The 72,089-nt window shown below is 40.7% G+C and overlaps 1 protein-coding gene and 1 long non-coding RNA gene across 2 annotated transcripts; one reads left to right on the forward strand and one right to left on the reverse strand.

The window, feature by feature from the left end:
* The first annotated feature begins 13,359 nt into the window (after positions 1 to 13,359).
* Positions 13,360 to 50,800, forward strand: LOC129532095 (uncharacterized). Its single transcript, XM_055380212.1, has 3 exons — positions 13,360 to 13,363; positions 13,472 to 13,619; positions 49,577 to 50,800. Exons 1-3 carry the CDS (start codon positions 13,360 to 13,362, stop codon positions 50,079 to 50,081), a joined length of 657 nt encoding a protein of 218 aa, XP_055236187.1. The 3' UTR covers positions 50,082 to 50,800.
* Positions 43,938 to 45,410, reverse strand: LOC134756654 (uncharacterized). The gene is made up of 2 exons (XR_010129621.1): positions 45,323 to 45,410; positions 43,938 to 44,226 (listed from the first exon to the last, which is right to left on the reverse strand). It is a non-coding gene; the product is annotated as an uncharacterized lncRNA (long non-coding RNA).
* Positions 50,801 to 72,089: the final 21,289 nt, after the last annotated feature.

Here is a 72,089-nt window from a genome sequence, read left to right on the forward strand (position 1 = left end):
ACCTCCATCCTATACTTAGGGTCATCAGCAGTAAGCCTCATGATCATAGTTATACCAGGTTAGTCCTGCAGGCTGCATCAGAAAGACAGGGATGGAACATAAGAGCCAAGTCCAGGACTGAGTCGCAGGTGCCAGAGTGAATGAAAGGTCTGAGATGACACATTTCCCACCCTCCACCCACTGAGCAACCCCAACCGTTCCCGCCACCACAGTAGTTAGGTCTTCAGAGCCATCCTAAGAAAGAATCCTTCTTCCTTCTATTTTACTTTATTCCTAATTGCCCCATATTGACCGTGTTCAGCACTGTAATCCTGAGGGTTTTCCTATAGACTCAAAGCATCACTGATTTGTAAAACCCAGTTCCCTGTCTCTAAGTGCTCAGAATTCATTTCAGAAACCAAAAAGGTACTCTTCACCCATGATACATGGAACTCAAGGATGGGTAAGAATGCATCCCATAGTCCAATTCCTATTCCTTGAAATGCCATCAACTGTGAGCCGCAAAAAAAGGGACGAGTAGACAGGAGAGTACAATGGGGCTGCGCTTTTGTTCCTGCCTCCTGAGAGCTGGGTAGCTGCTGTTGGGTCCTTGATATCTTTAAGTGCTGATTTTGCAATGCTGGTGAAGTATGCAGTACTGAGTTCACAAGTTCACATCAGAGAATACGCAGACCAAGAGGCCTTAATGAGAGACAGAAGGACTATAAGCTAGCCAGAAAACTTGCCTCTCCTTCCTCCTGGTTTTACAGGATTCTCTAATAAGGGGATAACTTGGAGAAAAAGGAAAGAAACTCAACTAAGTGTAACAGCAGGAGTCCTTCAGCAATCTTCTAAGCAGCTTCCTGAGAAGGCCTCCAGCCATTCAGCGGAGCCCAAAGGCTTAATGAGAGCAGCCTTATTGCAGGGCCTGTACACAGCAGCCTGGAGGCTGGTTTCCCATCGGTCTTTGCCCTCCACACATCAGCTGGCCACGCAGAGAAAGCAGGACAGGGAGGGATTCTCGGTGACTGTTCACAGCCCTGACCCAGCTGTTATTTTAGGAGATGTATAGATCCAGTTTGCCTTATATAATGGGGTCACTGGAATGTAGGTGGTACAGGGTGCTAAGAAAATGAACTTGCAATTTCATTTCTAAGATAAATGGGGAGTAAGAATAGACTTACAAAGAAAGCTTCTATTTCATCAGTGTAGGAAAACATGGCAATCCCAAGCACAGATTGGTTAAAGGGAAGGGTCTTCACCCTTAGAAGGTAGACAAATGCCTATCGGCCTGACCTAAAGCGCTCTCGTGCATTGGGTGAGAAGTTTGGCAAGCTTAAACAGCAAAAGTAGAACCGGTTTGGGAATCTTTGAATGAGGAAGACTGTTTCTTCCTCTCCTACTTGTCCCCTAAATCGTGACAACTTTGTGAGGGAGCAGGACAGCAATCGCAGTGAACTGTCACCTCAGGTCTCAGAGGGACTGATACATTCTTTCAGAAAGCACTTGATAAGATGGCTGTTTGTAGGAGAGTTGGCTTGACCCTTCTGGGAAAACTGTGTAAAAGAATTGCTTTGATTTATAAAAGGTAGCAGACTGGATTTCTGTTCTGCAGTCCCACAGATAGACTTTACACAGAATCAGACTGTAGTTTCCAGTGCAGAAGGATGCATTTGTGCCAGTCAGGGAACACTAACAGGTGATCTGGAGAACCTCACCTGGGTCCTGGGGCAGCCATGGCCTGGCCGGGTCAAGCAGGACAGGGTCAAGCTATTGACTATCCCTCAGTCTTCTCCTCTGCAAAATGGGTCTAATAAACCACCAGAGATCACCCAGCTGTTATGAGCTCCAAATGAGATCACATATGGGAAGGTACATTGTAAACTTGGGAGTGCTTTGCAAAGTTATTATTTTCATGACATTCTATATGACCGTAAGCAAAATTCAAAGGGAGGAGAGAGAAAAAAATAGAGATGATCTGGTGACGAAGTGTTTTTATTATTAAACATTTAGAGAGTGCTTTATATTTTCAGAGAGCATAGCAGTCTTTTTTTCTTGAGTTCCTTTGACAGGTTAACATCACACTCACTGACCTTGGAATAATTACCAGCTCCAAAATATGGCAGAAAGGGGAAATGATTAGAAAGGTAGTAGTGTGGCTGTTTCATTTCTGCATACCCACAAACATTAGCCATCAAGAAATTGCTTTATTTTCCATGAGACATCTAAACTGAAGACAGCATAAAATGGAGCCCAAGACCAAATTTCAGCTGTAAACTATACTTATTTCTCTTCTCTTTACCACAAAATCAGGCTAGAAACTTAAAATTCAATATTTACAAAACCTATGAACCGAAGTCCTGATTTTCCTAAGTGGTGCAGAAAAAATAGATTCCTGAGATTTGTTCTGGAAAAGCCAGATAGGCCTTCTGAGGCTCAACCCTGTGCCCTAATGAGAGCTACATGCTTGAAGTGTGCTGGTCAAAGGGAGATAGGTCAGCTCTGATCCCTTAAAGCAAACTGACGCTGAAATCTCTGATATCTTAAAAACAAACAAAGTTTGGCAGTTCTTTTTATTACTAGAGATGGAGGCTTAAATGAAGGGCCGGGGTGTACATATTTTAAGGGAGTAAAACAAAAACAAAATAAAACGTTTCAATGGGCGATGCAAACATCAAGCCAAAATTCTGTTCTGCATTTGGGGCAAAGAGAAGTGAAAGGACCTCATGTTCAAAGTTTGGTTTTGGCTTGAGCTGAGTTGTTGCAAAACTGGGGCGGTTGTGCCTTTTCCTCCTCTCCTGGACTGGATTCAGAGGGCAAGGCAGAAGCCTCGTCCTTTTCTAGGAAGGACATGGACAAAGATGCTCACAGTGGTGGCAGGCCAGGGTGCAGGGAGGAAGGGGACCGAGGGATGCCCAGGAGTAGCAGAAGAGCCTCCCTGTGGAGGGCAGTGGCTGCCCCGCTGCCCCGCTCCAGAAAGGAGGTCTAGCTAATACCAAATTTAAGGTTTTTCTTTTCTAATTGTAAATCTCATACGTAAACACCAGTCCATTTTACTAGGTATCATTGCGTGTTGGAGGATTGACAAATGTCGACTGGGAGTAGTGGCTCACACCTGTAATGTTAACACTTCGGGAGGCTGAGACCAGGGGATCACTTGAGGCCAGGATTTTGAGACCAGCCTGGGCAACATAGTATACTCCATCTCTACAACAACAACAACAACAAAAAAAGACAGTCATATTGGCTCGCTCTTGCAGACCCAGCTACTCAGAAGGCTAAGGCAGGAGGATCGCTTGAAACCAAGAGGTCGAGGCTGCAGTGAGCTAGGATCATGCCACTGTACTCCAGTCTGGGTGACAAAGTGAGACCCTGTCTCAAAAAAAAGAAGGAAAAAAAACTTATTTTAAAAAAAGAGAATTGTTATATGTTAGCAGTGCTTTAGTAAGTCAATGGAAAAAAGCCTTAGAGAAAAATAACGACATATCTTTGTGTAGCAGAGAAGGGCTTAGGATACAGAACAAGGGTAGGAAACATAAAAAGCACAGAGTTGAAAGAAACCCCAGGGAACATCTTACGGCTTCTAGCACCTTGCCCCCAATACGGATAGGAAAACAGGCCCAGAGAGGTTGGTTCATCCGCTTCCCAGAATTTGATGAAAAAATTCCCTTTGGTTATTTATATACTTGGGCTGGAATTTCCCTGCCAACACCTATTGCTCCCTTCTCCTCCAACAATATTTTGGGAATTCTCATTCTATTATCCCCCCAAACTGCTCATATATATTGACTGAAAGGTAGATCAAAGCCATAAGCATCCAAACCAGAACAGTCGTTCATCGGGATGACGCAGACGCTTATTAAAGATTGTGCTGAGGGTTTTTTCTCCAAATTTCCTCAGACCCTCGCCATCCTAACAGGCTCTTACTTGTAAAGCTTTCAGTGGTGGCCCTTGACATTTTCTCAGTTACTCGGTCTGCCTACAGTCTTTAGAAAGATGTATTCATTGCCTCACACCATAAGCTAAATGAACATTTATTCAGTGCTTGGTGTAGGTGCCAAGCATTGTTCTAGACACTGGTACATGGATAGGACAATCAGACACGACCTTACTCGCATGAGGCTTACACTAGAGGCTTGTTGCATCTCCAACTTTGAGGACAGTTCTCCATGAAATAACACAGTCTTCATTTTCCGCCAACCCCTTAATGTCCATTAGCCCCCAGAAATCTAGCCCACAGAGATAAATAATTCTGTTTCATTCAAGCTCTGTTCATTCTTCCTACTCTCTCCTTTCATTTTTAATCAATCCTTCTTTGCATCCTCCAGTTCCTACACCCCCAAACAGGTAGTGCCCCTCAAGTGCACATAATATTGTAAACCTTTAAAAATTCCCTTTCCTGTTTAGCATCCAGATGCCAATGCAAAAGGAAATTCACTGAACTGAGGATTGCCAAATGCAAACAACCTGGAAGTATTTTGGAGTTTTTGTTGCGTTGTGTTTTTTAGGCTCAAGGGTACATGTGCTTGTTTGTTACATGGCTATACTGCATACTAGCAGGGATTGAGCTTCTAGTGTACTCATTACCCACATAGTGAACACTATATCTGATAGGTAATTTTTCAACTCTCGCTCTCTCCCACCTCCCCCCTTTTGGAGGCTTCAGTGTCTATTATTTCCATCTTTATGTCCATGTGTCCATTGTTCAGCTCTTGCTTATAAGTGAGAACATGCAGTATTTAGTTTTCTATTTCTGATTTAGTTCACCTAAGACAATGGCCTACAGCTCCATCCATGTTGCTGCAAAGGACATGCTTTTTTATTTTTTATGGCAGCATAGTATTCCATGGCATATATGTACCACATTTTCTTTACTGGAAGTATTTTTGCAAGTTAGGTCTCTACTACACCAAGATGCTTCATCATTCAGAAAATACAGAGTGAGTTAAGGATCCGTTAAGGGAAACAAGGAAAATCTGAGAAGCCAGTTAAATTGATACTTTAAAGTTGAGAATTACCATGTATGGGTTGCCCCCTGCATTCCTCCCCACACCACCCCTATCCTCCTGCAGAACCCCAAAGTGACAAGAAGGAACATGAATTTGGTGTCAAAGGCAAAAAACCAGGAGGCTCACCCCCAAGGGTGCTTCACCCCTTTCAGGCCTTGACATGGAGGGAAAACAAAAGCTGCCACCATACCAAACCTTTCCAGACTCATCCTAATGGAATCTGCTTGAGTCATGGAAACATATTACAAAGGCTTGCCAACACCAGGGCCTGGTGTAAATCTACAATTGCAACTAGTATTGGGATTGGAGCACCCACAAGTCAGTTAGGACCATCTAAGTCCATAGATTAACCATGCCACTTGTTTGCAACTTTTTGCATTTACAAAAAGAAGAAACGATCGCAGGAAATGAACCCAGCAAATGTATCCTCCGGAGACATGTACCTCTCTCTGGGACATGCCTAAAGTTTTCTTTGACAGTAATAAATGTCAGAAATTGTTATTGAAACAAAGGCAGCTTGTTTACAATTGTGATAAATAAGTTCCCAAATTGGCAAGAATCTCTACGCATGTGTAAAAAGGCAACTTTTCCCGGCCCAAGTGACTCACCAAGGCCCTCCAGGCATTATCTAGACTTACTTTATTCTTTGCAAACACATTGAGACTGCCGTACCCCTTCTGTGCTTGCTCATTTTTTTCTGAGTCATAGCATGAGCTGACAATAGAAGCATGTCAAACAAAACCTCCACATTAAAGCAACGTTGTCTGAAGGGTGTGCCTGTGCCCTCTCAGGCCCTGGCAATGGAGATGCGTATGTATCTACCCCACTTAAAAAATAAAAACTATCCGCTTTCATTGTTTTTTAGCAAATGTATGAATAGAAGGGTCATTTTCCGCCTTGATTTCTTTTAACTCCATGTGTTTAAGAAGGATAAAATGCACATTAGGAGGACGGAAAAGCACAGCCGCCACAATATCCCAGCTTTGCGGGTCTTATTCAACTCTTTCTTTTCCCCTTCAGTGAGCTTTGCATAAAGCTTACCCAAACCCACATGGATTTCTATAATATCCAAAAAGAATGACAATGAGTGATGTGATGTAGGTGGAAACTGCCTGAAGAAACCTAAATTGTAACAGGAAAAAAAATTGACATTTTAGATTTTAAATGTTACACAGTTTTTATAAAGCTTCAGTCAATTTATTTTATTTATTCTAATGAAGAGCATTACAACTGCTTTACTGCACTGAAGCAAGCATCGATCACATCATTAATCACACCTTGTGAATAGCCACAAATCAAGTTCTAACAGCAAGCACTGAATCAGGAGCAATGAAGCATAAACTCCTTCACAATTTATGATCTCTCCAATTGCATCTTTTCAACCATTAAATTGCAAGATACCATAAATTTTTATCTTCTTCACTTCAGTCACATTATTGATTCTGCCGTGTGAAATGTAGAAGCGCCGTAAATCTCGGCTATTGAATTAAATTTAAAGTCTCGACTTCAGAAAAGAAACCCAACACACTGCCATGGCTGTTAATTTACACTGAGGAACAAATGATAGAAACATTAAAATTTAAATGGACAACAGGGATTTCTAAAAGCCATAGTACTGTCAATCCTAGTCCTTGTCAACCTTGAGGGCTTTTAAAAAAATTATTCATTCAAATTTCAAAATATAAAAAAAATTAAAATTTTTAAAAGTGGAAGGTAGGTAGATTATTCATAGGAAAAAGTAATAGGGAAATTATTCCATGGGAATGGCTGCCAAGACTAGATACTTTAAAGGCAGGAAAGTGGCAGTGTCCCCCACCTCACCCCCCATGCCATGGGACAGTTCCAAAGGAACCCATGTGTCTCACATTCCACTCAGGACACCTCTGGATACAGTGGTGGTCCCACGGAGGCACTGACAGTCCCTAGACAGCTGTGCTCATTGCCCCACTTGCCATCTTGACTTCTGATCCATTTGCTGCCCTGCCGTCTCTCTCTTGCCACCCGGAAGCTGCCTTAGCAGTCTGCCTTGCTGAAGCTTCTTTGCTCTCTGGCTTTCGGTTGGGTGTGGCCAATGGGAAGCGCTAGCAGAATGGCGAACGGCAGGGTGAGAGAGGGCTGGGAATGTTCGTTCCCACTCCTTCCCTGCTTTCACGTCAGGGTTTGGCAGGGGTTGGATCCTTCTCTGACTACAGCTCCAAGTGTGGCGGTGGGGGTGGGAGGCTACTCCTTTTTGGCTCAAGTTCTCACCATCCTCCGGTAACACCACTCCCCTCCTTTGCCCTTCCAGGACTGCGGTTAGTAAAGGCTTCTCCCTGTTACTCTTCTATAGGTGCCTCAGCCTCCTTGAAGGTCCTTTTAACCTCGCCCATAACTCTGCAAAATGTCCCTTCATTAAATACTCTTCAGCTGGATGTCTGAATGGCATTCTGCTTCCTGTTAAGATGTTGACTGATGTAGAACATGTCAGGGCACAGAGAAGATCCTAAGAGCTCCAGAAAGAGCTGACAGCAGCCAGGCCCTGCAGTAAAAGCCAGAGATACCACACCCCCAAAGTGGCGAAAATCTAAGTAAACCTAAACTATATTCAGATCAAGAAATGCCCATTATGTTTTGGCAGATAGCTGTCCCTGGTATTATAAAGGACATGTATGGCACCCAGAAGTGAGACAAACGGGATCGCAACAAGTGGCCTTTTTCATAAGCCACCAGGCAAGCTGAGATCTTTTAGCCACAGAGAATAAAGGAGAGGTTGCTGAGTAAAGGCTGAGTTAGAGGAGAAAATAGGGGCTTGCCTCGGGCACATGCCATTCTAACATAGACAGAGGCAATTGCTAACTCGCTGTGATGACCAGGGCTGGTTGGAACTCAGCAGACATAAGCAGAACCCCAGCCTGTTCTTGCAGGATCTCAGACAACCCTGTGTTGTGTGAATTGTGATCTGAGGATGCCCAGACTGGCTTCTAGCCTTACCTACTTCTAAGATGCATGAATTTTCTATGTCCTCCAAGTTTCCTTCTGGGGGTTAAGAGAGCTAAAAGACAAGATAATGCTATATTATCAGTTTCAGGGTCCAACAAACACTCCAACTCCCCACAAAGGACCAAGGGCTTCTGGAAATGAATATACCAATTTCTCCAACCTAATGACAATGTTAAGAGATAAAGAGATAGAGTCTTTGCCAGAGGTCAGGATATCCCTGACAGCCAGCAAAGACTTTCTGGGACCAACTTCAGGTTCAACCTTCCCCTACAGGTTCCAGGCAGGTCCAGGCTGAACAGGATTTCTGGAATCAATCTTAATTTAATTGAAATCCACATGAGAGGTGGAAGAGCAGAGATCTACAGCTCCATCACCTTCAGTATGAATGAAGAACATTCACCTTCTATGTGTGTTCTAGACCAGAGGTTCCTGCCCCAGAGTGACTGAACTCCCTTGGACTATCACAGTAATGCCACAAACTACTCAGATGACTTCTGACATCCAGAATAAACAACTAAGGGTCTCTCGTGGTTCACAGGCCCTTCCCAAAGCTTCTGTTTGATAAAATATTAATACATTTACATGGCCCAAAATTCAAACAATACAAAAGAGGATAAGGTAAAAAGAAGTCTTTTTCCCATTTCATCACTCAACCATCCAGTTTCCTTTCCCAGAGGCAACCAATACTAGTAGTTTATCTATTGATCAATCAATCTATCTAGATAGGTATGTGCATGGATATACATACATATATAGTCCATTTATATATATTTTCTATCTACTTGCCAAATATATGTTCATATGCATATATGCTTTCAGAAACTCCATATACAAACAAATGCATACATGTGTGCACATATATATATATATATATGCATATATTTTTCCCATTCCTTTACACATATGGTAGGATATTACACACAAAGGTGCACTTAGCTTTTTTCATTTAACAATGTTGTGAAGTCTGTTTCATATTATTGCATAAAAAGCTTCTTTGCCACTCTTCCAGGCTGTAGAGTAGTTATGTAAGATGGACCACAATTTGCTGAAACATTCCACTGTTGATTGACATTTGGGTTGTTTCCAATCTCTTGCTATTACAAACAACTGTTTTGTAATCATCTTATACATATGTCATTTCACAAATGCTACAGAGAGATTTTAAATTGACCCAACTTTTCAAAAAATCAGATTTCACATAAAAATGGACTTGAGGTTTTTCTCGAAAAAGGAAAGATCTAGCAGCAGTGAACTCCTGCTCTCATATGGCAACAGCTAGCTGTAGCTGAGCAGTAGATGTCCCTTTGGAAGACTTAGTGCTGTCCAGTTTGCCTCCATACACTTTTGCATAGTCCGCTGGCCCCTATGGGCATTTGAAATCCTGCCTACCTCAGAGTGTGATAAGGATTGAATGACATAATGAATGAAGGTAAAATATCCACATGGTACTTGGCACCTTCTGAGTGGTGGAGACACTGTAAGGGAAATGAGATGCTGGTTCAATGACTATTCCCTTCCATTCCCTTTCCTGTCAGTCTACACATTTTTGGTTCTTCAACTTCTTTCGAACCTTACTAGAAAGTAAGCTTCATGAAAACATAGACTTTATTTTGTTCACCACCATGGCCCCAGCACCTAGAAGAGCAAAGGTCACAGAAAATGAATGGGTAAATGAATGAATGAATAGAATGAGATAAGAGCACGTCAAGAAATAAAATTTATTAGGCTCTTCCCACCTGTCTCTTGATATTTTTATGCTTTCATTCATTTCCTATACTTTTCCATTTATTTGCCAAATCCAAGCTGTTTCATTTATAAATATTTTTCCAAGTTTGTTAGTATTTACCTTCTATTCCTTATCTTTGAATTACCTTTTCTTTTCTGTCCACTAATTCTGTTGCTTTCAACTGTTTCAACCTTACAGTTTCGAACCAGAAGGAATCCGATTATTTTTTGTATGTGCTCCTCAAATCCATAAATCTAATTTTAAATTCAAAAACAAACAGCTCTACTTTCTTTGAAATGTATAACCCTATAAAATATTCACATTAGTCTAAATTATATGATTAACGTGGCATCTTCCCCATGAACACTTAAACAATTTAGATACATGACTTGAGACTGTTGCTATGTGACACAAGTTCCACCTTAGAAAATTGGATGAACAATGTTACCTGATAAATGAAATTTTAAAATAAAAACCAAAGAGGTTACCAGTTCACAGTTACTTCCCAGCATGGTTTGGTAAAGAATGGATTGGCTGGGCGCAGTGGCTCACACCTGTAATCTCAGCACTTTGGGAGGCCGAGGCGGGCGGATCACAAGGTCAGGAGATCAAGACCATCCTGGCCAACACAGTGAAACCCCGTCTCTACAAAAAAAATACAAAAAATTAGCCAGGCGTGGTGGCAGGCGCCTGTAGTCCCAGCTACTCAGGAGGCTGAGGCAGGAGAATGGCATGAACCTGGGAGGCCAAGCTTGCAGTGAGCCGAGATCACGCCACTGCACTCCAGACTGGGTGACAGAGCTAGACTCCGTCTCAAAAAAAAAATAATCAATGGATCATCATGGTCGCTGGGAGCTTCGAAGTTTACAAAATGCTCATCCCATGCCACCCTGGCTCATTTGCTCATAGCTACAACTCATGAGGGAGTAGGTCAGTAGGCTGGAGATGGTTTGATTTACTGAAACTCATCCAATTTATCTTCAGGTAAAAGAGGGAGTTGCTGGGGGAGAGACACGGGGACCTCACAACTTGAGGATAGGAAGAACAGCTCCACTCCAGGAGGAACCGGAAGTAAGGCCGCAGCATCATAGGAAACGGAGACATCGGCTCCACTGACCCCTCAGCTAGGCCACAGCCTCTCATCTTGGCTTCTCTCTGTGCTTCTGTTTCTCACATCTTGACCTGCAGTAGAGCTTTCTTTGGTTCTCCCTACACATGGTAGAAAATGGCTGCCCTACAGCTCCTGGGTTTCCTCACCCTCCTTCAGGTGGTTACAAAGATGAACCAGAGCCTCTAGGCCCCAATTCCAAATGCTGAATAGAGACATACGGATAGGCCCATCTTGGGCCAGATGTCCGTCTCAATCTGACAGACAACATGGGAGAATAACGCTACTAAACACATTTTATTCTTTTATTTTCCAATTACATTAACAAAGGGCAGCTTGCTGGAGGTTTGATTGTGAGTTACAGAAACCACTCAGAAAATGTTGAGCAAAAAGAGGGAATCACCGGGGGGAGGCCTGGTATCTTGGCTCAAGGACAAGCAGTATGACTCCACCGAACGTTTGTTCTGAGTGACTCACCCCCTGTGAAACAGCAGACTGCATGGCCATGCAGCCCTCCCTGCTTGGAAGGTGGATCTTTGAGAAGTGAGGCTATGGCTGGGCAAGCATCCCCAAAGACATTGGTCCTAAGCAACTGATATTATTTTGCCCTTTTTATAAGTTTATTCTGACTAGGTGAGTTTCCCAGGGCTACATGGGTAGCAAGTAGACTTCTGACCTAGACCTGCTCCACCCAAACAGACTCTTAATTTCACCTCATTCCCTCTGCTATTGCTTGGCACACTATAGGCACTCGGTACACAGAATTTTCCAGAACAGAGAACAGATAAAATGCTTGTTAAATTGTACATTCTCTAATGTGATGTTCATCCACTTAGAAAGCACTAAGTTTTGGTAGTAGCTGAATTACAAGGCTTTTAGTTCCTTCCAAATAAAAGCACATCCTCGCCAACACTGTACTTTTTATATAACTTTTCTATTGTAATTCCTGGAATTCCCTGAGCTCCAGAGTGCCAAATTGACACTCACTTTCCAGGAATTATCAAATTTTTAGGGATTGACTATTACTCTCCATTCCTCTTCCATCAAGGTATATGAATAATTCTCCAAAAATGTGCTCCCCCTTCCATTTTACTTTTAATAAATGTAATTGAATCAGTCCTGGGCTGGAGCATCTGGCCTTGGATTGCCGTGGAGTTTTTTTTTTTTTTTTTCTTTTTTTGGTCCAGAGGGCACATTTCTTGTTCTAGGGTCAATGAAATAATCAAAACCTAGTCCCTGGGGAGGAAATTTTATGGTTCTCATTTATTTGATCCACAATCTACTAAACTCCATGCCATAGTCAATCAGCTGTTAAATAAAGAAGGAACGCACAGCTAGTTTGCTCTAGAAAAGGCGAAATCCACTGGATCCTGGGCTGGTTAAGTTAGAAACAGGTTGATTAAACTTAAGTTGGGGGCCGATAGGGCTTCAGTGAAAATGCCTGGAGCTCACTCATTTATTTTGCCCACAAACAGAAACCGCCTTTTGAAATGACAAGATGAATCCTAGTTAACCGGGTTTCCAACCCAGGCAATGGTCTAGATTGACAGGCTCAGATTGTCAGAAAAGAACAGCAGGGAGGTAATGAAGGGACAGCACTTTAGAAGCGACGGGCCGAGGCTCACAGAGAGCTAGCGTTTGTTCAGAGGCGCCCAGCACTGCCCTGTGGCCACCCAGGGCCATCTCCTCAGTGACCCACCCCTCTCAGCCCTCACATTGATGGGCTGGCCCATCAATTGATCTCTAATGCCTGCCTTGGCTAATGTAATTGGAATGTCAAAGAATAAAATGTGGTTAGTTACGCGTTATTCTCCCTCTCATAAAACTCACCCTTGGACAGAGGGAATCAGCCTTTGATGAGGACTGTTACAGGCTTCCAGAGAGCACTTACTTTCTATGCATTCTCCAGGAGACATGTAAAGTGCTGGAGACTCCTAGTTGAGTATGAATTTAAATGAGTGGTACAAGGGCCAGCAGGTTCTCAGACAATGGTGTGACTGGAGGCTCTAAGAATTTTCTGCCAGTCCATAGCAACAGTCACCACCCAAAGAACCCTACATCCTTTCCTTCCCACCGGGCCTCACCACTTGCACGGTGATGGAAATCAGAAGGAGGGACCTTCTTTCCAGGGTTTGACTGGACAACAGTCAGCCTTCCCCTGGCACTGCTGGTCACCAAGTGACTAACAAACCAGAGCCGTAGGGTGCACTCCTATCAGTACTTTAATCTATAGATTCCAGAAGGGCATAAATTATGTCCATTTTCTTACTGCTGCAGAGCTAGGGCCTATCTCAGTGCCTGGCACACGGTAGGTGCTAATGTTTGTTGAGTCATTAGTGGGTCCATAGCATTTCAAAGGAAAACACTCTGAAGAGTGATCTAAGATAGAGTGACAGTTGTGATATGGGTGTTTATAGATACTACCTCTGAGGTGGGAAGATGGAAGAAAGACACCTTAGTTTTGCTGGATTTTATTTTTTATTTATGATGCTATCATCACTGTGTTGGGCTGTGACACAGAACAGAGGCTGACATTGGGGAAACCTGGGGCTAAGAAGATGAGTCTGAGGTAGAGTGGAAAAATGAAAAGAAATGGCAAGATTTTAGAAACATCCAAATTATGGGCCAAGCAGCCAATGATTCTCCCTTAGCAATGTGACCTCCCTCTAGTCTTCCAGCCAAGCCCCATCTGGAACATACCTCATGGAGTTGAAAGCTGTCGTTGGAAAGAGCCAAAGAGGGGACTCCATAGAGCCAGAGCCACAGCCACAGCTGCCCCTGGCAAGCCCTGGGCAGCAGGACACCAAGGTGCCTGCAGGTATGAGGCCTCAGGTTTAAGCAGAGCTAGACACAGAAAGTGTTTGTGTGGGAGCCCCTCCTCTGCCACTGAGAGGGGTGGACTCCAAACTCAAGAGCAGGCGGCCTGCCCCACTTCGACTCAGCCACAGGCTTCTTTTGTGTGTATCGTTAGAGCTATTTGCTATTAGAAAACCCACTGAAATACTCTAAATTCATCTTTCTTCCAAAGTGGATATAGCGTCATGCAAAGGATAATTTGAGCATGAACTGGTTCTTCTGTTTAGTTGAAGCTGTTTCTGGAAATCGCCAAAGTTGGAGTGGGCTGCCAGCCTGTCAAAAGGAATCCTCCTACCCAGGCTAAACAAACAGCCTCAAAAAATACCCTGAGAGGCAGCAGCCATCTAGTAACATGTAATAGAGAGGGGCTTGGTCCAGTGGGAAGTGGAGAGCAACAAGAGAGACTGGAACTCCCAGCCGCAATGAAGATTTGTAGAGTGAAAGCTGCCTTCAACGTATCATGAAGCCGGCACACCATGAGGAACACTTTCAAAAGTCAGTAATAAATATCTCAAATGCACATATTTTATTGCACCTTTAAAATGCATACAAAAGTGCATTTGATTTGTTTTAAATACAATTATTTTAATTCTTTTTTAATGCCAGGATTAAGCCAATTCTACTCCATAAGGCTTTTGATGCAAAAAAAAAAAAAAAAAAAAAAAAAAGAATTGTGTGGGAGATTCGACAACCAAGTGAAAAAGGTTTCCTGTTAACAGATTATATCCCCCAATTTTAAATTATCTTTAGATTCAGTCACTTACCTGGAAGGCCCAGACACTTGCAGATGCAAAATAGATTTCATACAGTTCAGGAGGAGAGTCTGGGGGAGTATTCTGGGCTGTCAGGAGACAATCCAGTAATGAGCAAAAAGTCTTCAATAAAGACAAACAGAATAAAAGGGCTGTGTTAAAATTACTGCAGCCTTGCATAATAGCTGAGCTGCAAAGATACTACAGAAATGGTAATGAGTACAACAATGCTGTGAACTTGGGGTGTTTTTATTTAAAAGATTTTAATTAACCAGAAAATAAGCATTAATCCCAGCAACTTGGAAAATAACAACACGCCATCCTATTGCTATGAGCAAAAAGGTAAGATAAATAACAAGAAAATGTTATCTGGGGAAATAAGCCCTTTGAAAAATTCACAATTCAGAGCTTTAGCTAGAATACGATAGTAGGTTCACTTCTAAATGGGCAACTTACCATGGTTTTTTATATTCTGAGATTTCCACCCTTAAATTCCAGAGAATACAGTTACAGTCAATGCTCTGGTTTCCCAAGCTAAATACATTTAATGAAATTTTCCGCCATATAGAATTTACATTCTGGAAAAAAATTACTCGTTGTTTCAATTATTCTCAACGCTTGGGAGTCCAGTGAGCCAACAAGTATCAGCTGCCTGCCTCCTCTCCTAAAAAAATCAAAAGAAGTGGGTAAACTAGAAGACTCCAAAGGGGACTGATTTATAAAAGTCTTAGCAAAGGACATGCTGCCTCACCAAGTTCCTTCTGCTGTTCTAAAGAAATCATTGTTATTTCTATCTACTACATGAGCTCTTTTTTTTTCCCCCAATGGAAGGGCCTGGTTTTATTGTATGAATAATAGAAGCAGACCTCAAAATATGAAATGATTGTCCTAAAGTTCCCCATTGGCAATCAAGCAACTACAAAACGCAGGCACTGGAAAGGCAAATTTCTCTCAAAAAAATTCCCCAACATACTCGCTACCACTTTTCCTGGGTTTACATTACAAATGCAGAAGATTTCAAAGCTCTATGGTTTAAATTTTTGTCATTATTCACAATCACATGATAGCTAGAATTACAGTCATAGAGCCTTAACCCAAACATGCCTGATGCTTCACTTTACAACTGGTGCCTTGCCCTAAACTGCTGCCCTTGGTCAATGCACTACAATCCCCATAGCCTTCCAAGCTGGAAATCCCAACATTCTCTCAGAGTCTCTGACACAAAAGCTCATGAATTCCACCCTAGAGCTCTCTCTTTTGAATCTGATCTTTCCCCTCCATGCCCAAATTTAGGCACTCTGCCTTTCTCTCATTTGCAAAAATTCCAGTAATTGAAAAAAGTTTTCCCAGTTCCCTGATCCCAATTGTCCTATTTCTTTCTTTCTAAGTAATAATTAGTTACTTAGGTTATACATTCTCATGCTTAAAACTTTCCATTGCCCACCAAACAGGCCATATGCTCACCATGCCCTACATGACCCTGTCCCATTTTTATCTCCTGTCCCTTACTACAAATAACTGGATTCATTGAATTTCTTAACATTGCTCACATCCACCAGGTTTCTTCCACAACTTCAATCATTGAACATGGTTTTGGCAGAATCATTCTTGGACCTGGGCAAGAGGGACCCCTGCCTAGGGTCCCGCACTTGAGGGGGCTCCTGCTGTGGTCCCCCTCTGATCACCCCTTCTCCACCAGGCAGGCAGCCCATGGGACCAAGGCTATGTTCCTGCCCAGAGGCTGCACATTCCCTTCTAGACCATGCTCCCGTACCCGTGACTCCAGAGTTCCCTATTGAACCATACAACTTTGGTTCTAGAGCCCAGGCCGGCCCCTGCTCAACCACACCCTCAGCTCTAGGCATGGTCATGCTGATCATGCTGGTCATGACCACTCCGAGAGCTGAGGGTGACCCCCAAGCCTCTGCTTGCCACAGGGCTGGGGTAACGCCAAGTGGCATATGAGGCTCTTTGTAATACAGGATAGAGCTGGGGACAGAAAAAGAAAGAAAAATGCTTCCAGGGAGGAGCCCCAGGGAACAGGGACTGTCTTAACCTGTACCATTACATTCCAGCATGTGACTACAAAAAGTGCTAGAATTTAAAATGTGAACTTGGCCTTCCAGGACACTGTGAAAGTAAATTTGTCAAGATAGAGAAGTGGGTTATATTTTATGTAACACTTTATTAGCTTGATTTATGACTTTTAAGTATTTAGATATATGGCATCTGGGCCTCTTTTTGTTCTCCTGCTTGGGCCCTGCAGTAAACTTTAGGGGCAAGCTTACTTTCCTGTCCTACTATAATGTCCTTCCTTACTATGTCTGCCTGATGAACTCCTACTCAGCCTTCAAAACCCATTGCAAATATTACCTCTTCAGGGAAGCCTTTTCCAGCTCCTTCTAAATCAGAATTAATTACTCTCATTTAGTTGGGACTTTTGATTACAAATAGCAAGTAACATTATTTAGTAGTTACACAGCCAAAACAAACAAACAACAAAAGCGGATCTCCTTCTCCTCCACCTCCTCCTCCTCCTCCTCTTCTTCAAGGCCTTCCTCCTCCTCCTTCTTCAATAAAGCTAGAGAACAGGAATGCAGTTGGCCCTAGACAGACCTGGAGCCAGAAGATGGGGTAGAGTCAGGCCCCCAGGCTGTGTGCCTAGCCATCTGCCTCTGCCTCACTTTGCAGACCAGCTCTGTCTGCCACTCGTCTACATGGTGGAATGTGGCCATGCCACGCTTCAGAAAAGGGAATTTAGGTGGGCTAGATAATCTCTTTCCTCCTTCGAAAATGTCATATTTAAATAGATGATTTGAGAGTTTCCTCATTCTGTAATTTTTACACCTCTTTTATTTAGCCAAATAGAAGCAAATTCTTTAATGCCAATTCCAAATTCCTAGAAGAATTCATATGCAATGGCAGGAACATCAAATACCGTATCCTCCTAGGATGGGATAATGCCTTGAGATATTAGCCTCCTCTTGTACCCTTGTCCTTTCTTACTGAGTCAGAAGCATTCGTTGTCTTGGAAACTAGGGTTAGGGAGAGAGAAGGCTATTGAGTTTCAGGAGCGTGGTTTGCACATCATACAGCCTAGAAGCTGAGGAGACTCTGGACTTGGAAATGTGTGGGGATGAAGAGCAAGGCTTCACGCACCCTGCAAATATACCCCGCCCCCAAACCACAGATACGACGGGGCCGAGGTAAAGCAAGAGAGTGTGATAAGGATGCTCCTTAGGCGGAAGAAGCTCATGGAAAACGCAGAAGCACAGAAACCGTACCAGTTTAGGGATGAATCTGGGGCAAGGACAACCTGAGTCCTATCCCAAAGTGGAGTCTTTAGCAGTGACGAGGCTCACCCCTCCACACACCCCAGGGTGTCACCGCATGGGAAAGGAAGAGCAGAAACAAGCAGGCAGTATGTCTAAGCAGATGGGCCTGAGAGCCGCAGGGAGCATGTACGGTGTGTGTGCTGAGCATCATGGGAGTAGCAGGTGGGTCCTGTGTGCCACAGCACAGGGTCCCTGCAGAAGCTGATGTCCCCGGGGAAGCATGCAAGGACAGACAATCAGTCCTGCAGGCAAGGGAAGGAAACAGCCACGCACTACCTGCCTGTGGAAGAACCCCAGAACTTGTGGAAGAGAGGGAAGGAACCCTGACATGACTGCCACATGGTCAAATGGAAATTTCAGAGTTTCATGTTTTTAGCTTAATAGCTTTAAAATGAAATGCATCTCTCTTGTTTACAATATATTCCCTCGTCAAGCACTCCCAGCAAATAAGAGTGATGTATGCCTTAGAATTAGCTTTTCCCCTGTGTTCTCCAGGCAGGATTTTGAGCAGAGTGAGGACAAGCCTGTGCCCAAAGAAGTTAACCTTTAAGCTCCCTAAGTGGCACATGGTCAGACGAAAACTAAGTGGGCACCTGGCAGGGAAGCCACGAAGCTCTGAGCTCTGATGTGTTAGTCGGGTGGCAAGGAGAAGCCAAACAGCAGATCCAGGGCTGGTCTGTGGAACTGGCAGCTATTTAGCATCCTGATCAGAACGGGCTAAACATATCTCACAGGCATTGCAAAACACCCCAGAGAACGAGGCACGAAGACACCCCAGAACAGGAAAATTAGTGGTACAGATAACCCGTTTCTGTTTTTAAGATTATACTTTCAAAAAATGTAAGGATTTTCCCTTTCTGACTGTTTTTCATTTGCAGCAGCTTCTGTATTCGAATAAGTGTTTTTTAAAAAACTAGGTGGATTACTGGCTGTGGAAATCTCTCTGCTCTTAAACTTTGTCATTGTCATACTTTTATCCAAGAACATCTGAAGTCGCTATTTCATTAAACAAATTATATTATCTGATTAGAGATCTAAGTCTCTGAAGACTTTCTAGGTAATTCCTTATTTGCCATGATTTCTGTGGATTGGGCTGGAAGTGGCAAGCCCGGCCACCTCTGCTCTAAGTGATACCAGAAAGATGCTTCTAGCTCTAGCAGAGCGGTATTTTCTTTCTTTTCTTTTCTTTTTTTTTTTCAGTTGAACAAGAACTTAATAATCTTTTTTTTTCTTTCTTTCGAGGACATTCAGAAAAGAAAGGGCCATTGCTCAACATGAGGGACAAATTAATACTGTCGTGAAAGAGGGCAGGATACGAATTGTGCGGCTCTGGACTGATCTGACAGATGGGGCCACGTGCGTGAATGCACACTCACCTCTTGTGTGCACCAATCTCTCTCCAGGCTTCCTGGAAGGGCAACCCACTGTCACTTAAAACAACAGCAGTGAGCATTGGCGGAACAATGGATTTTGATTAGAAAAACACTAATGCCATATCTATTTGCTAATTGTAGACTCTTAACAATTTCTGTCAAATGTAGGATTCTTTTTAAAATTTCAGAGAAGTAATCACAGCCTTCTGAAATCCGGCGCGAGCCCTATCCATTCAGGCTTTTGTTTGCATAATGTGGGAAGTTTTGTGGGGGTGTGGGCCTCTGTGAGAGGGATGTAATAGAGTCGTTCTCTTTCCAAGGGCCCTTGAGAAGGCAAGTGTTGAGCTTACGGTTTTAATCATGAAGGACCAAAGATAACCAACTGAAAAGTTTTTGATCAAGATGTTTACATCTTCATTGTAAGCACTGGAATTGAGAGGGTAAATCACAAAATACATGCAGAAGCCATGCTTTTTTATTCTTTCACATGGTGTCTGAGACACTTAGTGTCTCAGAATTTTCACATATTTATTGCCTACTTGGCTAAAACAAAGAAAGGATAAGAAAACCATCCAAATACAGGGAAATAAAAAAGAATTAAAACCATGAGAGAAAAGGATTCTTTGGGATGGAGGAGGGTGTTCGTGCATTTTGTTCTGAGAAACAAGAAAATCAAACTAAATATCAATAAAAACCTATCATAAAATAAGAACATTTAACAGCCACTAAACAGAGTACAATAGAGTGCAGCAAAACCACTCGGCTTTGCCAGTGCTTAAGGGTGGGGTTAGATCAGCCTCAGCCTTCCTTAAGAACCTGCTGAGAGTCAAACATGTCTGAGTCAAACACGTCTAGGCATATTCAACAAGTAGCTGGGGTTGGTCTGCATGAGATTTCTTTACATAAGGTGTCAGGGAGGCTTATGGGTAATAATTTGTCATTAGAAAAGAAGGATCCAGGCACATTGAGCCAGACCCAGTGACAGCAACATGAAAATAAACACGGTTCTATGTTTATTATTTGGGTTTATCCCCTGCTTTAGCCCCAGATTTGACTTGTGGCTGGGTCCTAACTGGTCATGGGACAGAAGGAAGTGTGAGTTGTCTGTAAGGAACCTCTTGAGTAAAATTTGTGCAAGTACCTGTGGCATCAGCAACTCTGCTTGGGGATCCCTCCAACAGGTAAGACAGGAATAGGGAGAGGCCATCTTCACATCTGAGCACCAAGCACCTTCAGTACTCTAGGGACCCCTGCTATTCCCTCTGGGTGGACACTCATGGCCTGGCAGTACCCAATGAAGAGAAACCCCATCACTTGCCCAAACTTGCTTCAGAGCGCTTATAAAAACATGGCCTGGGGATGCTCAAAGGAGACTGAAGATCTGACCCAGCAAAGAGAAGCAGATGACAATGAAAGATTCATCGCCTACTCCCAGCTTCCTTTTCTGTTGATTATGATATTTAGATAACTTTCTCTCTTCTTCAGTTTTTATATCTTTACAGATTGGTGTAATCATTCTAACACCTTGCTAAATCTCAAAGCTTTCAACGAATGAATGTTAGTTAAGTTCTATGTGGATATAAACCCATACTGTAAACACTGCTTAATAATAGCATTAGAGAGCATTTTAATTTTAGGCACAGAGCTTTCTTCCTCTACTATGTAATCTGATGTTTCTAACAATGAAAAGGTCTTGACAAATACAGCTCTTAATATACTTAAAAATGCTTTGGGGGGATTATTCTTTTTCATCCTATGTCAGTTATCTATGGTTACATAACAAATCACTATAGTGGCTCACACTACAAAAATATTAAAATGTCTAAAATTAAAAGACTGACTAGCCAAAGTTGGCAAGGATGTGGAGCTACTGGAATTCTCATGCACTGTTACTGAAAATGCATAATGTGCAACCGCTTTGGAAGCAGTGGAAAGGAGTTGGGAGTTTATTAAAATGTTAAACATATACCTAACATATTTATTCCAATCTTACATATTTACTGAAGAGAAATAAAAGCTTACAGCCACACAAAGAACTACGAATGTTGACAGCAGCTTTATTTATTGTAGACAAAAACTGGAAACAACTGCAATGTACATCCATGGGTGAATGGATAAACACATTATAATCTACTCTTACAGTGGACCACTATTCAAGTAATAAAAGGAAATGAACTACTGATTCACCCAATAACATGAATGAATCTCAAAATAATGACACTGAGTGAAAGAAGACAGACAAAAAACAACACATACTATATAAGTCAATTTGTATAAAATTCTAGAAGATCTAAAGTAATCTATAAATGCAGGAAGCAATTCGTGGTTTCCTGGTTGGGAGGGGAGGGCAGAGGGAGCACAAGGAAACTTTTAGGGGTAATAGATTTGCTCATTATCTTGATTGCGGTATTCATTTTACAGATATATACGTATGTCAAAGCTTATCAAATTGGACTATACATAGATTAAGTATAGTCGATGTCGATTATGCTTCAATTAAAAAATTTTAGTAAAATTTTGAAAAGCAATGCTAAAAAAAGATTTTTGTGGCTTTAAACAAATAAAACTAAAATCATTTAATTTTCTCATGGATCTACAAATTTGGCAAGGCCTAATGGAGAAGGCTTATCTCGATAGCCCCATGTGGCATCAGCTATGACAACTCAATTGAGGGCTGAAGGATCAAATCCCAAGATGGCTCACTCACATGGTGACAAGTTTGCATGGGCTGTAAGCTGGGGGCTCAACCCAGATTGAGCACTGGTGACCTCTGTTTCTCTCCACTTGAACCATTTCATGTGCCCTGAGCTTCCAGCCTAGTGACTAGGCACAAAAGGCAAGTGTCCTAAAAGACAGTCTAGTAGAATCTGCTTCACTTTTTATGACTTGGCTGTGGAAATCACTTAGCATCACTTCAACTAAACCCTTGTCATTGAGATAGTCACAAAAGTGCACCTAGTTTCAAGGGGAGAAGACATACACTCTATCTCTTGCTGGGGAGTGGCAAGTTCTGGAAGAGCACATGGAATGTAAATACTATTAAAGACTTTTTTTTTGAAAACCACAATTTGACACAGTCCTCTAGCCACAGCAATTTTCATTCCTCCCACATGCAAAATATACTTCTTCCTAAAAAAAAAAAAACCAAAGTATCTTTCCTTGATGGTTTTTGGACTCAGGCTTGAGGTCTAGGATCTCAAGCAAATTCACTGGAAAACAGGTGGCAGTTTCTTAAAAAGTTACACACACACCCGCTATGTGATTCATCCATTCTACTCCTAGGTATTTACCTAAGAGAAATGAAAGCACATAGCCATACAAAGAGATAAGTTTCCTGGATGAAGTTCCTAGAGTTTGATCCCCAGGTGAGATTTTTCTTGTTCTGAAAATCTGTGAACTAAAGAGAAAGTTATCTACCCCATACACACCCAACATACAATGGTAGGACAGATATGTAATAACTTACATAAACACTCGTGTTCAAAAACAGGGAAAATGAGGCACGCAGAAGTCACTGCTTCATAGCGATTCTGAAATTCCATTGGGCACATTTGTCAGTCCCATGATTAGGGTTCAGCAATACTGCCTGTGTAAAATTTTTTACAGCTTATAACTTCACCCTCTGGGCTCATGATTCTACATTCTAAATTATCCTTACTGTTCAATAAAATATAACCTACATTTGCAGCTGAGTAATTTTCTCAGTCTGCTTCCTGTCCATAGAAGTTCAGGAGTCCAAAAACCTACTTACACTTTGTACAGTTCCTGTATTCATTAGCCCAAGTTGGTTTTGTTTCCAATAATATAATTCCCTTAAAAACTTGTAGATTTCTTATGAATCTCCTTGGGTTCCCATTAGATAAAGTGATACCCACAAACTCATCTAGATTAGCCCTTCCTTACCTTAAGCTACTGGTGAGAATGCTGAGGGACAATGACCTTCAGACTCTTATAAAGTCTATTTTTTAACAGGATCCATTATATTTCAATATTTAGAGAGCCTCTGATTGGTCCGAAAGGTCCTATGAGACACTGACACTGAGAAGCTCGGGTCTTAACAAATTATCTTACAGTCCTGATTTGGACTCGATCTTTGGTCCAAGGTCATTTCTTAATTTGAGAATTATGTGACATCTGGAGAGGCTAGGAAGGAAAACCAGTTTCATTTTTGAATACACGAAGTCCTAGAGCCTTTATATTTCCTTTAAATTTGCTTAAAAATCAAACAGTTCCCTTTTTTAAGTTCATTTCTCCCTATCTTTATCTAAACATACATAGATCCAGTTGGCACTTTCAAAATACTGCCTGAAAAATTTTCATATTCACCAGTTCATTATGTATAATTTTTCTATTTTTTATGTCACTGCAGGCAAAATCCTCTTTCCACTCAATTCCAGTAAGCTTTTCTCTTTCCTTTAAACCCTCACTCACAGTCCCGTAAGGGCCGTCAGACTGCAGCTAACAGTTTCTTCAAGGCCCTTCCAATATTTGCCCACCTTCCAGTTCCAAAGCCACTATCACATAATTTAGGCTTTGCTATGGCAGCACCCCAGATACCACTTCCAGATACCAAACTCCTCACAGTTATTTACTGGTGCATAATACACTGTGCCAAAACTTAGTGGCTTAAAATGACAAAAATTATTTATTTTTGCCCCAGAATCTTCTATTTAGGCAAGGCTCAGTGGAGAACGCTGATCTCTGCTCCAATTGGCATTAGCTAAAAAAGCTCGACTGTCAGCCAGAGGATCAGGCTCCTACAGGGCGCATTTGGCTGGCAATTTGGTCCTGACTATTGGCTGGAAGTTTAGCCTGGGTTGAGGCTTAATACAGCTACAACATCCCTCTAAAAGGGCCCCTTCATGTGGCCCGGACTTCATCATTACAGAATGACTGAAGACCGAGAGTGAGCACCCCAAGAGAGAAAGATAACCTTTTATGATCTAGCCTCAGTAGCCACAGAGCATTACTTCACCCACATACTATTATTTGGATGGTCACAAAAGCCTGACCAGATTCAGCTGGAAGGGACACAGACTTCATCTCTTGAAGCGGGTATACTAAGATGTTGGAAGAGCACATGGAATGGAAAGAAAAGACAATCTGCCACACTTTTTAAGATTTAATTATATATTTTTTGATATTTAAAAATTTATATGGTTCAGAAGTCAACACTATATAAAAAGGTATCCATCGAGAGGTTCCATTCCCTTTTCTATCCCTATAGATAACATTTTCATTGTTTTTTGATTTATACTTTGGGTTTATGTTTTAAATTCCACACACACACACACACGCATTCCTATTGCCAATTCTTTCTTACAAAAAACAGATATTATATATATTATATGATAGATGTTACATCTTGGTAATTGCTATATAACCTTTTATCAAGGTCTTCCTCATTCTCTTTTTATGGCTGTATAGTACTCCATTGAGGGCATGTACCAGAGTTTATTTCATTTTTCTTTTATGGGTAGTCATTTGTTGTCAAGCTTTTGAATTTGTGCCAATATGATAAGCAAAAAGTAATACCTCAGTGTAGTTTTAATTTTAATAACTTTATAGTATATATCTTTTTTTGAAGGGTCTCTTCATCACTTTTGCTGATTTTTTCTATTGGGTTCTCTAAATTTTAATAATTTATATTAATTTTAACAATTCTTTATACACAAGAGAAATTCATCTCCTATCTGTGGTATCTATTGAAAATATTTTCTGCCCATTTTCCCCTTGTCTTTTGTCTTTGCTTTTTGTGTTTTCTGCCTGACAAAATCTTTTTTTCTGTAATGTCATCAATTTTACTCATGCTTTCTTATTATAAAGAGAAACAAATAATTTTAACTGTATATAAATTAGATAACATGACCACATAGGGGAAAAAAACTGAGTTAAGTAATTTTTGAACCAAGTACTTTGGTTATACATCCTTAGTAGGATATATTGTTGTTAGTGGTGTTAATGTGTTAATTTGGAGATATATATTTTGTATACAGTATATCATAAGACAGAGCAAATGAATTACTATATTTATGTGAGTGGAAGAAGGCAGAGACCTGTCATACACATCCTCAGCCTCACTAATAATTCAGCAACAGCTGTGTGAGTGGTTGCGGGCAAGCTTCAAACCAGTTCAAATTGACATCTCATTTCAAGTGTGCACCACTGGTCTCTCACTTCCTGCCCCAGAACTTCTTTGCTGTGTCATGGGATGCCTGTGGGAACCCATATGATATTCCCACATTGTGATTCAAGGGAGCAGGTGAGTTAATGCCTCCTAAATAACTCTCAACCAACTGGGGTAGGAGCTGAGAGAAATGCTTCTCTCTTTTGTCTCTTAGACAGACAACTCTAAGAATATTTTATACACTACTTAAAGGTGCTGGGAGATCAAGCAACAAGGCCCTGTTGAGGTGACCACCTCAATAATAGAATTGTTTGGGGTTTCCCTCCTTCCCTGTTTCACTCTCCCTGGTTCCTCATCCTTGCTTCCTGGGATCAGTTCTCAAATAAATCACCTACACACCACCCTTTGTTTCAGGCTGTGTTTTGGGGGGACCTCAGGATAGAACATTGCCCATGGAAGGGCTGAATCACTGAACTTATACTGGGAGCTACTGATCTTCCATTTTTTTAACCATATGAGACAAATAAACTTCAATTTTTTTGCTGTTACTTGCAGCTGAAAGCATTCCTAACTAACATAGGCAAATTACAGGGAATGGTAGGAGCTGAAGCTGGAAGTATGGAAAAGGACCAAATAGCAAAGGGCTCCATATGGCAGGCTGAAGTGTTTGTACTTTATTCTCTGGAGTGAATCCAACACTTCTTGCCTGGCTGGCTGGTTGGATAGTTTGAACATCCACTAGTACAGAGGGAGGTACAGCTGGTGAGATAGGGGAACACATTAGTTTGGATTGAGATGTGTTACATTTGCAATGCCACTAAACACTGGCAGATATAAAGCTGGTGAGGCACAAGGCAAAAGCTACAAATAAAGCACATTAATTTTTTCCTGAAGTTACTCACTTTTGTCTTTTTGCCAAACCTAATATAGATTTTTTGTTCCTGTCATGTTCTCTCCTACCTAGACTCCTTTTTGTAGTGGTGAAACACTACTTTATTATTAATCACTACCTATGAATAATCCACTTTTTAAATTGCTGTATGTTGCTTATAAAAAGCCATATGAATTACCACTACAGTTTAGTTTCCAAATTCTGAGAGATGTAATCAACATTTGAATAGAACGCAAATCCATTTGAATTGGATTTTAATCAATTGCTGACTCAATTCAGGATATTACTGAATTCTCATTGGCTGAATTTAAATATGGTCCAACTGGCAAAAACATTCATCAAAAATATGCATTCACAAGAGTTTAAATTTTGGTAACCACTCCTAGAGTACTGTCGAATCTCACACACACACACACACACACACACACACACTCACACACACACACACTCACACACACACACACACACTCCCACACACAGACACATGTTCTGCAGTGGGCAGGTCTACGCAAACCTACCCCCAAGGTCTGAGGAAACTGAGAAGTCAAAGAAAAAGGCTGACAAATCCACTTTCTCAGAAAGAAATATTTCATAGGGACTTGCACACAGAAGCCATGTTTATATCTTGGGCAATGGCTGGATAAGATGGTGGCTCTCTATGCCATTACTCCCTAGACCCAGGGCTTATATACCATAGGGAAAGGGTATACATGATTCAGAAGGGATATGTAAAACAATTATTTAAAGGCAGGACTTATGGTAAGCATAATAACATCAAGGTTGTGTGACCTAAGGGCAGGATTTAAACTGGAAATCTTAGAGGTTTTCCCAGAATTGGGGTTAATCAGAAGTCAGCACGGACACTTAGCACTCAAGGTAGAGTTGCTTTGGCCTCCACAAAACATATGTGCTGCACACACTCATACACACAAACACACACCCCACAGCACATATTTTAATTTGTTTCACGTAAAGTGTATAAAATATTCAATTCCACTGGATTTGTAAGTAAATGATGACAAACACATTCTTCCTCCAAATGGCTGAAAATAATTTATCCTTCATGATTTAAGCAAACTTCTCTTACAGGAGTGAGAATATGTTTCCGATTTGCCTTCTGCTCTTAGAGTGTTTATTGTGATTCAGAGCAAGTTTGGCCAGTTTATTAAGACCCTTGACAGCACCTAACTCAACATTGTAGAGTCACCCCTACCAGGAGAACAATTGTAGGGAACTGGACCTCAGGAGAGATTCATGGACTGGGGACGTAGATGCAGGGGTTACTACTGAGAGCTGGAATTGGCTACATGTAGAGAGATGAGGAAAAGGACCCAAGTCAGAACTATGACAGGAGACCTTAAAACTAAAGGAGCTAGAAGAAAACCTAAGCAATTCCATTCAGGACATAGGCGCCAGCAAAGATTTCATGATGAGAACATCAAAAGCAATTACAACAGAAGCAAAAAAAGGACAAATGGAATCTAATTAAACTAAAGAGCTTCTGCACAGCCAAAGAAACTATCATCAGAGTGAACAGGCAACCTACAGAGTAGGAGAAAATTTTTGCTATCTATCCATCTGACGAAGATCTAATATCCAAAATCCACAAGGAACTTAAACAAATTTATGGAAAAAAAAAACAGCCCCATGAACAGACACTTGTCAAAAGAAGACATTCATGTGACCAACAAACATATGAAAAGAAGCTCAACATCACTGATCATTAGAGAAATGCAAATCAAAACCACAATGAGATACCATCTCAGGCCAGTCAGAATGATGATATTAAAAAAGTCAAGAAACAGCAGGTGCTGGCGAGGCTGCAGAGAAATAGAAATGCTTTTACACTGTTGGCGGGAATGTGAATTAGTTCAACCATTGTGGAAGACAGTGTAGTGATTTCTGAAAGGCCTAGAACCAGAAACCCCATTGGACCCAGCAATCCCATTACTGCATATATACCCAAAGGAATGTAAATCATTCTATTATAAAGATACATGCATGCATATGTTCATTGCAGCACTATTCACAATAGCGAAGACACGGAATCAACCCAAATGCCCATCAATGATAGACTGGATAAAGAAAATGTGTTATATACACACATGGAATATTATGCAGCCATTAAAAGGAATGAGATCATCTCATTTGCAGGGACATGGATGGAGCTGCAAGCCATTATCCTCAGAAAACTAGCACAGGAACAGAAAACCAAACACCACATGTTCTCACTTATAACTGGGAGTTCAACAATGAGAACACATGGCCACAGGGAGGAGACAACACACACTGGGGCCTGGCAGGGGAGCCATGGGGGGAGGAAGAGCATGAGGATAAATAGCTAATGCATGTGGAGCTTAATACTTAGGTTGATAGGCTCAGCAAACTACCATGGCACACGTTTACCTGTGTAACAAAACTGCATGTCCTGCACATGTATCCCGAAACTTAAAATTAAATTTAAGTTAAAAATAAAAATAATAAATAAATAAATAAAACTGAAGGAGCCTGCAGAGAAATGCACTAATGAGACTCAGAAATAGTGTCAGAGATTGGAAGAGAATCAGGAGAGAATGTCACCAAAACCAAGGAAATAATTGACTTCTGGGGAGGAAGAGGCAAATCATGCCTCAGAAAAGACAAGTGGCCATTACATTTTGCATTTGGCAATGCGGTTGCAGTGGAGCCCGTGGTGGAATGGAAATTCAATGTCAGAGGGTCGAGGAATAAAGAGCAGGAAAGGAAGTTGAGACAGTACTGACCACTGTCTCAAAAATATTGTCTGTAAAAGGAAGCAGAGAGGAAATGGTAACTAGATTCAATAATAGAGTGGTCACAAGACATTTTTAAGATGGGAGAAACCAACATTTAAAGGTGAAAGGAAATGAGTCATTAGAGGAAAAAGGGAGAGTTTGAAAATATAGTGAAACAGGACAATTTCTCAATCGGTAGCCTAGGAAAAATGAGGAAGGGTGGGATCCTGCCAAAATGAGGCATTAGCTGTGGCTGGGGGGAGGGACACCTTTCCTCTAAGACCAAAAGGAAAGAGTGGAGGGTGGGTATGAATCTAAAGCCATTTAGAGGAAGGATAGTGGCAAATTCAGTAGGTCCACTACTGATGGCCTCTGTTTTCTCTACGACATAGGAGGCAGGTCACCGCCAGACTCACGCTGCCACTTAGCTTCACTCCTGCCCGAGGGAGTGAGCTCATCTCTTCCTGAAAAGCCCCACCTCCTCACAGAAATGAAGGGAGCAAAGGTGAACGTGGGCTCTGCACCAGGCCCTGACTCTGTTCTCAAGATGGCTAGCTCAGGAGAAGATACGGAGACAAAAGTTAATGAAAACCCCAGGCAGGGGTAGTGCAGATAAAGATTTTGAGAAAAGGGGAGCAAATAAAGAAAGAAGAAATCCCACCTCCAGGGGCTGGGGGTAGGGTTAATAATATTTGGAAAGACTTCTGACAGGCACCTCAAAGGAACAGAAAAATTTTGCTGTGCACAGATGAACAGAAGGTGGAAATGGGCAGTGAAGGTCAAAGGTATTCAATCCAGTGGAATTACGATAAACAGTGCATACTGAGGTGGTTCTGATTGCAGTAAGTTCCCTAAGCATAAGATTCTAAGTCTGAAAGCACATTAGTGTAATTGTAAGCCTTTGGAGTTAGGCTGTCTGGGGTCAGTTTTTAGCTCCATCACTTACTAGCCAGTATAGCCAGTTATAGATGGAATTAGTAATGGTACCCTTCAACCTCACAGGAATCTTGTTATGACTGTATTAGATAATGCATTTAAGCAGTGCTTAGCAATAGTAATTTCTCAGTGAGTTTTTTTTTTTTTTATCATTCACTGTAGATAGGCATTGTATGTCAGGCTTCAGAATCTGTACCTAATATACTTAGGTAATGAGAATCTTTAAAGGTTGTTAGGTTTAAGAAATACATATAGAGGGCTATGTCCTAAGAGGGCTTTCCTGGCAGGGGTGTGCAAAATATGTTGGAATGGGGCGAGAATAGGAGTGGTAGGTGAGTTAAATTGTCCTTTCAATAGACTAGGCAAGAGTTGGTGAGACTTTCGCTTTTTGCCTACTGTTTATGCACAACTCATATTTATATTGAGTTTTCTTTGTTCATAAATTTTGATTTATAAAGTTGAAATTAAGTGAGATACATGTTCACACTAGTCAAAACCATCCTAGAAGAGTGAAAAACAAACCAGAATGACTATCAATGTGAACACAGAGGGAGGCTCCAATCAAGCAAAATTGAAAGAAAGAGGGAGAGAGAAAGAAGCAAGAGGGAGGGAGGAAAGAAGGAAGGGAGGGAAGAAGGAGGGAAGGAAGGAAGGAAGAAAAGGAAGGAGGAGGAGAGGGAGGGAGGGAAGAAGGAAGGAAGGAAGGAAGGAAGACCACTTTTCCTAAGTCACTAGGTTTTCTGCTTTCAGCCCCTCCCACCTGAATTGAGGAGATCTGGTCATAATTCATAAAAAGCAAGAGGCATGCACCTCCATAGTGAATGCAGATTTAAGGAAATCCTGTCTCCACTTTCACTTTGAAAAGCTCTGATTGGAAATAAAATGAGGATTTCCAACAATAAGACAGCACTAAAAGACTGCCTTATTTGTAACAGAGCATTTTATTGACTCTTCCTCTTTGCAAAGGCAAGAGCAAATAAAAGGAAAAAGGAAAAAAAGGAGAAAGGAAAGACAGTTACCATTTTGAAAGTAGCTTTCATGTACTTACCTTACCCAACTTAATCTTCTCAACAACTCTGTAAAGAAAAGAAAAATTTATCCCATAATTTTCCAATGAAAAGCCAGAGACTAGAACAACTGGCTAACACTGAGCACTGAATGTATGTAGAGCACTATTCCATTTGCTTTTCTGATAGTTCATGTAATCCTCACAATAGTCCTAAGGAGCAGTACTATTGCCATGTCCATTTTCCATATGAGATAACTAAGGTAGAAGATGTTAAGTAACTTGCTCAAGGTTTCAAGGTTAAGTTATGGAGCTAGAATTTGAGCCTCAGCAGTTTGGCTTTAGAGCCTAGACTTTTATCCTCTCCATTAAAGGGAGTCAGACACTGAAGTCAATTTGAGGAAGCTCCCACTGGCAAAATCAGAAACAATTGAGCATCAAAGCAATGGCGTCAAAGTAAATAATAGCAAAGGATTATAACCCATGGAATAAAATCGGGGTCCACGAGGCCATACAAATCAGAGAGAAAGACAGAAACAGAAGCGAGAGAAAGAGAGAGAGAAATAAGGAAAAGCTCTTCATTACATTAGAAAGACAACTAAATATAAAAGGAATGATGGGAAAGAAAAATCACCTTTTGGTAACTACCACAGCAATAATCATTTTAGGCAAAAATCATAAACAGAAGCTCAGAGTAGTAGGTAAAAGTTTGAGGAGTAGGAGGGTGTTTACATAGTCTCAAAGAATCCGACCATGATAATTCTTAATTACAAAAAGAAAAATAGTACCTTTACAATGGAGAAACCTGACAATTAGCACCTTAATTAAATGATAAAAATTAACATCAGCAGTATGGGACAAAAGAATATTGCATGTCTCCTGATTTGATTCACTGGAAAGAACACAATACCATTTCTGTTATATTCCTGCCAAGAAATCATAACCTGAATCTCATCATGAGGAAACTTCAGACAAACCCAGACTGAGGGACATTCTATAAAATAACTTGTCTGTACAAATATCAATGTCATGAAAGACTGAGGAACTGTGTTATAGTTTAAATGTGTCCCCCAAAGTTCATGTGTTGAAAACGTAATCCCCAGTGCAACCATGTTGGGAGGGGGGACCTTTAAGAGGTGATTGGGTCTGCCCTCATGAATGGATTACTGTTGCTATTGTGAGAGCAGGTTTGTTATAAAAACAAATTCAGCCCCTTCTGGTTCTGCCTCCCTTCTCTTTCTCTCATATGTACATGTATTCTCTTGCCCTTCTACCTTCTGCCATGGGGTGACCAGCAAGAAGGCCCTCACCAGATTCAGCACCCTTGATCTCAGACTTCCCAGCTTCCAGAACCATGAGTCAAATAGATTTCTTTCATTAATAAATTACCCAGTCTCTGGTATTCTGATGTAGCAGCAAAAAGCAAAGTAAGACAGACTGTTTCCAATTAAAATAGACTAAAGAGACATGACAGTGACTGTGCATACTCCAGAATTTTCTTTTGCAATAAAGGACATTACTAGGACAAATAATATAATCTAAATATAATCTAAACAAGGTTAATAGATGAAATAACAGCCTTATATCAATATTAATGTCCTGACTTTGATAATTACACTGAGGTTACATAAGAGAATGTCCTTGTTTTTAGGAAACACTCTGAAGTATTTAGGTGTAAAGGGGTATCATGATTGTAACCAATTCTCAATCTATTCAGAAAAAATAATCCATGTACATAGGATGGGGGGTGAGGGAAGCAAATGTGGTAAAACTGTTAACATTTGGGAAATCTGGATAAAGGGCATATGGGAATTTTTTTGTATTATTCTTGTAACTTTTCTATAAATCTGAAATTAAGTCAAATTTTAAAAGGAGAAAGAAAGTAAAAAAGATATCAAAGCCGGGATCCAAATTCAGACTCACTATGACTAAGGACTCCTTCTGTGGCAAGTGACAGAAAATCCAATTCAAATTGGTTCAAGTAAAATAAATAAACATAAATCTTACTGGTTTATGTAGTGATGTGGCTGACAAATCCCAAGGTAGGGATAGCCTCAGGCACAGCTGTGCCAAAACTCAAACAATGTCATCAGGACTTGATTTCTTTCCCTCTTTCACCCCAGCCTTCTGCTGTGTTTGCTTGATTCTCAGCCCATACCTGGTAGCCCATTGCAGTTCCAGGCTCATATCTTCTGGATATGCAGTTGGAAAGAAAGAAGCCTCTCTCACCAGCACCAGCAAATCTTACTGTATCTCTTTGGCTCTGATCAGGTCACATGCCCAGTTCCAGAAACAACTGCAGTGGTCATTTCCTCTGAGTTGGTCAAGCTGAATTGTCAGCTCATCCCTGGAGCCAAGGTTGGAGTCAACATTATTCAAAGTATCTGTACTGACAGTGGGAGTGGATTGGCTCCCCCAAGGAAATTAGGTACCCTTACCAGAGGAAAAGAACAAGGATTCTGTGAGCACAAACACTAGACCCCTACAGATACTATACTTTCTACAGCTGTGTTAACAAGCCCCTCCAAAACTTAGTGGCTTAAAACAACAGCAATCACGTATTTGTTTACAGTGGTGTGATTTGGGCAAGGCTCAGCAGGGACACACTCTGCATGCTTTCAATTAGGAGGCTTGATTGGGACTGGAGGATCCATTTCCAAGATAGTTCCTTCACATGAATGGTAAGCTGGAGCTAGATGTCAGCTGGAGCCATGATTCTCCCCCATGTGGGCCTCCCCATGTCATTGCTTGAGCTTCCTCACAACATGGTGTCTGGATTCCAAGTGAAAAAAACAGAAGCTGTTTGTCATCTGAAGAGTTAGTATATTAGTCTGTTCTCATGCTGCTATGAAGAAATACCTGAGATGGTGTAATTTATAAAGAAGAGAGGTTTAACTGACTCACAGTTTCACATGGCTGGGAAGTCCTCAGGAAACTTACAATCATGGCAGAAGGCACCTCTTCACAGGGTAGCAGAATGAAAACCAAGCGAAGGGGGAAGCCCTCTACAAAACCATCAGATCTCGTGAAAACTTACTCACTATCATGAGAATAGCCTGGCGGAAACCACCTCCATGATTCAGTTACCTCCCACAGGGTCCCTCCCATGACACATGGGGATTATGGGAACTACAATTCCAGATGAGATTTGGGTAGGGACACAGCCAAACAGTATCAGTTAGCATTTCAACTCCCATATCCTATTGATTAAAGCATTCATAAGCCCAGCACAGATTCAGAGGGGTAGAGACATAGAATTCACCTCTTCTTGGGCAGAGTGACAAAGAATTTGCAGCTGTCTTTAATCCATCACCAAAGATATCCTGTCTTTGGTGCATATTTCATAATCCCACAACTGCCAGAGTGAAAACTAGAGATGTAGTATCTTGAAGTTTTGCTGTCACAACTGCATGTCCTGCATTCCCACTAAACTCTGGGGAGTCTCTGCTAAGCATGTAAGAACAGCCTTATCCTGTGGTCACTAAAGCAGAAGATGCAACTCAAATGCCTGCAGAGGTCAGGCAGGTAACCTATGTAAGTGAAGTGGGCAGGGGCACTGGACTTTTGAATATGTAAGAATATTCTTTCATACCTCCCCTTCCCCCACCCACAAACACATTGCACATTGTCTCATTTCTGGAAACATACAGCCGTATTTGTCTTTCTTGTTTTTCCACTTTCAAGAAAGATTCGGTACAGATATGCTTTTCTTTACCCTGAGGGAAAAAGACAGGTGCAAGCATACTGAAAAATGGTGTTTGACGTGAGGAATTGATACAGAGTTGATGCCTTCTATGGGGACAGCTGGTACTCAGTTCTAGTCAAGCACAACCAAATGAAATTTAGGCCCTTTATGACCCAAATTCTGTTTTTTAAAATTTTATTTTAGGTTTGGTACATTTGTAGGTTTGTTACACAGGTAAACATGTATGACCCAAATTTTCTGTTTTCCAAGAGAAGCTGAAAATTTGGAGTTTTATGTTAAATCCTCCTATTTTAAAATGTTGGCTCATCCTTTTAAAAACACCGAGGCCAAACCAAACACCCCTGAGGCAAGTTCAGCCAGTAGACCACAGTTTGTGAGTAAAGATATTAAACAGAATTTAGCATTTGTTGTCAACTATTTACATACTTAAGAAACTCATAAAGTCATTTTAATTTTCTAAGCTAATGCTTTTGAGCAAGATTGAATAAGCCATTAAATATGAAACAGTATGGATTATTTTATATTTTAAAGTTATTTTCAGCATCACTTACAGTAGATTAAAGGCCTTGACACAACATTATAAACACAATAAAATGGTTGTGTTACGGTGCTAAATTTTGGAGTAATTTTTTACACAGCAGTAGGTAACTGGACACTACCTTAATGTAGTTTCTTGCGAAAGTCAAATTTCTCATGCCTACGAAAATTTTTATCTGCTGTTAGCACTGTTTTCACTTAATTTTCTTTCTTATTGAGATTGTTAGGAAGTTTATGGATTAATTTTTAAAGAATAAAATGTCTGAAATTTAGAGAGCTCTTTTTTTTGCCCTGATTTCTTAGTTGTGATAGTGAAAACATTACCACACCTATAAGAAATCCGCATAACATTTTCTCACTCATTTGTGGGATCTAAAAATAAAAACAACTGAACTCATGGATATAGAGAGTAGAAGGATGGTTCCCAGAGGCTGGGAAGGGAAGCGGTGGGGAGGCAGGGTGGGAGGATGGCAGTGGTGGTGCGGATGGTTAATAGGGACAAAAATAATAGTTAGAAAGAATAAATAAGACCTAGCATTTGATAACACAACAGGGTGACTACAGTTAATAATAATTTAACTGTACATTTTAAAATAACTAAAAGAGTATAATTGGATTGTTTGCAACACAAAGGATAAATGCTTGAAGGGATGGATACCCCATCTTCCATGATGTGATTATTACGCATTGCATGCCTGTAGCAAAACATCTCATGTGCCCCATGAATATCCCACTATGCACCCACAAAAATTACAAGAAAAACTTAAAAAAAAATCAAAAGTACCTTGAAAAAGAAAAAAAAGAAATCAGCATAAGAATTACCAAAAATGTTTACTCTCTTGTCTCTTTGTGGCAAATATCATGAATTTCCAGACAACATACTTCATGGAGGCTAAGCAGACTTTCAAGATAAAAAGAGGTAAGGAACCCTCTTTTAGAAGGATTTGGAGATTGCTAATCAAAAGTTCTCAAAATAATAGGATAGCTAATTATCTCATTAGTAAGATTATGAACTAAAGATGCAATTTAAAAATAAAATAAATAAATTCTCCCAGTTAGGCATCATATGCATAGAAGAAAGAAATTTCATGTCTACCTTGAGGCCAAGATAAAGGAGCTCAAGTTTTCACATATGATGTGAATTATTCTCTATAGCTGAGTTCACAGGAGCCAGTCTTTCAGTGAGAATGCCAAGCCACTGCATTCCTTTAAGAAGGAATGGTTTATTTTGATCAGGTTAAAATAATTATTGTGATAGCAGGACAAGATTTTCTTTTAAAGGAGTATCCTTTAAAAATTAGAGTATTTATCACCTTTCTTAGGAATATGAGGGTCTGCTTATAAATGGGAAAAGGCCTGGGTCTGGTGATTTTTGACCTTGACTCTGCTGGGGAACACAACCGAAGAAGGTACAGGGACCCCAGGAATCTCAGGCACTTCCCAGCCCTTAGCAATGGGGACCTGTAGGAAATGGTCTTGGTCACATCAGTCATCTCAGACTCCTACTTTGCAGAAGTAATGCTTGTCTTCTGCAACTACTCATTTTGTGCTAATTATATTGGCCACATTCACATCTTTTAGCCTTGTAGGGGTCACTGCAAAGCTAATAGCTCCTGACAGGGAGCAGGAAGAGACTCAGGCCCTGTCAGTCAAAGGGAAGAGGGGACAGAAGAAAAGGCTCAGATGCGAACAAAACTCAATATCCCTGGCCTCAGTGGTTCATTTTCAGCATCCTAACTCTCTTGGCTTTGGAGGAAAAAAACAAAACTCTTTCGAGTCTCACATTATGAGCAAGAGCACACACAAATCTTGTCCCAGAAGGAAGGGAATGCATTTCATTTTAGACCCTGTATAGCAGGGGCTGGGAAAAGACTTGGAAAATCTTTCACTTGCTGCATAGGTAGAAAGCTAGGCAAGATGACTGGATGTAGTGGCTTGAAAATTCATACTCCTTCTTTTTCAAAGAGAGAGATTTCAGTGTTCTTCATTTATGTTAATCTGAGAACAGAAAATCATCTTAAAATAAGCTGACAGTGAGAATCACCTGGCGCTACGCTACTCCTATAAGTAATCCTCTTGCTGAAAACTTTAAGAGGAGGCGTTGGATGAGCCCTGCCCAAATACATCCCATAATCACAACTAGCTGACTAATGAAAAGAGAGCAGATAGAGAATTAGCAAGGGTTCCCTGTAGGGTACAAATAAAAATGCATGAGAGTGACAGATGGTGACAGAGCACACAGCCTTCCTGGGATATCACAGTCAAGGCAGGGGACCCAGGCTTGACTGTATCAAACCCAGCTCTGTGGGGATTGCTGGGCTGCTAATCCACAGGACCAGCACCGCCCCCTAAGTGGGTTTTGTGTCCTCCTTGCTCGGTATTCTGCAGCATCCTCCCAGCTCACCGTCTCCTGTGCCTTCCTTGAACGTGTCAGATCCGGTATGACAGTTCTCCAGGGGTCTGGAACTGCTCCACAGGGGATGTTTTGAAATTTTGTGGGAGTGCTTTTGGGTGTCAAAATAATTAGAGGAAGGTGGTATTCCATACATTTCATGGGCAGAGCCATGGATGTTAGATGTCCTGCAAAACATAGGCACTCCCAAACAACAAGGAACCATCCTTACTTTTGCATTTTTTTTGTGACTTTCAAATGATCCACTGCCCATTCATACAGATGAAGGCCATTTTATTTTGAGCCTAGAACCTTCCTTCATGTTACATACAAACACAAAAGATTCTTTTGTATATTACATAATTTTATTAGGCACTGAATTTCCAGTTAACAGGGGAAAGATTATTCCTTGCTTCATTTGAGACTTTACCAAGAGTTGTCACTGTTTCAGAATGTCAGTTCATGACAGGGACGCTGCTCTAGGTATTCGAGTCTTCAACACAGCACCCTTGTGTCAGCCTGCCTCTGGAGCTGTCACCATCATGGTGACTATAACTAGATTTTTATGCAGTTACACACAAGCATTTACATATTAAAATGAAAAAGATTTCATTTTGTATGACTTTTATTTTCTCTTTCATATTATAGGTGGGCATAATATGATTTTTAAATTTTTGTGTGTAAGTCAATTATATTGCCTATAAGTATCATTTTGGGGTGGCAAAGAGAGTGTTAACAAAACGTTTTGGATGGGAAGTACAAAGCGTGTCAGGGTTGAGAACCTCTGCTCTAATGAACTGGAGCATCTAGGAGTTTGTCATTTGTAACTTACTGATCCAAGTATTCTCCTACTCCTACCTATTCCTAATAAGACTCTAAAGAAGAAAGAAGAAAGGGAAAGGGGCCAAAAGTAACCACCCACAGAGAAAAGGCCCATAAAAAAGCTTCTCCAGTCCCATGACACACCATCACAGCCATCTTGGTTTGTAATGATGGGGTTCAGGATGCTACCCCCGAAATGTAGCGCATTGGCATTTAAGAAAACAGCAGAAGCGGACAGGCCAATCACACCTTCTCCTTGCCCTTCTCCCCTGAAACATGTCATACAACCACGCGGACCTTCCTCTAAAGGAAGACTTTCCTAGCAGAAGTTTCTTCCCTATCCCAAGAGGAAAGGAGTGTCTCATGGGGACGAAGGGAAGAATCTGAACAAACAGGCCTCGCTAAATTCCCCTCAGTTTATTCCTATCACATCCTGCCCCTTTGTCCTCCAATCACACTGCTGCATAACCGTCTACAAAAATACACTTTCCTCCGTTTCTTTGGGGCTTCATTACAGAAGGCTCTTGTGTTGTGTAAAATTGATATTAAATAAATGTGCTACGCTTTTCTCTTGTTAATTTATCTTTTGTTATAGAGGTCTCAGCCATGAAGCTTGTGATGAGTGAGGAAAATAATCTTTTCTCCCCTATAGTAGCATCCTTTGGTCTGATGCCTGATTTAGCTATTATCTGCTTTTTTATCTACTAGAATTATCCTCAACCTCTGCCTGTCCATTTGTGAGCAACTCTCATTTCTGTATTTGTTCATTGTGTAATTTTGGTTGTGTTTATTTAAAGTTCTCAATCCAGTCTCCAAATATATGAATGTCTGTCCACAGCAAATATATAATCAATTCATGAGCAAGATGTCCATAACATCTGTCACTATTTGAAAAAGCAATTCGAAAATTATTAAATGTCTTTGACATTAGCTGTTTTTTTTAAGCTGATTAACTACCTTCTTTAGGCCCCAATCCAATTTATCTTAGACCTAAGATGTCATTGTACCATGTCTAAGGCTCTCTTTATAGCGTCTCAGACTTTCTAACTTAAAGCCAGTAGACCATTTACCAGACATACCCAGAATCTGAGCAATTCTGAATCAAGATCATTTCCAAAATAAAAATGTTTCCAGAATTTAAAGAGCTTACATCTGAAACAGCAGTCAAAAAAGGACTCAATTCAAACCTCAGAAGTGTTTTTTATTATATAGATTAAAGTTGGGTTCTGGAGTCTATACTTGCACGGTGCTGTAGAATAGCTGTTTCCCAGCTATTTCCCAGGACATAAACCATAAAAGTCACTTATGGTGAGCAGTGAAACAGCCAAAATGTCCCTCACACATGTCTGCACATGGCCACTTGGACTCCTTGCTTCACCAGCTGGTCTCTGGCAGCCCGGCAGCTCACATTGTCAGCAAAGCAGATGGACTCACTCTTACCCATCACAATGCCATAATCTTTAAAATGGGTGACTATAAAAAATACCCTTTGTGTAGATGCATCTATGGTTGAGACACTGAGATTAAACTTTTACCATAATTACATTTTAAAATACAAAAATAAAAACACTGGGCAGCCATGCTGAGGTTAGGAAGACAATTGACCTGTCTCTGCATCTAAAATCAAGCAATGAGCTGGGCACCGTGATTCGCACCTTTTTTTTTTTTTTTAACTCTGTCTCCAGGCTGGAGTGCAGGGGTGTGATCTCAGCTCACTGCAACCTCCATCTCCCAGGTTCAAGCAATTCTCCTGCATCAGCTTCTTGAGTAGCTGTGATTACAAGTGAATGCCACCACGCCCAGCTACTTTTTGTATTTTTAGTAAAGACATGGTTTCACCATATTGACCAGGATGGTCTCGATTTCCTGACCTCGTGATCTGCCCACCTCGGCCTCCCAAAGTGCTGGGATTACAGACGTGAGCCACCGTGCCTGGCCGAATCACACCTTTAATCTCAATACTTTGGGAGGCTGAGACAGGAGGATTGCCTGAGCCCAGGAGTTTGAGACCAGCCTGGGTGACATGGTGAGACCCTGTCGCTACAAAAAATGTAAAAAAAAAAATTAGTCAGATGTGGTGGCACATGCCTGTGCTCCCAGCTACTCAGGAGGCTGAGGTGGGAGGATTGTTTGAGCCCACAAGGTCGAGGCTGCAGTAAGCCATGATCATGTCACCGCACTTCAGCCTGGGCAAGCAAGACCCTGTCTCAAAAATAAATTAATTAATAAATTTTTAAAAATCTGATCAAGCAATGTACACTATGTGAGAAATCACTAAGGTGGGCATTATATTTTATTTGCATACAAATGGAGGCAGGCCTCACGCACATTAATGGTTAAATTAGGCAAGAGGAGGTTTTGGGGTTTGGGTTTAAAAAAAAAAAACAATTAGGTACTTTTCTTCAACATAGACATTCACAGACATCATCAAAAAAGTATTAGCACAGAACAATAGAATGTGGATATGCTTTCAAAAGTAAAACACACACACTCATTCTTATCCCCACCGGCATGGCCAAGTATACTGGAGACCAGATTTGAATTCAGGCAAGTAGCAGAGTCTGTTGCGCTGGGAAAGTGGAGCTGGCTAGCAGAGGCAGGACCAGCCAGCTGGCTCCAGGGCCTGAGGGTCCCTGTTAGATTGTCTAAGCCAACCCCAGGAATTGGGCGTGTCATGGATCATATGCAAGTCCCCTGCTGCCGAGTGGGAGTGCACAGCATCATTTAAGTCGCCTGGCACTGTCTAGTTCCACAGTGAATTGATAATGGTGGAGTGGGAGAGGAGGGAGAAAAGAGAGGGAACACGGCAAAAAAAAGGACTTCCCCCTCCTCATTCACTGTCTTTGAGACATTGACTCTGGTTTTCAATGTCAAGTATCTCAACCAAGTAGAAGCAGTGCAGATAGGGCAGAAGAGGCCTGGTGTCATTAATGTTTGTCAAGCACTAATTCTGTGCCAGGTACAGAGTCTTTTGCATGTGTTATCTCAGTCAGTCCTCCCAGTGACCCATATGGTCAATACAATCATCAACTCCTCATTTCACAGAAGGAACTAAGGCCCAGGATGGTTAAGTGACTTGACCAATACCACGCAGTGAGGGTAGCCAGTGTGAGTGAGAGTCCAAATTCTTAACTACAAAGCTTTACTGTCTCCAACTTATGTTATTAGACCCCAATTTTACATGATATAATACTTTATCTTATGTTCTGGGTCTTTTATCTATGGTGCTCAAGACATCTCACCTTTTTATTCTTTATTAATCCAAAAAATTCCTAGTGAATTTGAAGAATCAATTTTTTTTTTTTTTTTTTTAGTCGGATTCTCCCTCTGTTGCCCAGGCTGGAGTGCAGTGGCGCGATCTCGGCTCGCTGCAAGCTCCGCCTCCCGGCTTCACACCGTTCTCCTGCCTTAGCTTCCCGAGTAGCTGGGACTTCAGGCGCCCGCCACCACGCCCGGCTAATTTTTTGTATTTTTAGTAGAGATGGGGTTTCACCGTGTTAGCCAGGATGGTCTCGATTTCCTGACCTCGTGATCCACCCGCCTCGGCCTCCCAGAGTGCTGGGATTACAGACGTGAGCCACTGCACCTGGCCAGAATCAAAAATTTTTATTCCTGATTAAAGATTGAGAAAACCACAGCACCTCTAGCGTTTCCTCTAACCTCAGCACCTCTCTATCTCATCAATATTGCTGAAGACTCCTGCCCAAGCCACTGCCCTTTTCCCATAACACTCCGCTTAACAGTGGTGCATTACACTTTTTCTAAATGTGCTCCTCAAGTGCCAGTCGCTCTTGGTTAGCTAAGGAATGCAACATGCATTTTTCTCTAATTCTGGTTTTTATCACACTCACATCACTAGGCCCATTATTCACATAGATATCCACTCTGGACATGAGCAAAGTTACTTTCTGGAATTGGCTAGCGCAAAATATTAATCATGCTGGTGGAGTTTCTAAAATGTGCATCAGTACTTAACAAAGCACTAATACAAATACACTAGGCTATTTAAAAATAATTCTCTTATTCTATATTTTTATTGACATGAAAATATCCCTCTGTGATTGGATAGTAGAATAGTTATAAAATGCAGATTGTATTTGTAAGCATAATATGTTTAGGTATGTTATATATGTTTATGTACCTATCTTCTACTTATAATGAAATGATCATGTTATTTAATTACATCCTCATGCAAGAGAACACCAACATTCCTGAGTCATCAGTTCTTAGTTTCACTTAGATTTCCTTGCTCTGTCTGTGAAAGGTTGCTTAGCAAGAGCCAACAGGCCCTGTGCTTTGCAAATTCTGGGAAAGGCTACTAGTCTTTTGGATAATATAAGGGATTTATTGCCATGGAATAAATAGTAGTAGTAATAATAGGAGCATTTTACAGTGAGGCATCTGCTTCAAATTAATATAAATTCTTTGGTGTACTTGCCTTTCAAAACTCAGGTATAAGATTGCAAAGTCTAAAGTAAGTGACGTTGTTAATGATGGATTATCATTAATTTCAAGGTAGATCCTGAAAGCCATTTTCATCAAGCTGCACAGAAAAAGCAAAACGAACCAGCATGTTCAAACCTATTTAGCCAGTCAGGAATGTGAGCATACCCGAAAAGATAAAATTTAAACCTCTCAAAGGATAAAAAGCTAACATTGAATTATGCAATTTACTATTAGGAAACAGTTATCAATATGGTTTGGATATTTATAGACAGCAGCACAGATTGTGCATTAAGAAGGCAATAACAGAAGAGTCTGGGGAGAACAGATAAGAAAATACAAAATTTAGAGGTTGTAAACCCAAATGCTTCTAGGGGCCAGACAGATACTAGCAAAGAGGGCAGGCTGGTGAAAGGCAATGGAATGTCTAATGACATTCTACCACATAATTACAAACAAACTCTGGGAGTACTGAGATATTTGCAGATGAAATGACAGGTCTGGGATTTGCCTCAGATTAATATGGGGCAGGGTGGAAAGGGGTAGTGGGGAGGGAGGGAGGGTTAGAGGTGAAACAAGATTGATTTTATGCTGATAGTTCTTGAGGTTGATGATGGCTACGTCAATTTTATTTTACTATTCTCCTTATTCCTGTATAGATTTGAATTTTTCCATAAATAAAAAGTAAAAGCCATCTTTAAAAATAAACGAAGCAGGCCGGGCACAGTGGCTCACGCCTGTAATCCCAGCACTTTGGGAGGCTGAGGCAGGTGGATCACCTGAGGTCAGGAGTTTGTAACCAGCCTGACCAACAAGGTGAAACCCCGTCTCTACTAAAAATACAAAAATTAGCTGGGCGTGGTGGCAGGTGCCTGTAATCCCAGCTACTCGGGAGGCTGAGACAGGAGAATTGCTTGAACCCGGGAGGCGGAGGTTGCAGTTAGCTGACGTCGTGCCACTGCACTCCAGCCTGGGCGACAGAGCGAGACTCCGTCTCAAAAAAAAAAAAAAAAAAAAAAAAAAAAATTAAATTAAATTAAAGATATACAAAACAGTAGTTTCATAGGGTTGCCCATTTTCAGCCTCTGTTGTAACTGAAAGCATGCACACGTGTAAAAATGGCTGTAATGCTCCGTACCTGACCACAAGAATGAAGACAGATAGTAAATGTGCTCTCCCAATGTCAATAGGATCGTGAGGCGTGGGTGATTTTGTTTTTACGTTTCCATATTTATTCATAATTACATATCAAATTCAAAGTACGGAAGGACTAAGCCCTGAAATGTAATATTTAGCTTCCCTCAGATACGCACACACGGGCGCATGTGCACACACACACACACAAACATCCTCCTCTTTCCTCAGCAGCAGCCAGATGCCAAGATGCTCCGGACAGTGAATTAGTTCATAGAAGCCAAACATCTTTTTCCTGTCCTCTTGCCTGGAGAGTCAAAATCCCAGACGTCGGAAATGGGCCTTATTCATCTCCACACTCCTGTAACACAGTAGAAAAATAATAAATAGTTGTTGAACTATTAACCAAACAGCCTTCACACACTGGTAACATCACCTTGAAAGATCATAGAAGTCTACATATAGAAAATAAGTAAAATGAAATTATTGGGATAATTAAGAAAAACTTTAGCAAAATGTAAGGTATGAAATAGAAAAACAATTGCATTTCCCCTGTTAAAAAACTAATGAACTAAATAAATAAATTTTAAAAATGTTTTTCTAAATCTATTTAGTAACTAACATTTTCTGGAGTTGACTCCAAGCAGCCGTAACACATTTCGTTTCCCCATTTCCCAGGGCTATTGTACTCTCTGGGATTGTACGAACTTGGACTGGATTGGAACTGCAACAGAAAATCTTCCAGGCAAGTGCCAAAGACTTACATACACAACAGGGACAGCTGATGCCAGGCGCACACCTACGGGAGCTCCTTCCACCCTCTGGGAGGCTCCTTGAGCTGACAAGTGTCCCGGAGCCCTGAAGAAACTATCCTCACAGAATGACCCAACAACATGGGGCAGACACCTTTTGCACATGGGCAGGGCACTGTCCCACTCAAAGGATCATTTGGAAGGTGGTAGGCAGGGGCCCCTCAGTGCGAGCGGAATGGGGTGCCCTTAATGGGAAGACAGCACAGCTGGCTGGTGAGGCCTGTGATTTAGCACAACCCCTGAGCCCCCAACCAGGCTCCCTAAATTTAGACCTGCAGGACGCAGGAGAGAGATGTCAGTTAAATAAAATGAAATCCAAATCAGGAGGTAATGCAAAATACCATCACCATCACAAGCAGGCCACTTACTCATATCCTGTGACATTCTGCCCCTCTCTCCATGCCTAGAAAATAATAAAGCCAGTCCCCTTCCCAGAAAGCTCACACGCTACAGAGCCATTTCTCTGTGATTGTCACTAGAAATGCTATTCTTTCCACTTCTTCGATCTGCCTGATTTAGTGACAGCACAAATGATAGAATAATTCAGTTGTGACAGGAGCTCACAAGGGGACACACTTGTCAATGGGCCCATCTGTCTGCTGCCACTCTCCATCCCTTACAATGCCCTGCTACTGAGAATGATACCAGCTGAAGGAATGACACTCGCTCATCCATGTCCCAAATGGGGTGAAGGGAGGCCCTGGAGATGCATGAACTGGTGCATTAGTAGAAGAAACAGCCACCAGAAGAGCAAGTGACGACTCTAGAACTTTCAGATCCCGGGGTAACTGCAGCTCCTCATCCTGCTTGTGCTCTATAATTACAGAAAAACAATAAAATTGTAGTGTCCTGTGTTTATTTCACAAATGTTAATTTTTTAATTTTATTTTACTTTATTGCCTTTTTAAAAATTTTTATTTTTATTTTATGTTCCAGGATACATGTGCAGGATGTGCAGGTTTGTTACATAGGTAAACATGTGCCATGGTGGTTTGCTGCACCTATCAACCCATCACCTAGGTATTAAGCCCGGCATGCATTAGCTCTTTTTACTGATGCTCTCCCTTTCCCAACCCCATCCCCCCAACAGGTCCCCGTATGTCCATGTGTTCAGGTGTGTCCCTGTGTCCCCTCCCTGTGTCCATGTGTCCTCATTGTTTAGCTCCTGCTTATAAGTGAGAACATGTGGTGTTTAGTTTTATTTTTAGAAACTGTCTCACTCTGTCACCTAGGCTGGAGTATAGTGGCATGATTGTAGCTCACTGCAGCCTCGAACTCCTGGCTTCCAGCAATCCTCCTGCTTCAGCCTCCAAAAGTGCTGAATGTTTATTGAGTAGTTACTGTAGAGATAGCAGTCGACTGCATATTACAGGGAACACAAAGCTGTAAAATGCATGATTTCTACCCTTGATGAACTTAACAGCTAGCTAAGAAAGCTATGCACCCATAAAAAGATGGTATACAAACAGCCAACAAACATATGAAAAAATGCTCAATATTACTAATTATTAGGGAAATGCAAATTAAAACCACAATGAGAGACCACCTTACTCCTGCAAGAATGGCCGTAATTTAAAAATAAAAAAGTAATAGATGTTGGCGTGGATGTGGTAAAAAGGGAAAACTTCTACACTGCTGGTGAGACTGTAAACTAGTACAACCACTATAGAAAACAGTATGGAGATTCCTTAAAGAACTAAAAGTAGAGCTACCATTTGGTCCAGAAATCCCACGACTGGGTATCTCCCAGAGGAAAAGAAGTCATTATACAAAAAAGATACTTGCACATGCATGTTTATAGCAGCACAATTCAGAATTGCAAAAATATGGAACCAACCTAAATGTCCATCAACCAATGAATAAATAAAGAAAATGTGTTACATATACACGATGGAATACTACTCAGCCATAAAACAGAATGAAAAATAGCATTTGCAAACAACCTAGATGGAGCTGGAGACCACTATTCTAAGTGAAGTAACTCAGGAATGGAAAACCAAATATCCTATGTTCTCACTTGTAAGTGGGAGCTAAGCTATGAGGATGCAAAGGCATAAGAATGATATAATGGATTTTGGGGACTCGGTGGGAGAAGGGTGGGAGGGGTTGAGGGATAAAAGACTATATATTAGGTACAGTGTACACTGCTTGGGGGACAGGTGCACCAAAATCTTAGAATCACCACGAATTAACGAATTCATGTAACCAAAAACCACCTGTTCCCCCAAAACTATTGAAATAAAATTTTAAAAATCTAAAGTTAAGTTATGTAATAATACGAGTCTTAAGTAATCACATAGCTCTGCAAGTCCCATTTTATCATTTAGGACCACATGAGTAGAGCATATCCTTGATATTGCGAGTTCACTATTCTTGACACCACAAATGCCACCCCTCTGAAACCCAAATGTATCTTGGGGTGTACTTCCCAATTTGGCCTTCTGTGGTTCTGTGTCCTGTGCATTCATCTGGTCTCAGCCAGACTATGAGGCCTCTGAGGGCAGGACCTTACCGCCATGTGTTCTGCAGACCTCTCAGTGCCTGGCACATTGTGGGGTGAACAGTGGCACTTGGTGAAGACTTCACTCATGAATCCCCACTGTGTTCTCTTATTTACTTCCTAATGTCCTCCCTCATAAGGCTTAACACAAGTCACTATGGTCACTCAGTGTCTTCTCTGTTAAACTGTGAGTTCCATGAGGGTGGTGTCAAGCCTTTCTTGCTAATCTCTGTGTTCCCAGCAACAGAGCTGTCATATATTGAAAGAACTACTTCTGTAACTCTGCACTAACAACTACCAAGGTAACTAGAGAATCTGGCAGTTTGTAAGACAGGACTAAGATACAGTTTTTTTTCTTTTTAAGTAAAAGGAAAGAAATAGACAATGATAAAAAGATAGGAAAAAAATCCCCACCTACTCAGAATTTTACAGGTGATATCATTGTCTACATAGTATTTTTCCCTCAACCACCTGAGACTTACTTGCAAACTATAGAGGCTGCCCCTATTTTTATTGCCATCTGAAAAACCATAGACCCCAAAAGGTCATCTTCATTGTTGCTGACCAGGCTGTGGCATCAACGGCTGCAAGACCTAGGCTGATATCTGGGTGGATGCCACTTCCCGACGTTCCCGCTGACCCAGCCCTGTTTTTATGGTCTCCTCAAACACAGAAAAGCGCCCCAAAACACCAGATGCCTCCCAACCCAAGATGAAGTCACAGGTATGGCCTCTGAAAGCATGATTGTCTCAATCCCTGTGGTTCACCCAGGGGACAAAATACAAAAGAGCAGAAGGCACGAGAAGCTCATGTGGTTCTATGGATGTGCAGAGATTTATACTATGCCATCCACCGGGCCATCAGCTAAATAAGAACATTGAACAGCCTATCCTCTCTTTGCTTTGTTATCACTGGTTCTTTTGCTGGCTCAATACAGCAAAGGGTGTTGAGGAGGAGCAGCCAGATTTGGAATGTGGCTTGGCAGTATGCAGGTAAAGAAGATGAAGTTCCACATATGGCTGCTGTTCTTGCTTCTTCCCATTATGTCACGTTGAGTCTATGGATGTATGTGCACACATGCGCAAACACAGACCCGCATACAGCATGCCAAGGCAGACCTCCTAGGGCCGGGTACAAATTCCAAACAGCTGGAGCAGAAAGCGGCAGTTGGCAGGAGTAGACAATAACAACAGACACAGTATTGGGAGCAAACTGACACAGAGTTCTTGGCATAACCACATTGCAACCCTTTTTAGGAGAACTGGCAAGCTTCCAGGCCTCCCCAGCCCTTCCCCAAATGGCAAAACCTAGACCTTCTATGAAAAAAAGGAAACTTAACAGGTCAAGCCATTTGCCTCTGACTTATTTTCAAGCTACAGCAAAATATACTTGTTACACTAGGTCTTGAAATGTGTTTCCACATTAATAAGAACAATGGCATCAAGGTAATATCCCCTGTGGCTTTAGCCTCCTTAAAATATTAAGATGTTATAACTTGAAGAAACCTTGGATGTAATTCACTCTAATGCTGTCATGTTAGAGGAGTGGAAAATGAGTCTCAGAGAAGTTATATGACTTGACATGGTCACACTGCTAGTTCATGGCAATGTTCTTGCCCTGATTTTCCAGGTAGCATTCTTTATTCTCTACTGTCTGCCCTTGTCATTTATTTCACATCCATCATTAGCTCCTGGAAAGATGATAACATTGAAATTATAATTTTGTAATATTGTATTCACAGTAAAAGCAACATGCTGTGATCTCACAAATACAGTTGTGTGTGTTCTGAACCAGTTGCAAGACATACAAAGATGGCCTGAAGTCGGAGCCTGGGGAGGTGGCGGTGGGTGGACGAAGCCTAGTGATAAGGAGTGATATCACTCCAGAGATAAGGAGGCAAAAGAAACAATAACTTCCTACGTAATTTTCTTTTGCTGAAGTGGTAAGAACTGATGACTTTGTAGTTAGGAAGGCTTTGTAGTTAGGGATTCAGGTCTACCACTTAATAGTTCATTGAGCTTGGGCAGGTTCTTTAATCTTTCAAAACTTCAGCATCTGCATCTGTAAAACAGGGATAAAATCAGCACCTCCCTCACTGAGGTCTTACAAGGATTAAGTGAGAGGAGGCACTAAAGGTGTTTACCACATGCTCATTGCTCTTATTTACTTAATGAGTGGAACTTTCATTTTTCTTTGATTCTGATTTTCATACACTTGTATAACTAGACCCATTATTCACCTAGATATCAACTCTAGACACTGTCAAAGTTCCTTTCTGGAAGTAGCTGATTTGAAATACTATTCTTACTGGTGAATTTCCTAAAATGTATATTCATACCTATAAGGGCATCTAAAACACTGTGCTCTTTAAAAATAATTTTCTTACTATTTCAATTAAGGTTGGCTATCTTCTTCAACATCACCATCACCATCTTCAACATCACTATCATCAACATCACTATCACCATCATCCTCTTCAACATTACCATCAGCATCTCCAACATCAGCATCTCCAACATCAACATCACCATCTTCAACATCACCACCATTAACATCACCATCATCCTCTTCAACATCACCATCAGCATCTTAACATCACCATCACCATCATCATCATCAACATCACCAACATCAACATCACCATCTTCAACATCACCATCACCATCTTCAACATCACCATCATCATCACCATCATCCTCTTCAACATCACCATCAGCATCTCCAACATCAACATCACCATCTTCAACATCACCATCATTAACATCACCATCACCGTCTTCAATATCACCATCAGCATCTTCAACATCACCATCACCATCATCATCATCAACATCACCAACATCAACATCACCATCTTCAACATCACCATCATCATCACCATCACCATCTTTAACATCACCATGACCATTACCACTACCATCTTCAACATCACCATCACCATCATCATCATCAACACAACATCATCACCATCATCATCTTCAACATTATCATCACCACCACCACCATCATCAACATCATCATCACCATCACCACCATCATCAACATCACCATAATCACCATCACTATCACCATCTTCAACATCACCATCACTATCACCATCATTGACATTGCTGTCATCACCATCACCATCTTCAACATCACCATCACCATCATGATCTACTGGGTGCCCAGGAAGGGGTGAGCAGCCATCTGGAGGAATCTACCTTGATGATGAGGTTTGGTATTTTTACAGAACAGGAGAACATAATTTCTAGTAGTAGACATGCCAGGGACATTGACCATCAGAGGACTGAGTGCTTTCTTTTCTAAGCTAGCAAAGGGGAAAAAATTTCCTGATATTAGAATTATCTCCACCTCTACTCTCCCAGAAGGCTGTACTTGTTACCTTCAAAAAGTAACCCTTGTCTCTCTGAAATGTTCCCAGATAAGACATTATCTCTTCCTCTTCCTTCATTTCATAGCTTCTCACTGTATTTTCACATGGAATGTACACAATTGTAGGCTGGATATTTTCAGGCTATAACTCTGGCAACAGTCTTAGTTCTTGAAACAGCAGATTTACATCAGATAGACCCAAGCTTGCCCCTCTCTCTCTCTCTGATTCTTATTGAAATAGCTTTTGCTTCCACCAAAAAAAAAAAAAGAGAGAAAAAAAGAGCAAAGAGGCCAAAAATTTCATGGTCCTTGAATCCAGTAATAATGTTTTAAAATGTGAAAGAAAATAAATCTGGGTAAAAGAATTTTAAAATGAATTTTTTAATTACTAAAAAATAAGAGAAATAACACTTAAAAATGTTAAACCTCAAGTTTTTTTTAATTTTTACATTTTTTTATGTTTCTTTTATTCTTATTTAAAATGTATTAATCATCCAAAGCCTAGATTTAAAATATCTTAGCGTAATGTTAATGGTGGAAATATTTATCCAAACATCCTGCCTGTATTATTATTTCTTAAATTTCAATACTTTAAAATCAAAGACAAACTGCTTAATCCAATGCAAAGGACCATACTTTTCACTGTTATCCCTTCAATCTGTTATCTCCAGAACACAAACTGTTCCCTTTTTTGTTGTATCAGTTTTACTAATTCAGCCTTAGCCTGATCTAAGAACATAAACCAATTTTCCTAAATTTTTCCTGAGCTTGTTAGCAATGTGAATTTGTCTCTGACAGAGGCTAAACAGGACTTTGAATATTAATTTAAGTTATTGAGCTAAAAATGTAATAAAAATCTTGGGTTTTGAGCATAAGAGGCTGCATCATTCCCATAACAATATGCACAAGGCTCATTTTACTAAATGTACCTTGGTAAAGTTAATCCTGAGAATAAAGTTCTTTCTTATTTATTTATTTTTTGTCTTGAGACATGAGCTAGTGATACTTGCTCCTAGCATAATCCTAGCCTACTTAAAACAAAAGATCTGGGCAGCACACCCATGACGCCAAAGCTAACGGCTGTCAGCTAGTAAAAGCATTCACCAGATGTTGAAGCCCAGAGCCTTCCAACAACAGTGATTATTACAGCCTTCAATCACCCCATTTAGAATTTACAACAAACTGAGCAGAAAGCCATTATTTCCACCTTCAGTGTAAAGTTTTCCTCAGGCTGCCAGCAGAGTTCTGCAATGGAAGGATGTACCACCTGCTCCAAGTTCACTTCGCTGTTTCTTGGAACTTCCACCAGAAGAAACAAGTCCCAGAGAAAGTCCAGAAACAGGGATGTCGTTTGTCATTATTTGGTGAATATTAAAATCCCTAACGGTTCTTGATAATGCTTGGAAAAAGGGCTTACACTGTAATTAAATGAAATAATAACAAATCATAATATAAGGCATAAAATGAACAAACATTATGAATTAATCATACTTAGACAATTACAACCCATATGGTTTGTTAAACTCAATCTGCTACCTGTAGTGACATCAACTGCATACTCTATATCCAATGCTGCAGCTTTTTCTCCCCCTAGGATATAATTACTTAATTTTGTGAATGAGAAAATGAATGTAAAAGCAATGTGTTCATGATCTGGTGTCCGCTTATGTCTCTCCTATTGGATCAGAGGTGCGCCTGCCCATCACAGCTCAAAAGACCTGAATTCCTTTCCTGCAGAAACAAATGCCCTTCTTCCTCTTTCTACTCCATACTATCCTTTCCACCTTCTCTACTACAAGTCATCTACAGCAGGAAGTTAGGAGAGTAGACCTTCTGTGCACCTTAACCAGTGAGGAGAGGTCTTTCTCCTGTCTAATTTGACACCACAGTCAAATGACAATACCAGTTTGCTGGAGGAAGCCTTGTTGTTTGTGTAATAAAATCAGCCGTGTGACTTAGAAGACCTAATGACTTTCCCATTTACCAACATCACTGCTGATCTTGAGCAAATTACATAATTTACCTGAATGTGAATTTCATTATCCGTAAAATGGGAATAACAATATCTACCTGAGCAGAACTGTTGTGAGAATTAAATCAAATACACTCTGCAAAGAACCTAACACAGTGCTAGCTGGGTGTTCACAAAAGGGGTGATGAACTCCCATTCTGAAAATGCCATTGGGAGTTGACCTGTTCAAGGGGAATTTTAAAAAACAAAAGCAACTAAGGAGTAGCTGAAAATGCTCTTACTCTGGAAGGACATGGGTTAGCTGCCCACCTGCAGTGAAATTGACACTAGAAAAATTAGGCAATGAACTAAGCTCAAGCTTGCCTTAGAGGTTTGGTGTGTTTTGCAATCACCCTGTTATCCACTAGATCAAGCCTACAGAATTCCACAGAGTGCCATTATATCTAGGGACAAATGGCCCAGCCAGCGGAAACTTCCCCAGCAACCCTTACAAACTGGCTGCAGGGGCAACTGCAAATCAATATCCTCAGAAAGAGGCAGCCGTGTGTTCCCAACATCTGAGGTCAAATTTCTCCATATATCACCAATTACCCTTGGCTGAGCAGCCCATTCTAGCCTCTCTGCACACTTATGGGTGCAAGATCTGCCCGTCAGATGAAGAGGTTGAATGAACAGTGAGGTTGATTCCAAAGGGGCCTGCAGAATCAGTCTTGATGAATAAGACTTAATTAAGCAATTTTCACACTATTATAGAAAAATAGATGTGTGAAGCCTGTTTCACTGTCTATCTTCTTATAATCAGGTACTTTTTGAGTAGTTCTATGATATCTCTGACAGAAAAAAAAATTCCTGGGTTAGACCTTTGCAAAAACTTCAATCACAGCAACCATCTTATATTCTAATTAGTTGTTTACATGTGTCAGGTAACCCAGAGGCTTCCTTCGTTAAATCAAGCCCGAACTCTGTGTGGATAATGAGGGAGAATGGCAAGAAATCCCTCTTGGAAGGAACTCAGAGCCCACAGCCCTAATTCCTGTGTCCTGAGGTTCACCCACTCCTGGAAGAGCTCTCGCAGCTATTGTTTTACCTCCAACCCACCAGCTGGTGAATTCCCCAAGGCACGGTTGAGTCTACTTAAATGAGATCATTTGAACGTGATTTTGTAAAGGAATTTAAGGAGAACAAGAAGGAAAGCAAGAGAGATTTGGTATCTTACAGCCTGAGTTTGAATCTTGGCTGCTCCTTTGTGGACCTCGAGCATGTGACTTAACCCTTGATCTTCATTTATGAAACAGACATAATACATATACCTCATAGGATTGTTGTGAGGATTCCATTTTTAAAAATACGTGGAACATGTTTAGCAGACAGCCTGGCACATGCTGGGAGCCAAGAAAATGTTAACTTTACTTTTGTGGTTTTGTTGGTTTTCCACCTTCTAAGGAATAGCTTATTTATCGTATTCACCCTGACCCAAGCTGCCATCATCTCCCACCTGGATTGTCACAATGGCTCTTAACTGTGCTCTTTCTTTCTTCACCCATCTCCTGGAGTCTATGCTCAATACAGCAGCCATTGTGACTATAGTGGTTTCCTCTGCTGTTATTGAGTACATGCTAAGGATTAGGCACTTTGACCCTATTGTCTTATTTGAAACTTGTGATAACTAAGAATTGTTATAATCTTTTCTATAGAGATGAAGAGTCTGATATAGAGAAAAGTTAACCAAATTGTCTAAGGTCACACAATCCTTAAGTGGTGAAGTCAAACACAGGCACTGTGATGCTGGGACCCAGAACTATAACCCCTGTGCCACGTGGCCTTTGCCTCTGGAGGACCATAGCGATGGCAGAGCACCGAGGGGAGGCGATGGCGGCACACCAAGAAGGCCTGGACATTTCTCATTCCCATTTGTGGACGTGGCTTAGGCTCCAGTTGGGGGCCATGTTATACCAGAATATATACTATATTAATACAACAAAATACCATTTTTCTCTATGTTGCCATGGAGATTAGAACCTTTCGTTCTCTTAAAACTCTCTAAGATCACTAAGACATCTTTCTCTTTTGCCTTTAAAAAAGCAAGAATTAATGTCCTGATTTCACAGACCATAACTTCTGCCGTGACTGCTCCAAGGGGAAAGGCATATCTTTCCAGACTGAACACATGTACCTTATTTACAATTCCCAAGTAGGAGACTTACTTCCTGCTCATATCCCTACACTCGGGAAGAGGCCACGTGACACTTTTCCCTGAGCTTCTTAGAACATGACGTGGAGGACAGGGAATAGCTGGTCATACAATAATTTGAGCCAATACGTGCAGTGCAAATAATACTCCTTGCAACTAGACATGTTTGTAGTTTGCTATACTATTACTAATAAGATACTCACCGAGATTTTTAATAGATTTGATCAAAGGTAGAGTTTGACAAGAGGTCACACCTGTCACCTGCTAAGAAGGCAAAGTGCAGAGACAGATAAACTTTCTGGCAAACATTCTGGAACCCAAAGAGTCCTCTGCCAACAGGCATTTTCCCATGAAATCAATTCTTGGAATCATAGAAACTGACAAATCACTTCTATGTAGTTAAAATACAGTGAACATTAAAAAGAGGAAATGCACACTCTTATTGCTTTATAGATGCCAATAGAAGCATAAATAACTAGATAAGACTTTTTTTTTTTGAGACGGAGTCTCGCTCTCTCGCCCAGGTTGGAGTGCAGTGGCGCAATCTCGGCTCACTACAAGCTCCGCCTCCCGGGTTCACGCCATTCTCCTGCCTCAGCCTCCAGAGTAGCTGGGACTTCAGGCGCCCGCCAACACGCCAGGCTAATTTTTTGTATTTTTAGTAGAGACGGGGTTTCACCGTGTTAGCCAAGATGGTCTCGATCTCCTGACCTCGTGATCCGCCTGCCTCAGCCTCCCAAAGTGCTGGGATTACAGGCGTGAGCTACCGCGCCCGGCAACTATTTTATTATATAACATTGACATTACAATTAATGGCTAAAGAGATGTTCTAACTTAAACTGTCTTTCAAAGAAAAATACGTATCTGAAATAATGGAATGCCATGTGGGCCATCTCTTAGAGAAAATTCTTTAAACGGAACCATTTGGGGCCCAGTAAAAGTTGCCAGGGTCTTCCTTTCCACACCCTCCCCATTCCACCTTAGCTACTATGTCTCTCCTTTCTATGTGGATATTGTTTACACTATGAATGGCATAAACCAATTTTTTTAGTTTTATGATTTCAAAACGAGGAGGAAAAAAAACAAGAAATTATGCACTCAAGGGTAAAGGAATAGAATTTTGCCTTCAAAACTTTTCAGAATGAATAGGCCAGTCTACACAAGTACCTACAAATGGCCCTCCTGTCTCTAAGTACATAGAGAAGTACTCTTCATGAGAAATCTATTCTAGACATACAAGATTCTGGTCCAGGGATTGATGATTTTGCCATTCTCTTACTGATATCACAGGTACGATTGTTTAAGCATTTTCAATGGCCAATGCTTAAAAACAATTGACTCTTACTCTGATTTTTTTTTTTTTTTGAGACAGGATCTTGCTCTGTTGCCCAGGCTGGAGTGCAGTGGCACAATCATGGCTTACTGCAGTCTCTGCCTCCCAGGCTCAAGCAATCCTCCCACTTCAACCTCCTGAGTAGCTGGGACCACAGGCATGCACCAGCATGCCTGGCTATGAAAATTTACTTTTAAAAGGAAGACTTAAGTCTTTATTCTGTCCTTATTATATGAACTATATCTCAGAGTAACCAAACTAGTGCTAGCTGTTGAAAGGAAACTTTTTTTGTAGAATTCCAGCTAATACATAATAAAGAAAAGATGGAATTATAAAATTATCATTTTATAACCCTTAATGTAATAATTGATTCAGGCAACAAACACCAATAGATACTAAGAATGAAGGATGAGTGAAGAACTAAATACTTTTGGCAGATTATTTCTAGTCCTAAGAGGAAAGCCACAGTATTGTAATGGAAAGGTCTGGCTGTCACTAACTGAACTCACTGACTAATCTTGGCATCACTAAACTTGGATAATACAGATATCCAGATACTTTTTGCCTCCTAATATGATGCAATTGTGAAGCAAAACCCAAAATATTGCACCCAAATGTATTAAAGCCTTTAGAATTAAAAGAAATATAAAAGATAGAGGAACAAACAATGAGGTAATGAGGAAGGCATCAGAAAAATCCAGAATGTGGATCATCCTACAGGACAACGAGTCTGTTTATCATTGATATGAATTTTAAAAAGGGTAGGGCAAAAAGGGGTGGGGAGTTCCTTTAAATTCAGATAATTTGACCTAAAATTCATTTAACCAAATACAACATGTGGACCTTTGTTAAATGCCAATTTGAATAAAATAACTAAAATGAAACTAGGAAAACAGTTGGGAAAAATTAAATGTGGGCAGGGTATTAAATGATACTAAGGAATTATTGTTGGGGTGCCATAAGGCCATCATGATTATATAAGAAAATGCCTCATTCGTATAGAGCTGCATACTGAAGTATTTGAGGATGAAGTCACAATGTTTAGAATTGACTTTGAAACTTTTCAGCAAAAAGAAGACTGGTAAACAAATATGGCAAAATATGAAAAACTGTTCAGTTTATGTATGTTTGAATTTTTTATAATAAAAAGTTTCTAAAATTAGACTAAATTCCATTCTCATTTCTTGAGGTCGAAAGAATGAACTATGCTAGAGTAAAACTTTAAAAATAAGATGGGTACGCTAACTTTTAGACCCAGCTTTACTACTGACTTCTTGCAAAGGATCCTTTTTGCCTTTGGAGTTTGTTAATGATACAAACACTACTAAAATGGACTCATAAAATGTATAGATATTCCTGAATCTGTATTTTTTGACTCAAAGTTTTTAAAAAGAATAATTGTTCTCTCTAGTTGACCAGCTGCTCATCGGCAAAATGAAAAATACACATTTAATGGGCCATTATGAAAATCTAACATTATATTCAATTCTCACCCCCAAACGAGCTTTAAGGTTCTCTGAAAGTTTAATGCTTCCCACATATCAAGAATTAAGGGTTATAAATATGCCTGCTGTAGCTTTCAACACTATAGGTTCGCCTAAAAATTTTAAACTGCAGACAAGAATGACTTGTCAGCTAGTTGATCAGTTAAATTTTTTTTTCTGTTGCTGACAAGGTATGCATGGAAGAAGTTGCAAAAACTTTATTTCATTACATGCTCAAGCATTAATCACAGCTTTCAAGCTAAATCTAATTGCTGTAGTCCTTACAGACCTCCCTGGCCCTAGGCAGTGTTGAGCTAAGTGATGATCTTCATGTTTAGAAAACACAGGAATTAGACCCTAGCAATGCACTAACAATATGACTGAGAATTATCCATCCATGCCTTAGTGTACCTTTGAAATAAGAATAAAAAATGCCTACCCTGATATATGGTCCAGAAATACAGCAAGGAGGTGGGGGATGATAGATCATGTCCTTTGTACTATTGGGAAGCAATTTCATATGTAAATTGAAAAGAAAAGAAGACCAAAAATAGGTATGTGGAATTAGTTATTCCACAAAATAGCAAAATAGTTTTTAAATAAATCCAGGCAAGCCATGCTACATAAGAAAATAAATGTCATTCGCCCGTTTTGCTGCAGACCTGTCACAAGCAGCTCCTGGCTCGGCTGCACAGATTCCTCACCATCTGCAAAAAGGAAGTTACTGGGAACTTAAAGCAGAGGGATTTGTTTTTAATTTTGGGCTGTCAATGGGTGAAAATATGTAAAACTGACAGATTTCTATGTGATCAAGATTCTTCTGGAACAAGTAAGAGAGACCTACTCAAGGTAGCTCAGGTGCAATGACGGGGGCAGGGATTGTTGTCACAAGAAACAAGTTAGATGAAAACCCAGGACAGAAAATGGAGCTGGGCCTCACAATGCACCAGGACCAAGACTCAGATAGCTGTCCAGAGCCAAGGTAGGCCCCTTCCCTCTAGAATGGAAGCGTTTGGAAGGTAGCTTGCATATCTTGACACCACAGTGTCCCCCATGTCTAAACACAGAGTAGGCACTCAAGTCACTGTTGGATAAGTAAATAGATTTGCTTTCTCTCAACGCTCTCAAGTTACATAGACTTTCATCCCTGCCTCTCTCTCCACCCTCATCATAATTAATTCTCTCTTCTCCCTAGATTGTTTTGCAATACTCCTCTATACACAGATCCAAGCATGGCTACCCCTAATATCCTGAATTTATGTGTATTTAATTAAAGTGATTGCAGAAATTGAGTAGCTCTCTCAGGACCAATTCCAAATTCCCAGGAAAAAAATCTGAGCTATCCAGCTTAGGCCAGGTGTCCATTCCTGATCCACATGACTACACCAGGGAAATGGTCAGGGTCAGAATAACACAAACATGTCCACTGGGTCCATCCTCGTGGGTGGGTGAGGGCCGTCCTTAGAAAAAGAGGCCATGACCTAGATAAGCATCCCAAATGGCATCTGCTGTCATCCACTTCACTCCTGTCCAAATGACCAAGGATGAAATCATCCCAGTTGGATCTTACATCAAATCAGTGGATAGTAGAGATCACAAGATCCTGAGCCTTATCAAGATAGTGCTACAACGCGGCCAGTAAGTGTGCTGCAGCCAGTCCTGGGCTCCCCATTTCCACATGGCAGGCTTCCATCTGTCCTCAGGAGGGAGCCTTCAGCTCATCTGTTCATTGCTGTATCTCCAGTCCTGGAACAGTGCTTGGCACATAGTAGGTGATTGATGAGTGTATTGGCTCAGAGAATGTTGGCTATTATGACCATCAGATGTACCCAACCTTAAATTTCTGACCTATGTGTGCTCATACACACACACGAAACTCATTGACAGCCATAACCACCCTCCCCTCCGATCTCAGAGAATGAGTTGGTTCTGCATCTGCTCACAGCCAATCCGTCACCTGTCCTCTTAACCCCAGTGCCCTGCTCTCCTAGGCCTCGGACTGTTGCTTATGCCCTCTCCTGTACGCTTTGCGCTCTCTCTCTCTTTCCTGACTTCTTCTCCTCAGCCTATAAGACACATTTAGATCTCTCCCTTCCCAGAGTCTACCCTCGATGGGGAAAACTTGCATATTCACTTAGCCTTTCAGATTCATCTCATTTCACTTTTGCCTTTACACATTTGTGCACTGTTAAATTGGACATGGATTAACTTTGAAATTTAAAAAAGTTTCTCCCCGAAATGAGCAGACAAAAATATTGATCACATGGATCCTGGTCTTCAAGAAGCCTAACCTGACTCATGCTGGCCAGCTAAGCATCCCATAGGCATGGCCTGAAACTAGAGCTGCATTTGCCACATGACTGAAACCATCTGTGTACGGGCCTATCTCTCCCCAGCTGTCAGCTCTTGGTGGGCAGGATAATGGCTTTCAAAACCTTTGATTCTCTAGGTCCTGGCACAGTGTCTGATGGTAGTAGAATGCCACTAAGAGTTTGTTGAATTGATCTCAATAATTGCATTTAAGCCAGGGAGAGGCAATTTATATTATCGGCCTCTTGGGGCTACATCAAATAGCAAAATAGAAACAGCACAACTAGGTGAGTAACTAGGTAAATAAGTTGTTTTGATGAACAACTCCATGTGTGTGCCCTATAATACGTGATTAGTCACTCATCCTTACAAGGAATTTTGTTGACATTTGTTATAGTTGCGATTTTTAAGGAAGTAATATCAAGCAAAAGAATCATCAAAGACTTTTCCTATGGTCACTCATTTGAAGACCTTTACATGGAATATGAGACAAAGAACTCTGAAATTCTGGAGTTTAATCTCAAAGCCATTCTCCTTCCCTAAAAGATCATCTTTTGAAGATAGATTTCTGACATGTCTCTTTTCTTTATCTCCTTCATTTCTCTGGCTTATTGTGTTGAGCATCCTGAATGATGGTGTTGACTGCCCTCCACCAGAGGCAACTCCACAGAGGAGCAGTGGGATTCATCCACAGAGTACCATGGTCTCTGCAGACACTTTCTATTCACAGATAAGGGGTGCACCAGAGGGAGGAAGAACAGGAATGCCTGTTGGTACCCAGGGTTCACAGTAGCAAAATAGAATTCACCCCAAAAATGAAAACACTGCAGAATTTTGGTGATTTTTTATATCAAATCTCCCCAGTCTCTGACTTAAAAGGAAACCAAAACGCTCCTTGAAAGAGGTCTGTAAGTCTGTGAGTTAGGGCAGAGCAGAGCCCTAAATATTTTAAGTATACTGCATATACTTAAAAAGCTCTAACAGAAGAATTAAACAAAGGCAGGCAGAATCCTAAATGGAATTCTTCTTTCTAGCTGGTGTGTATATGTTTAGGAGTGGAGGGGGATAGTTTTATGTGAACCTGGGAATCTGAAAATATCTGCTTCCAATGGGTGTCCATGTTCTATGAGTTTAGGAGTCACAGGAGAGAAAGAATGAAATTGTATATTAGGAAGAGGTGCATGCCAAAGAAACACTTGCAGATGTAATGATTCTTGACTACTAGAAGTCATGAGTCATGTCAAGATTGCTCTTTCTTGTCCGTCACATACATCCCTTCAATTTATTATATATTAAGACTTGTACACCAGTTCCTTCCAAAGGACTTACAGTAGCTTTGTACAATTGGAATCCTTTTTCCTCTTCTAATAAGTACTCAAATCGACAGCTTCCTTACTCCATGGAAGACACAGCCTTGGGCTTTAGAAGGGAGCCAACTGAATTGGCAAAGGCCCATCCTCACTGTGTGCATGTACGACAGCCATTTGCATTTTTCTAATTTTGGATTCCTGCTTCAATAGGCACATAGGACATTCTTGAGGGTGTCTTGGCAACCCACACCCATATTCATGCACGAAGGTGCCTAGTCTCAGGCTGACTAATCCACTCGTCTAAATTACACATGTCAGGTGACCATGGGATTTGCTGACTGTGTTCAATTAGGTGCAACTATGCAGGGCTTTTCAACATCTCAAGTTACATGAAGCATATGTTAGAATAAATCGATTGACTTTTGCTGCTCGGTTTTGGCTCTGCTTCCAGAGAACTCCTGAGTGGGAAAATGGGATATGCACTCAGTATGTAGGATCCTTTTCTCTCAGCTGGGCTTGAAGTAGAGAAAACAAGGAATTTGGACTTAGCCACGTCCCTCTGCAGTCTGACTCCCTGGAATCTCAAAGGGAAAAGAAGCAAAGGGAAAAGAGTCACACTAATAAAAAATTATCTATCCATTCATCTGAAGTTGGACACTTACGTCAATTTCATAGCTTGACTATTGTGACTAGTGCTGTAATGAACATGGGAGTGAAGGTATCTCTTTGACACACTGATTTCATTTGCCTCGGATATATACCCAGTGGTGGGATTGCTGGATCACATAATAGTCCCATTTTTAATTTTTTGAAGAAGCTCCATACTGTTTTCCATAATGGCTGTCCTACTTTACAATCCCATCAACAGTTTGTAATTGTTCCCTTTTCTCCACATCCTCACCAACACTTTTTTTTTTTTGTCTTTTGATGATAGGCCATTTTAACTGGAGTGAGATGGTACCTCATTGTGTGTTTTACTTGCATTTCCCTGTTGATTATTGATGTTGAGCACTTTTCCATGAGGTGATAAATCTAACTGCCTTGATTATACAACACATATATGTACCGAAACATCAAATTGTGCCCCATAAATATTTACAATTAAAATGTGTCAATTTTGAAAAAATTCCCAATGGGATTGGAATGTGATTTTAAGTTTACCCACATTGGTAGTCTCCCATGTGTTCTTTGATGCCTTAAATTCCTTTCCTAAGGAAGGAAGCAGTCATTACAATAAAAACTCAAACTGCAAATATCTGTGGGTAGGTCTAAGTTCCCTTCTTAGTGAAGGATGAGTCAGGCCACCACCTGGGCACCTTCCACGAAAAATCTGTGTATCCAGTGATTCATATATGGACTGAGGAGCTGTGGGGAAGTTCAGGAAAACACAGTGACTTCTAATGGCCTGCAGCACTGGAGACCTGGCCCAGGGGTGGAGGGTGGAGGAGCCACAGTGCAAGAATTACAGTGCCCCTGTAAAATAATTCATCATAAGCAAAGAAGGTGTCTGCATGGTAAGACTCAGCCAATGGCCTGAGGCTGGAGAAGGATAGTCATACTGAGCACCCTCTAGAGAATCCCCATGGCCCCAGGTCTTACTCAGGCACTGGGTGCCTTGTATTTGCCCTGGAGAAGAAATGGCCCTAAGTCAATTGCTCTTTGAGCCCCAGCCTCTGGCAGATGCTTGACCTCTAGAACTGTAACACTGTGGGGTTTGGTGAACCTAAACTGGAACTTTCTTCCAATACAGTGCAACACAAATGGAGCATTCTCCTACTCTTCATGGTCTTGAAGTGGCAGTAGCAGCAGTAACCATGACCAACTCAAAGCACTGAGTAACAACCAGCAGATTCATGAACACTTAGAGCACCCCTGGGAACGCCTGGAGGCATTGTCATCTAGAGGCAGACTAGTAAAACCCTAGAATCTCTGAGTCTAGACAGGCAGCTTCATATTAATAAGACCAGACTGCATTGCCCTCACCAGCTCATGAAGACCAAGACATTTGGGTTATACCTGAAAGAAATCATTACTTATGTAACTCCATGTGTTATTAATGACTCACTCATATACTTTCCTATATGAGACTGTGACAGTCTTGGGATAGGGAGCGTATTGGGCAATTTCACTGGCTGCAGAACTTTAATGGTGAATGTGAAAAAAGGTACCCCTAGGTAAAAGGAGAAAAATATAGGAGAGGAAGAGGTTAGAAAGAGAAAGGCTGAGACCTTTTTAGTAAACCAACTCATAAATGAGAAAAATTGAAGCTACCTTTAACTGTAAACTCTAGAAAGCTCATTCTACCAACAAGAAGAATCCAGAAGGACCCAGAGTCTGTAGAATGGCACAAGCATTACCTTATAGTTCCTTGCCTTTTGGTCCAAAGCCAAGTTATCCTCACCCAGGAGCCAGGTGTTCCTCTCCCTCAGTCTCTCCTCCTCCCCCTTTCCCTCCCCCTCTTACTTCTGAGTCCAAGACCCCTTTGTGGTTGAGTTGCAAGTGTTCTCATCCCTGGAGAAAAATCAAATTCTCCAGAGTTGGGCAGCTACAGAACAAACTGCCTTCTTATTAACATTGACCATGTTACATGATATAACTTGATAGGCTTCTTTGCTAAAAGACTCTCTCCAAACATGGGGAGGAAGGGGAAGGAAAAAGCAGCATGATGTAGAGACGCCATCCTTACCCTGTCAACAACAGGGACAAACAAAGAGGGAGGAGGAGACAGAGGATCCCACCTTACCTAAAACAATTAGGGCAAGATCTTTGAGTCCCTCTCTTTTATTTGGTTTTTCAACTATAGGCTCTGTAGATGTCTGACCTACAGGCTCAGCCACATCAAGTCTCTAAGCTAATCCTGACCAAAAAGGAAGCCACTATCCAAAATTCACAGAGTTGCCTTGTCTCTGACTCCAACACCTAACTGCATCCCTGGCTTTCAGCCATGGTCCTCCCTCTGCCCCTTCCTTGATCTTCCTTGATATGCTTGCTCCTTGCCTCTCCTTGAGAATTGCTGCTGGAAGCCTAACTGCCCATCCTACCCACTGCTTCCTTATTGATGAACTAACCCTGTCTTCTCTTTACAGAGAGTGGGGAACAGAGGGTTACAGAGGTTGGGGCAGGGGTGTCTTGGCCTTCCCCACTTCGGTAAGGAATTTGTTAGATGGAAACAAAGGCAATGTAGCCAGACTGGAGTCTAGGAGCTCAATAAAGAGGAGTCAAGAGCATGCCTGGGATTACCAAACAAAGGTTCAAGTCCAAAGGACAAGGAAGCCAGGAAGGAAGGTCAGGCATTGGGAGGCTCAGAGTCCGGTAGAATCGGGTTTGAGTAACCAGGAAGGGAAGAAGTCCTGGGATACTGCAGCGCTGTAGGGGTCCAGTGGCTTCAGGGAGCTGCCCCAAGTCAAATATTCCAATGTAACCCAGGTTTACCAAATTACCTGCTGCTCCCTCTGCTTTGAACGCCCTGTCTCACTTTTCTGTCTGAAGACTGACATCAAACAGCACCTAAATCTGTTGGTTAATCCCACAATGAACCTGACATGGACTTTTGATGTGCTATTGTCACCGCACATTTTAATTATTTATTACCTTGGTTGGTTCTCTCCCTGCCTCCCATCCCGTCAAACTGTCAACTACTTGATGTCAAAGACTGTCATCCCATTTTTAAAACCCATGCAATCACATCCCTGGCATTCAATCACATCCCTGGCACATGAAGATTCTCAAGAATGAATGAATGAATGGAAATGTGGTAGATGGCGCAAGCATATCTCATTTAACTTTTTCCCTAAATCCCACTAAAACTGCAACAAGAGATTTCGAAAATGCTAACAAAAAACATATAAACCTACAGAGATAGAGAAAATAAAAGAGACACAGCAAAATCAAAGTGTGAGAAGCTGAAAAACAGATGGGAAAGTGGAATTTGACTTAGTAGATCTGAAAAGGTGACTCTTAAGTTAGTGATGAAAGCCAGGACCCAAGCTGATCTACACAGAATATTCCAAAGGCTTCTACATTGATGGCATCAGATATCCTTGGAAGTAGGGGTGAAGGGGAAGATTCCTGAAGAGCTGTTTGAGGTGCAGCTAGATCCTAGTATCCTCTCTCTTTTTTTTTTTTTTTTATCAGTTCCCAGACAATCATTCCTCCCAGCCCCAGCAGATGCCTGAGGGCTAGTCCGGATCTCTAGACTTAGAGAACCCGGGCACAGGTTCTAAGTGGGTGGTGTACGTATCAACCAGAACAGTGAGTGAAGGCAGAATGCAGGCTCCTCAGCTCGCTTCCTCCACTCAGTCTCCAGGCTGCTGGCAGCCAAATACACACTCTCCAGGAGGAAACAAAAGAACCTTCTCTGGGAATCTGATAAGCCAAGATAAAGTCCTAATGAAGGCAGGCTGTGTAGTGTCTGCATGTAGGAATCATGAGTCTCAGCTCTGACCACAACTCCAGATCTTCCCAATCCCCAAGAGCTGCCTATGTGCAGTGAGGGGTCCACACCTCCTCAAAATATATTAGTGTTGCCTAATTTGCATTTATGCTAAACCTACAACTGGAAGTGTAGGGGTGGCATAGAGTGCATATGCACCAATCATATCTAGGACCAACTAAGGTTCACTCAGTATAACTCCAGGCTTTCACAGCTCCAGGACCCGTGCTCCCACTGCAGGGGCGCATGCTGTCTCGCCATTCTCCTAATCCTAGAAGGCTGACACTCTGGCCAGAGGCTCTGGGCCTCACCTCAATGAGGCCCCTCATACCACATCCAGCCACAGAGACAGCTTAGGGAGCTGCTGGGGAAACAGGGAACACCCAAACCCTCAAGGTGACTGATGAGCCATCACAGACAACACCAAGAGATTAATGTACTGTGGCTTTCTATCCCAACCCCAAAACATGGGTGGCATCATGGCATATGAATAAACAAGGTCTAGTTTAGTTAGATTAAAGAATTCCATATTGGATAATCTTTCTGAAAGGCTATCCCTGATTGATTTCCACAATATTACATAAAGCCAACAGAGGGAATAAAGATCTTAGACCCCCATAGCTCATACAAAGGCCCAGCCAAAGGGCTGGCCTAGACTGACACAGACTATCAGGGCTAGCCAAAACACTGACGCAGAAGTTCTCAGTTTGCAAGTCCCTCCCAGTCAAGTCATCCCACAGTTGCACTTCCCAAACTGTACACTAAGGCTCCCTAAGGCAGCACAGTGAACTCACGAGAGCACTGTGGAATATTTTGAATTTTCAAAGAAAACACAGCAATTTCTGTTGCTCATCATACGAATTATTACTATTTATTTCCTTGGGTCTACCTACCTAATAAACAGAATTACTAGGCATTTTGGAGGGTCTAGAGGTGCTGTGAAAAGATAACAGAGACTTTAGGGGATCCATGGACAAGAAATTTTGGGAACCATTGCCCTAGCGTGAAGTTCCTGGCTGGCATGCCCATCCCACCGTGCAGGGCTTCCAGTCAGCTTTTTCTCTTTCTTCTGAAATATGAGAAGATAACTGGGCATATCAGATGCCTGAGGAATGCTTCTAACATGAAATACAGAGATAGGAGACACACGCACACACACACACACACACAAAGCAACATGGGAAAAACAGACTCTGCATGGGAACACTTCAGGAAAGGAAAGGAGGGGGGCAGGGGCAAGGAGGAGAAAAATCAATCAGAAGGTTTCTAAGAATCGCAAAATGGTATTCTTTCCCTCCTCTCTTTAAGCAAGGGAGTCCTTCGCTAATATCACATACACACATCAAATTACATTGATTCAAAGTATAATCTCTGATGGCTGCAAAATCCTAATCATGATCAATGCATCTCTAACTATTTCATTCAATCCCTGACACCCAAGCTCACCTTACCAGGCATGATAATTAACTAAGACTTATATCCAACTATTTTCTGGGGTGTTTCCAAGCGTATTGGAAATGACCTGTTTATATTATCTGATGGGCTCTTGTATGTCTACACAAAAAGTTCTGTCTAGGGAGAAATTCCTGTAGCATATGCGCACTTCCCAATACAAATTTGGTGTTTGAATCTTATTTAAGCCTTCAACATTGTTCTACAGGTTAAAAAGCAACAACAACACACATTAACAGCAATTCATGACCATATGAACATAAATGATAACATTCTTAAAGTCAAATATGCCTGCCTCCTCCATGTCAAACTACTGTCATCATTTTATATTAAAATTCTACTTTTGTAGATTAAATACTGTATCTATCAGGCAATTATGGGTACGTTTTTGTATTCTAAGAAAAACAAAAACAAAAAACTAATGTCTATAAGAGGGTCATTTTGCTCTTTAGTTTTTTCACAGAATTGGACTAAATCATGGCAATTAGTGTAACGGAAATGTTTACAGCAATCTCTGATGGCAGTTCTACTAATGCAATGATTTAGCTCAAGCCCAGTAAAATATGAACATGTATCATTAGGATGAATCAGAATCAAAAGCAAAGCAACTTTTAGCTTACAGTAATTCAACATACATCATCTCATCAGCAGTGCCAACTATAAAATTAAGGATATACAATTAGTCAATCAGACGGTTCCTGAATTAATTAATTAAGCGAGGAAAATCAGCAAGCAAAGACAGGACTACATCCAACAACATACTTCCCCCTCTTAAAACAATCCTTTCCATTCATTTTGATCTCGTTATCCAATAAACACAGGACTTGATCTTCCCCGATGGTATTAGTGATCAAGACACCTCCCAGATCAGCCACCACGTTAGTGTCCCATAAACTCACCCTCCAAGAGGTCACTTGGCTTTGTTCCTACAACTGAGAATTATTTGCTTTGCTGTCTGCCTGGCAAAATCGCATCTCCAATAATCCTCAAAGGATCATTTAACAAGTGCCAGTGGAAGTATGTGAAGAAATAGGGTTAAGCATACTCCTCCATTAGGAGGAATAAGAAGAAATTCAGTGAACTTGAGGATTAGATTTTAAGACAAGGAGTATTTCTGGAAATACAGAAGAACATTTTCTAGTAATAAAAGAAGTAATTCATCAGAAATGGATAATAATGTCCCTAATAACAAGGTTTCAAAACACATTAAGCAAAAGTGAACAACCAAAGGGTCAAATTGACAATTTCACAATCATAGTTGGGGCATTTAACATCCTTCTCCAAGTAAATGACAGAAAAACTAGATTAAAAAAAAATACTAATGATATAGAAGATCTCCAGCTCTATCAACCAACTTGATCTAACTGACCCTGAAAAAAAGGCCTGGCAGTTTCTGAAAAAATAGACATATACCTACCCATTGACCCAGCTAGTTCACTCCTGGGTATTATCCAAGTGAAATAAAAGCATGTTTACAAAAAGCCATGTACAAGACTGTTTTGGTAGCTTTACTCATAATGGCTAAAAACTGGAAAAGGCACAGGTGTCTGTCAATAGGAGAAGGCATAAGCAAATTCTGATATTTTTATACAATGGATTATTGCTCTGCAGTTAAAAAGCGGTGGACTACTGACACATACAACAACATGGATAGATTTAGGTGAAAGGAGCACATACCTAATGTGATTCCATTTATATGAAGTTCTAAGACAGGAAAAACTGACCTATGGTAGCAAACCATCAGAATAGTGATTGCTCTTGAAGTGAATGAGGAAATGGGCATTTTCTGGAAGGAGGCAAAAAGGAACTTTTGGAGGTGATGATAGTGCTTTGTATCTTGGGAGGGTCTTGGCTTACACAAATATCTATACTTGTAAAAATCCAGCAAACAATACACTTAAAAATCCGTGCCTTTTAGTGAACATAAATTTGTGCCTTAAAAACCCCATAAATAAATGTTGAACTATAATAATATGCTGGCTGAAATGTTTTAGGATGAAATGCATTGATATTTGCAACTTACTTTAAAAGGCATTAAAAAGTAAGATGGATTGATTGAGAACAGATAGAGGAATGAATAGATACGTGATAAAGCCAGAATTGTAAAAATCATGGAGTCTAGGTGGTGGTATATGAGTATTCAGTGTAACATGTCTTCAATTTTCCTGTATGTCTGAAATTTTTCCAAACAAAATGTTGGAAAATATGTTATACATGTATCTATGCAGGTTTAAAATGTATAATAACAATATTATACAAAAGACAGAAGGTGGTAAATGAAGTTCAGGTGTTCTTGGGTCTTTGCACAGTTAGGAGGTGGTAACAGTCAAATTCACAATAGAAAGAAATAAGTCAGAAGTCTATATGGGTTGTTCTAGGGTAAGCGCTAACAGAGTAATGGAAGATACATAACTAATGGTGGGGGTAGGATTGTAAAAAATTTACAATTAATCTTAATGAAAGTAAAAAAGGAGAAAGAGCTGAGTTAATCTCAAAAAGCTGAGTTAAATAACAAATAGTAAAATGATAGGTATAAACCCAAATATAGCAATATTTATATTAAATGTAACTAAATACTCCAATAAAAGGACAAAGTTGGTCAGACTCAATTTTAAAATCCTTATGTTGTTTGTAAAAGATTTGCCTTAAATATAAGGGCCCATAATGGTTGTATGAAAAAGGGTATTCCAGACAAACAACCAAATGGAACTGGTGTAGTTATAATAATGTCAGACAAAGTAGATGTTTACATAATAAGAATTACTAGCAATAAAGAGTCATTTTATAATTATAACAGGATTAATATACTGGAAGAATATGTCAGTTTAAATTTTTTTGCATCTAATTTATAGCTTCAAAATATATAAAGCAAGAATCATTAAAACTAAATAGATATGAACAAATTCACAATTATAGTGAGAGATTTTAATAATCCTTTCTCAGGAGCTAATAAAACAAACAAACAAAAAAGGTTAGGGATATAGAGAATTAAAACAACATGAATAAGCAATCTTAATGTATTGAGAACAGTACAACCAACAACTGCAAAATTCAAATACTTTTCAAGTGTACATGGACTATTTACCAAAATTTACATTTACCTGGCCGTACACATATTAAAATAATTTTGAGAAAATTGAAATTATGTACATCATATTTTCTATCCACAATGGAATTAATCTAGAAATCAACTGCAAAAAGATAAATTTTTAAATCCCCAAATGTTTAGAACATAAGCAATTCACTTATGAAGAGACTAGGTCAAAGGAGAAATCACAATGGAATTAGAAAATATTTTGACTTAAATCATAAAAATATGACAAATGAAAACCTGTGAGATCCAATTACAGCATACTTAAGGGAAAATTATATTGCAACAATTATCAAGACAAAGTGAATTTTGTTCAAGGACAGATGAATAGATCAATGGAATATAATAGAGTTCAGAATCAGACCTAAACATGAACAATCACTTGATTTATGACAAAAGTGCTCCAGCGCAGTGGGGAAATTATGATCTTTTCAATAAATGATACATGGCCAGCAGGGTACTATGGCTCATGCCTGGAATCCCAGTACTCTGGGAGGCCAAGGCTGGAGGATCCCTTGAACCCTGTCTCTACAAAAAAAAAAAAATTAACTATCTGGGTATGATGGCACATGCCTATAGTCCCAGCTACTTGGGAGGCTGAGGCAGGAGGATCACTCAAGTCCAGATCAAGACTGTAGTGAGCTGTGATTGTGCCACTGTAATCCAGCCTGGGTAACAGAGTGAAACCCTGTCTCAATTTAAAAAAAAAAAAGATACATGGCCAACTAGAAAGCCATACAGAAAAACAAATTAATATTTAATTTTGACTCCTACCTCACACCTCACATACACAAACTTCAGACAGATTTTAGAGCTAAACGTAAAAATCAATCAATAAAATTTAACCTAAAAGAAGACAGCATAGTAGGATATCTTCGTGCTCTTGTAGACACCATGGTAGACATGAACAAAAAAACAAATTAAAAAGAAAAAGACTGACAAATTGGAGTACATTCCAATTAAAAACCTCTATTAATCAAAAGACACTTAGAAAGGGAGAAGATATTTGCAACAAAAATATCTAATGGTCTCATATCTAAAATATATAAAGAAGTTCTACAAATTAACAGGAAAAAGACAGACTACTCAATTTTAAAAAGCAGGGGTGAAAGACTTGTACAGGTACTTTCCAAAGAGGTTATCCAAATGGCCAATAAGCATATGAAAAATTACCCAACCTCAATAGTCATCATGGGAATGCAAGTTAAAACCAGAATGCTATATCATTGAACAACCATGAGGCTAAAAGGAAAAGAGCTGACAAAACCTAGTATTGTCAAGGAGCTATTGGAATGCTCATACATCTCTGGTGGGTGTGTAAATTGTGACAACCACTTTAGAAAACCAGCAGTATTTATTAAAGCTGAAAATATGCCTGCCTCATGAAACAGCAATCCTTTCACTAGATACATGTCCAACAGAAGTACATATGAGGATCAGAGTCTTATGTACAATATTTATAGCAGCTTTATTCATGATAGCCAAAAGTGTTCAACAACAATGCAATGAATAAATATATGGTGATATATTTATATAGTGGGGTACTATGCCACAATGAAAATGAACAACTACTGCTACAACAGCAGGGATGAATCTCACAAACAAAAGGTTGAGCAAAACAAGTCGCATACAAAGGAGTACATACAATAAGATTACATTCATATATAAAGTTCAAAAAAAGGCTAAGCTCATACACCAACAACATCCAAGCCAAAAGCCAAATAAGGAATGCAATTCCATTCACAATTGCCACAAAAGGAATAAAATACTCAGTAATACAGCTAACCAGGGAGGTGGAAGATCTCTACAATGAGAATTACAAAACACTGCTCAAAGAAATCAGAGATGACACAAACAAATGGAAAAACATTCCATGCTCATGGATAAGAAGAATCAATATCACTAAAATGGCCATACTGCCCAAAGCAATCTACAAATTCAGTGCTACTCCTGCCAAACTAC

The sequence above is a fragment of the Gorilla gorilla genome, chromosome 11, assembly GCF_029281585.2.
Source record: "Gorilla gorilla gorilla isolate KB3781 chromosome 11, NHGRI_mGorGor1-v2.1_pri, whole genome shotgun sequence".
Taxonomy (NCBI): Eukaryota; Metazoa; Chordata; class Mammalia; order Primates; family Hominidae; genus Gorilla; species Gorilla gorilla.

Coding starts and splice junctions, on each gene's coding strand:
- LOC129532095 (XM_055380212.1), top strand. Junction 13,620..49,576: donor GGACACCAAGGTGCCTGCAG/GTATGAGGCCTC, acceptor ATTTCAATTAAG/GTTGGCTATCTTCTTCAACA.